Raw genomic sequence first — 72,089 nt, forward strand, 5'->3', positions numbered from 1 at the left:
TTGGACAGCAAATAGCCAGGTGCTCTTAGGTTTGGTATAGATTTTAAGGGGGAACCCTGTCCAAAAAAAAAAAGCATAAAAAAAAAATGATGGGATCCCTCCCAAAATCCACAATAGCAGGCAGGGAAAGAAGGGGGGAACAAGGGTGCGCCCCCACTCCACCCTTCTGAACCATACCTGGCCGCATGCCCTCAATATGAGCTTCATCCCCACAACCCTGGTTTGGTGGTTGTAGGGATCTGTGCATGGGGGACTTAGACCCCTTTCACACTGAGGAGTTTTTCAGGTGGTACATCACTAAAAATAGCGCTGCTATACCGCCTGAAAAACTCCTGCACTGCATACTCAATGTGAAAGCCTGAGGGCTTTCACACTGAGGTGATGCGCTGGCGGGAGAGAAAAAAATCTCCTGCCAGCAGCATCTTTGGAGCGGTGAGAGGAGCAGCGTGTATACCGCTCCTTCACCGCGCCTTCCCATTTAAAACAATGGAAAACCGCGGCAATACCGCCCGCAATGCACCTCTGCAGAGGCGCATTGCGTGCGGTATTAAGCCTTTATCGGTTGCTAGCGGGGGTTAATACCACACCGCTAGCGGCTGAATCCCGCGGCAAATCCGATTTTTAGCGGCGCTATACCGCCACCGCGGCTCCCGCCCCAGTGTGAAAGGGGCCTTATAGGAATCTAGGTGCCTCCTTAAACGATAAGAGGGGCAGCCCAGATACCATCCCCTATTTATGTGAAAGAGAAGTGGCAAGTATATAAACACACTGAATTTTTTTGACAAGCCCTTTATTAACCACTTCAGCCCTTGAAGGATTTACCCCCTTAATGACCAGGCCATTCTTTGCAATACAGCATTGCGTAGTTTTAACTGACAATTGCGCGGTCATGCGACATTGTACATAAACAAAATTGATATCCTTTTTTTCCCCACAACTAGACCTTTCTTTTGTTGGTATTTGATAACCTCTGTGGTTTTTATTGTTTGCGCTATAAACAAAAAAATACTGACAATTTAAAAAAATATATATATTTTTTACTTTTTGCTATAATAAATATCCAAAAAAAAAAATGTCTTCATCAGTTTAGGCCAATATGTATTCTTCTACATATGTTTTCTAAAAAAAATCGCAATAAGCGTATTTTTTTTGGTTTGCGCTAAAGATATAGCATCTTAAAAATAGGGGATATATTTATGGCATTTTTATTATAATATTTTTTTCTAGTAATGGTGGTGATCAGCAATTTTTAGCGGGACTGCGATATTGCGGTGGACAGATCGGACAATTTTGACACTTTTTTGGGGCCAGTGACATCTATACAGCGATCAGTGCTAAAAATAGCCACTGATTACTGTGTAAATGACACTGGCAGGAAAGGGGTTAACACTAGGGGGGCGATCAAGGAGTTATGTGTTCCCTATGGAGGTGTTTCCAACAGTGGGGGGAGTGTATGTGTACTGACTGGGAGTAGAGAGAGATCGATGTTCCTGATCACGAGGAACAGACGATCTCTCTCTCCTCCCTGGTCAGAATGGGGATCTGTTTGTTTAGATTGACAGATCCCTGTTCTGGCTCTCTGTGGAACGATCATGGGTGGTCAGTGGACACCTACAGCGATTGTGTTGTGGGTAACTCTGCGCTGCTAAAATAAAAAATGAAGCTGCTAACACAGCTAATTGAAGAAAAGCAAGTGAGGAAATGTGTTGGCTTATGTGTAGCACTTATAAGCGCTACACATATACCAACATGACACCTACAGCGATTCACAGAGCCGAGCCAGCCTGCCACAGTATAATATGGAAGATGGTCGGCAAGCGGTTCAAATAAAATGTCCTGCTATGTAAATCCATTGTCAATCTTATCATCCAGCAAAGCAGATCCACTCTGAAAGGCCTATTTTTTGTTTTGTTTTTTTTACACAATTCCTAGCTCTTACTCCTGACCTCTAACTCTACATGTGTTACTTACTCCTTATCTCTGCTCTCTGGACATTACTTACCCCTGACTCTTGCACTCTTTAAGTTACACACTCATGACTCTGGACATTACACAATCTTAATTTCTCTACTCACAATGTTTTTCCTTTCAATGTGACTGCGCTGATCAATCAGAATCCATCTGGTCTGCCTTCCCACCACTCATGGAGATGAGAGAGAAGAGCAGGAATTTGAAATCTCCAGACTCCTGGAGTGGCTGCAGGGGTGCTGACAGCTTGGCAAACCCAGAGGTAAGTACAGCAGGGACCAAGGAGGTTGGGAGGGTGTCCAGTTCTCACCTTTAATTTTTTTCCGTAAAGGTGAAGTAAATATTTAAAGCAGAGCTAAATCCATCAATTACATTTTTTTCCAAAAAAAGGCAGGCCATGAATGCTAATTGTCACAGCCACTTGCGCTCTAAACCAAATTCCTGAGACATCACATGGCTGGTTTCATAACTGAACACGTGTAGCGCCTTGGCAGCTGTAGATCAAATAGAATTTTAAGGGTAACTAAGGGCATTTTGTATAGAGTAAAGGAGGGTTGTAACCACATTAAGTTTTTTTTGCCATCTGTGTCCCATTAAGGTGATTTCTATTCACTTGCTGCTAAACAGTATATTATTCACTAAAGATGAGCCGAACACCCCTTGGTTAGGTTCGCACCAGAATTTGCGAACGGCGGGAGTTGCGTCACTTGACGGGAGTCTCCTATGGATGGGAAAGCAAATTTGTAAGCCCCGTCAAAGTGAAGAACGAATTAATGAGGACAACATCAGTGGTCATTGGTGTATAATATGAAACAATGGCACTAAAGCAAAAAAAACATCTATTTGAGTATGTATTCTTAGCTAAAAAAAAAGATTCCCCCTACTGCTCTCCTACAAATCTTAGAATTACGTTTTCCTTGATTCCACTATATGTAGGAACATAGCTGCCCTGAGATGGACTAAAGACAGTGGGCAATGGAATTGTAGATTGCATAGAGCAGTGCACATGACCATAACTAAACTGAATTGCTCATTCCAAGCAAAAGGAAGTGAAGGGAAAAAAGAAAGGTTCGGAACTCACAAAGGACCATACAAGGAAACAGAAAAACAGAGTAAGAAACAATTTCATGACAAATAGATTACATGGTCATTAAGTAATAGATGTGTATAAATTATTTATGGAGAATAAGGATATCATTTAGTGTCACTTTAAATTCAAATTTATGCAGGTGGTTCATTGTTTTCTTCAAATACTCAATCTCCCTCTGTTCCCATTATCCAGTATACAACTCCCCTCTTTGGCTTATTCCCTGCCACCATTCGCCTATATAATGCACCCAAGGAGTACTAGCTAAAGCAAGAAACTCACTTGACCCCCTTGCAATCGTTTCACTGTTCTCTTTATCTTATTAATATGCATGCATTCATGTTTATATAATTTTAACATAAAACATACATCTTACTTTATCTTATCTACATGCATAAATCAGTTAAAAAAAATAGCATAACTCTCTGTAATGAGATCGATACATATTTGAGCTCAAATTAAGAGCTCTAAATTTTCTGCAAACATAGATTTCATTGACTTAAGATATAATTGTGGCCAAGCTATACTAATTAAAATATTTCATTTTCTTAGCAAGTAGTATATAAACTTTAAACAAGCCCTTACTGGCCTCCGCATCTACACGCATGAAGGACTAATTCATCCTCAAAGTTTGAAAATGGAGCATCTCAGTTTGCTTTAACTTACACTCAGTCAGTAGCTCAGCTTCCCCCAGTCAGCATTTTAATCTACGTAGCGAAGAAGAGAGAAAGCTGAGTGCTCAGACAGACTTGAACAACTTTAGTGTTTTCATTGTGTATTTGAGGATTAATTGCCCCACAGTGCCAGCACATACAGAGAAAAGTGTGGGGTTATCATAAAACCTATTTATTTCTTGTTATCAATATAAAATATTAAAATATTCATATTCTGACCACAGTTTTCTTTAAAGAAAACCTGTACTATTAACATACAAACACTGCTAAAGACAGACTGTTATTTTAGGAATGCTTGTTTTTTGGTTGTGAGTTGACCCAATGGCTTTAAAAATTTGAGTCACAGACCCAAAACAGGTACTGTAATTTGATAAGGAGTTATGACTTTCCTTGACCAAATTAACTACATGTTTTATCAAGGTCAGTGAATTCTATGGTCAGACACAGCCAGGCACATAGCGTTTTCAGACGCAGACAATGGGTTCCAAAAAAAAAAATGATTTGCTTATGTCATGTTCAGTTTATTCTCAGGGGTGTCAAACAGTCACAATCCAGGACTAGAAAGAACCCTTGTGTAGCAGTACATTAAGTAATAATATATCACATTACTAAGTCTTGTGTTAGTGAAATAAAATCATATTTGAACAGCTGGCTATTTAAGAGCATATATCCTTAATTTTTTACTTTTTTTATATATTTTCATTTTTTTTTCCTTTACCCATAGCCAAGGTAAAATATTCCATGTACATGCAACTTTTTCTGCAAAGCCAGTGAAAATGTATGAACCCAGCGAACAACATCGAAACATAACTAGCTCCAATTATAATGAAGAAGACTGACTGGAAGGTCAACGTCCTGTAGGCACCCTTAAGGAAAAATAAAATGCCACTAGGCTAATGCTACATGTACATAAAAGTGTCACAATTAATTACTTTCACTGTTAGCTGGTAAATGTGTCACAGTCACTGTAATGATCAGAGAAAACTTCCTCCCCTGGTTACTATTCCAGTCAACAGACAATAAAATGTTCTGTCAAAACTGGAGAAGGACTAAATCATATTAACAAACCTCAATCATCATGGGTAAATCACAGGCATTATTTCAAGTTTCATACATAGCTGGACATGACAGTATATTCTGCAATGTAATAATTATGTTCAAATTCCTATGCTGTTTCCTACAGCCTGACCTAGACGTGTAGTCATAGTGCATTTCTTTTTATAGAATAAGTAAAGGCACCCCTTATAAATAAACAAGGGCAATGTGTTAACATTTGGCCATAAGGCTCAATTCATTAAAGGGGAGTTCCAGCCATTTGTGTGTTTATTAAAAGTCAGCAGCAACAAAAAGTGTAGCTGCTGGCTTTTAATAAACAGGCACTTACCTGCTCCAGCGCTCCAGCGACGCGCCGGCCGGGGCTCCGCTCCTCTCCCCCCCTCCCCGGCCGGCGTCTTCATCTTCAGTGTGGGCACCCGGCCGTGACAGCTTTCGGCTTCACGGCCGGGCACCCACTGCGCATGCGCGAGCGCGAGCGGCGCGGCACTGCGCATGCGCGAGCGGCGCGGCCCGGCGCCGCGCCGTGTAATTGGCCAGGAGATCGCCTAGGACCTGTGACGTGTCCTAGGCGATCGCCAACAGCAGCCACTTCCTGAAGGCGACTAAGCTTAGTCGCCTACAGGAAGGAGGAAGTGGGACAGGAAGTCCCACTCGTGCTGAAGCCCCCACTCCCCCCCCAAAAAAATTACATGCCAAATGTGGCATGTAAGGGGGAGAGGAGTGGGTTAAGAGGAAGTTCCAAATTTGGGTGGAACTCCTCTTTAAGATGGATGAAATAGTTGAACTATGATACTCTTTTTATTTATAATTATTTCCCATTTAATTATTGAAAACTGTATTTTATCCAAACTAAACCACTTAAGCCCCGGACCAATATGCTGGCTAAAGACCCAAGGTGTTTTTACAGTTCGGGACTGCGTCGCTTTAACAGACAATTGCGCGGTCATGCGACGTGGCTCCCAAACAAAATTGTCGTGCTTTTTTCCCCACAAATAGAGCTTTCTTTTGGTGGTATTTGATCACATATGCGGTTTTTAGTTTTTGCGCTATAAACAAAAATAGAGCGACAATTTTGAAAAAAATGCAATATTTTTTACTTTTTGCTATAATAAATATCCCCCAAAAACATATATAATTTTTTTTTTCCTCAGTTTAGGCCGATACGTATTCTTCTACCTATTTTTGGTAAAAAAAATTGCAATAATCATTTATCGGTTGGTTTGCGCAAAATTTATAGCGTTTACAAAATAGGGGATAGTTTTATTGCATATTTTTTTTTTTTTTACTACTAATGGCGGCGATCAGCGATTTTTTTCGTGACTGCGACATTATGGCGGACACTTCAGACAATTTTGACACATTTTTGGGACCATTGTCATTTTCACAGCAAAAAATGCATTTAAATTGCATTCTTTATTGTGAAAATGACAGTTGCAGTTTGGGAGTTAACCACAGGGGGCGCTGTAGGAGTTAGGGTTTACTGTGTAAGTGTTTACAACTTTAGGGGGGTGTGGCTGTAGGTGTGACGTCATCGATCGTGTCTCCCCTATAAAGGGGATGACGCGATCGATACGCCGCCACAGTGAAGCACGGGGAAGCCGTGTTTACACAAGGCTCTCCCCGTTCTTCAGCTCTGGGGACCGATCGCCGCACTCGAGCGGCGATCGGGTCCGCGGGACCCGCTGTCCCGGTCCCGGAGCTTCGGACCGGGTCGCGGGAGCGCGCCGCGGGCGCGCGCCCGCGACCCGCGACTGGGTACAAGTACAGGACGTATATATACGTGCTTGTGCCCAGCCGTGCCATTCTGCCGACGTATATGTGCAGGAGGCGGTCCTTAAGTGGTTAAAATTGTTATCTCCAAAGAGTTATTTTATAACTAACCCAAATTGTTAATTTTCCTGCCGCCCTTCAATAAATACATCACTGGAACTTAGAGTCGGTTCACACTAGGGCGACACGACTTCCATCGCGACTTTCAGAGGCGACTCCGACACGACTTGAACATGAACCACAGGGCGATCTGGGGCGATTTACAACACAACTTGAAGTCGTCTCCAGGACAGGAGACTTTCCAGTGGCCAATAAAACAACAATCAGCTCTGGGAGAGGGAGGGGGAGGGAGGGGGGCAGGAGAGGTTTGCCTGAGAAATGTATGTTATCTTCCTGGAAAGTCGCTTCAGTTAAGACAGTGATCAGACTTGGAGGCGACTTCCATTGAAATCAATGGGTACAAATCGCCTACAAGTCGGATTGAAGTAGTACAGGAACCTTTTCTGAAGTCGGATCGCCTTGAGTCGTGTGTATTAACACCGCTCCCATTCACTTCCATTGTTTTTCTCTACAGCGCGACTTGGGACGGCTTGAGGCAACATGAAGTCGGATCGCAAGTCGCCCCAGTGTGAACCGGCTCTTATAGTTGTTACCAACATGAAGCTATTAAAAAATATTTACATAGATGTCAATAAAAATTGGTGATGTTAGCTGGTGGCATACTAAATAAATTTTATTTGTACATCATTAAAAAGCTTGTATGACTTAAAAAAGTTATAAGGTTATTATTTTATCACATTATGGAGAAAAATTTCAAACTAAGTGATGTTGTGGAGTTTTTATCCCAACATGTCGTCAGCGCCCCCCGCTTCTCACCAGGGAGGTCAGGATCGGCACTGCATATACGGATTTGTGCTAGAAGTTGATCGTTGATCATTCTTGAGTATCCAGAACCCCTCTCTTCTATTTCAAATTACTCAGCAATAAATTCTAAAAAAAGGATATCCCCTAGACTGAGCTTGTATTGTCTGTGTAAATTAAACTGTGCTTGTGACTGGCAACTCTGTACGAGCAAGGAAGACACAGGCATATTCTCAGTGGCCCCTGAGGGGGTGAGAGCTACACGTACATTCAGTACAATGCCACCAAATTACATGTCAGGAAACAAAAAAGTTGGAAAGCTGTGCCACAGAAGAAACAGCGAAATGTTGGATTTTTGAGAAAATGGCAAAAGTAATGGGTAGTGAGCAATGATCTGTTATGTGTTTACAGTATTTAGTGTGGCAGTGTATGGCCCTGGCACAGTGCAGAATGGCAATCTGAAAGGTTTTGGAGCACACTGATGATGCAGGTGTGTGCTCGGTTCCTAGTGTTATCAGAACTAGGGTTCTGAGCTCCACCCTCCTGAGGAATCAGTGTGTGGTTGAAAGGGAGCAGCCAAAGAGGTGTACATGCTTGTATGGTGCTGTCTGGGACAGGACAGAGGCCCGAGCCTGAGAGACAGAGAATCAGGGAGCTGCAGGAAAGTGACTAAGGTACAGTGTTTGTGCATGACAGTGTTGCCAACCATCAGTATTTTTACTGGCAGACAGTAAAAGTTGGCTTTTGACAGGAAAAGGTTGCCAATAAAAAATATGGCTGTGATGCTCAACACGGAACTGCAAATGCGCAGTTCTGGTCCGGAGACAGCTGAGACCATCCGAGTGCCTCCAGCAGTGTGTTCAGGTGGCGCGGGCAAGGGGTGGGTCTGGTAGAGGGGGTGCCTGAGAGTGTCGTGTGATGTCATGGTGCAAGAGAGTCGAGCGGAGCGTCCGGAACCTCCCGTGCAGGTCTATGGACGGGAGCAAGGCAAGATGGGAGAGAGACTGTCAGTGCTGTTTGGACTAGAGTGGACTGAAGGGACCACCTGGCATTAAGGGCTCTTTCACACGGAGCGGATCCATATTGATCTGCCCTGTGTGTGTCCGTCTGCTCAGCGGGGATCATCCGTAAATCCCCGCTGAGCTGTCTTTTCTCCGCTCTCCCCTATGGGGAATCGGATGAATATGGACCGTGTGTCCGTATTCATCCGTTCCGTTCCGCCAGACGGAAGAAAAATAGTGTTTTCTTCCATCTGAAAAAGCGGATCTTTGCGGAGGCGGATCTTTACGGACGTTAGCGGATGCATCATCCGCTAACGTCCACAATCCCATATGGAAGCATTACAAGTCGGACTTGTAAAAAACGGACCGTTCGTCCGCCCGTGTTAAAGGGCCCTAAGATAGACTGTCACTGTGACTCAGGAGGAAACGTGTCATGTCACCAACAATTATATTATCCTGGTGTTTTAAATGTTAAAAACTAGACAATCGATAACCAACTTTTCAAAATATGAAGCTGGTACCTGAAAACATAAAGAATAGTCATGCCTTTTGGTATAAAAAAAAAAAAACTTTGTAAAAATATTCCTGTTTCTCCAAACTTTTACGTGTCTGTTATTTTCATTCTACTTAATGAAAGTTTGATGATTTTGAAAGATTCCTGTTACTGAAATAGAAGAAAACATCATACAGGATACAATCTGAGGATGACAGCTGCACCAACGTTCTGACATTTTCACCAGTGATGTTCCTACTGATCTCGACTGGATGCATTGAGATTGAGAGAAAGAACATGAGCTTTGCTATATAGCACACTACAAGTGAGCAAAATGATCCTTTCATTTTATAATAAGCGTGATATGGAAACCAGACACAGAGGAAGAGTGTCTGATGTACAATGAACAATTCCAATCATATCTGTAACAGAGCAAAATATATATAGCTTGTGCTGCAATACCTGGATTTGTTAAGCCGCAACTAGAGAAAATGATTTATATGAACTTGCTTAAAGCAGTTATAAAGGTTACGTTTTATTTTTCTAAAATAATAAACATGGTATACTTACCTGCTCTGTGCAAACAGCCCCTGATGGTTCTCTTGGCTCCCCCACTCCTGTGTCTGCCATCATAGCAAGCTTCTTGCTATAGAGGCAGACGTGCGGGCTTGCTCCCTAGCTGGGCTCTGTTCATCTATAGACACAAATATACCTTGAAAGAAGGGTCAAACATTCCATAGACACACTCCTAAACCTTGTGAACAGCCTTCCCAGAAGCTGTTATAGCTGCAAAGGGTGAGCCAACTCAATATTGAACCCTACGGACTAAGCCTGGGATGCCATTAAAATTCATGTGCGTGTAAACGCAGGCATCCCAATACTTTTGGTAATATAGTGTATATAGAAACCTTAAAATATTAACCACCCAAAGCAAAAGGTCACCCTTTTTTAGCTTTTGCCGATACAGTAAAGAAAAGTCACAAAGACATTTAGGTCTATGGAACTGTGAACACGGTGAGTTACACCAGGGTAGCTCATCACACTGTATATTACTGTATTGCAAATTATGTCTCCATACATAGATTTGTTGGCTTTCTTTCTACAAACACTCTTTTATAGTGAGGGGGCTAGCTTGCCCATTATTTCAGATTATTGGTTCTCAGAGACCCATCTGGCCAGGCAAAAGAGTTATGAGGTGCATTATGATTTTAGGTGTATTTTTTTTTATCAATACATTTTTTTATTGGGTTTTTCAATATACAATTGAGGTAGTTGCATTCAATATACAACGTAAGTAATATAATCACCTTGTACAGGCAAACATTTAACAGAAAAATAATACGGTACTCGGTGACCTAGGCCAGCCTACCCCAATTGGGTACAAACTGTAGGACTGGGAGGTCACCAAGATGATCAATGGTACACCTATACAGCTAGAGTAAATACAAATAAAGGAGGAGGAGGAGGGAGAAAACTGAAATAAAAGCTGCCATTAGCAATTATCTACACCAAAGATTTTTAGGTGCATATTTTTCCATTCTAATTTCAGAGTATCACTAAACTGCAAAGCCATGAAATATGCTTTGAACCTAATGTAGCTCCTAACCTGAACCCCATTCCTAGTCTTCACACTGGGACAAGCAATATTATTGATCAGCTTAAGTCACTACGCTAATTCTGCAGAGTTTGCAGCACTAGACAAGTGAAGTTTTTAGAAAAGCAACTACAGTTGTTCTAAACATGAGTTCTAAGACACTTATGTCTACGGAATCTGAGTACTTGTCAAATGAGATGATCAAGCTGTGGATGAGCTGAAGGCAAGCACTATACTGCAGTCTTTTGGGATACAAGAGTTCATCTAATAAGATACCATGCAGAACTGTGTATTGTTGATGGAAAACAGTACCACGAGGAATGATGTAAGTGTAAGATTTGTGTATGTTGTGTTGCCAGCAAATTCACTGCTATCAAGCAGGATTTGTTCTTGCCTCAGGAAGACTCTGACAAAGCAAGTTACGCTAAACAAGTTGCCCAGTATAAATATTTCCTTAGTAAGCTTGCACCGTTATATTTCTTCAAGTCTCAATAGTCAAAGCTTTTCCATTTTCAAAGCCCTCGGACTTCAGCAGTCTGTAGTGGGAACATTGATTAGGGTAATAGCAATTATCTCTACTAGCTTAATGTAACATGTTCCCAGTGTTTTTGTCTTCTGCAGCCATCCCCAGCCAAAAATGCAGCATGCACTCACTCTCTGACACCCATTTCCTCTCATTCTTTTTTTGTTTGTCTTTTCTTCCCTGCAAAGTAAAGGCATAATGTGCTAGTAAGCATTGCATACTAGCACATTATGTGACACTTACCTGCAAACGAAGCTCACGTCATCCTCGCTGGAGGCCACATTCCTTCTTTGCCCGTCTTCCTTCTGGGGCCACGAACTCCAGCTAGGTGACTGGCCAGAGCCATGAAACGCCACTCCTGCGCATGTGCGTGGGAACAGCCGGTCACAGCACACGCTTCGAAAGAAACGTCACGGTTGGCCATTCCTTTGGAGCGCATGCACCAATGACATATCTCCTAAACGGTAAAAGTTTAAGAGATATTTAGAGTACCTATAGGTAAGCCTTATTCTAGGCTTACCTATAGGTACAAATTATACAGGAAGGTTTACTCTTTAAAGTGGAGTTCCACCCAGGAAAACAACATTTGCCCAAAAATCATAAATAAAATAGAAAAACAAATGTGAAAAAAAAAATTATACTCACCCGAAATACCTGTTGCTATGCGGAAGTTCGTAATCTGCCTCTTCCGTAGCCGCGGTCTGTCTTCTTCTTCAGCTTCTCCTAGTGAATGGGGCGCGCTGCTTTCTGGGAACTGTGTGTGTTCTCAGAGAGCAGCCGCCCATTCACAAGTCGGCGCGAGACTCGCGCATGTGCAGTAGGAAATGGGCAGTGAAGCCGTAAGGCTTTACTGCCTGTTTCCCCTAGTTTGAATGGGGGCGCGGGACCTGCATCATCCGTGGGATCGGCATCGGGGGGCCATCAGCGCGGGCAAGTAGGACAGATAAGTGTCCTTATTAAAAGTCAGCAGCTACACTGTTAGTAGCTGCTGACTTTAAGCATTGCATATATTGTACTTGGTGATTTCAGGAGCTCCATTTAAGGCCCTCTTTAGCTCATAAGCTAAAAACCACTGCTTCATATAAAGACTGTACTGTTAGTGTCAATCAAAGTTGAAGATTTCAGAAAATAGCTCAGCCCAGGGTGATGTTGTCAGCTGACTTGATTTATTCTTAGCACAGAGAGATGACATAATAATGTGAGAGAGACTGTAGGAGGAATTTGCTTTCTGTATTTTTTTTTTGCCATGAAACAGACACATTTATATAGAATCATGACGTACAGAGTTCCTTTTTATGATAAACAAGCAGAGATCTATATTTGTTGGGAGATTCTTCCTGGTCTCTTTATGGTAGAGGAACTATGTTAGATGAGCAATCCTCCCATCTGCTCACCAAGAACTCATCCCTAGAACTCAATATAGATACTTACATAAAATGGTTACACAAACACAGATTCTAATTTCAAAATGCAGCCTTTACAGAGAAGGTGGCATGGAATTGTCAGATGCACTACTTCTACTGATAATTACTAACATGTTCTAGCTTGTTAGTTAGTGATTGGATCAAAATTCAGCTCTGCAGGAGTGCATCATTATTTCTCATTCCACCATAGACAGGGAGATAGCTTCCTAAAGCAATGCATGGGGATATAAAGTGCCTTGAAAAAGTATTCATACACCTTGAAATTTTTCACATTTTGTCATGTTACAACCAACAACTTAAATGTATTTTATTGGGATTTTATGTAATAGACCAACACAAAGCGACATATAATTGTCAAGTGGACGGAAAATGATAAATGGTTTTCATATATTTTTTTTTACAACAAAAAATGTGAAAAGTGTGGCGTGCATTTGTATTCGGCCCTCCTGAGTCAATATTTTGTAGAATCACTTTTCACTGCAATTACAGCTTCAAGTCTTTTTGGGGATGTCTCTACCAGCTTTGCACATCTAAAGAGTGACATATTTGCCCATTCTTCTTTGTAAAATAGTTTGAGCTCTTTCAGATTGGATGGAAAGCATCTGTGAATAGCAATTTTCAAGTCTTTCCACAGATTCTCTATTGAATTTAGGTTTGGACTTTGACTGGGCCATTCTAACACATGAATATGCTTTGATCTAAACTATTCCATTGTAGCTCTGGCTGTATGCTTAGGGTAGTTGTCCTGCTGGATAGTGAACCTCCACCCCAATCTCAAATCTTTTGCAGACTCTATCAGGTTTTCTTCTAAGATTGCACTGTATTTGGCTCCATCCATCTTTCTATTAACTCTGACCAGCTTTCCTGTCCCTGCTAAAGAAAAGCATCTCACAACATGATGCTGCCACCACCATGTTTAATGGAGGGGATGGTGTGTTCAGGGTGATGTGCAGTGTTAGTTTTCAGGTACACACAACGTTTTGTTTTTAGACCAAAAAAACGTAAATTTCCTATCAAATACTTACCGTAATTTTCCTTTCCTGATGGACTCCATGGCAGCATATGAATGGGTTAACCCCGCCTCCACTCCTCCCCTATAGGATCCAACTCCCATAAATCTTTGCTCTGAGCCAGAGGCCGCGTTCGGTAACTAGCCTCCTCAAGACACTGGGGGGGGGGGGGGACTCCTGCTGCCATGAGGTCCATCAGGAAAAGAAAATCATTATAAGTATTTGATAGGAATTTTTAAGTTTTCCTGACCAACTCCATGGCAGCATACGTATGGGAACTAACTCGTCATACACCCAATGGGCAGGCAAAACCTGCAAGCCAAAATAAACAGAGGAAGCGGACTCTACACAATAATGATTGAGGACCACAAGGCCGCCCTACAGACTACGTTGGGAACCACATGCTGCAAAGTTGCACAAGGTGTAGACCCACTCTTGGTTGAGTGAGCAGACACTACCTCCAAAAGGAGCCAAGCCCTTGGCTCTGTGAGCCTGTTGGATGGCCCAGGCAATCCGTGCCACAATCATCCTACATGAGGCACGTTCCTCTGCCTTTCTGGCAAAATAATGAAGACGCGTTCAAAATCCTGAAGGAAGTTGTAGCTTTGTAGATATAACTTCACATTATCTGAGGGATTCCTAGAACTGAAGTAAGGCACTTCTGGAAGTCAACTCAGGACTCCAAGTTTACTAGACATGCGCTTTAACCAACTAAGCCACAGTGCGCCCTCTCCCACGTCTAAGGCCTCGTACACACGGACGGACTGTCTGCTGAAAACGGTCCGCGGGACCATTTTGCAGCGGACATGTCCACCCGGAGATTTCTGTCTGATGGTTGTACACACCATCAGACAGAAATCCGCGCGTACACGATACACGGTAACGTGGCCGCGACCGGGACGCGGCGATGTGCGCGTCCCTGGAAGTTCAATGCTTCCACACATGCGTCTAATCACTTCGACGCATGTGAGGGATGGCGGCCGATCGGACGTGTCCGGTGAGTCTGTCCGACGGACAGGCTTCCAGCGGACATGTTTCTTAGCATGCTAAGAAACATTTGTCCGCTGGAAAACTGTCGGCTGGACAAATGTCCGCTGGAAACCTGTCCGATCGGCCGTACACACGACCGAACATGTCTGCTGAAACTGGTCAGCGGACCAGTTTCAGCAGACATGTTCGGTCGTGTGTACGAGGCCTAAAGGACGCAAGTTAGAACCTTAAGGTAGGCCAAACAATTTCTTGGCTCCCATGAAAGACTCATGCACCCTTGGGAATCGAGTCAAGCATAGGTAACAGCACTGCTCGAACTGGAAAGAATGTAAGAAAAGTTCTTCATGACCAGTGAGTCAATCTCTGAGGCTTTTTATGCTGATGTGATAGCCAGGAAAAAGGCAAACTTGACAGAGAGGCCTTTAACTGAGGCAGTCCTAGAACTCCAATTCCCAAGAAGGAGTTGAGAACAAGAGGCACACTTTACAGGAGTTTGGCGCATAAAGTCACAATGTCCAGCCTTACCAGAACGCTGGACATAATCTGTGGGCGCCCACAGATGATGTCAATGATCGACGAAACGCATCTGGATTGGTTGTTGTAGCTGTCAGTTACATCATCATGCAGATCACGATACACGGAAGTGGTGGTTTAGCTGGACTACGGAGGCACAGAAATATCGCCCTGATATGCTCCCGCTGCACCAACGTGATGTGATGTATTGCCTTTGAATTTTTTATATATTGCAAGTGCATTTTTAAAGGGGAGAGGTTTTAAATAAAAAGTTTATACGGTATTACACTATTGTGGCTTTTTTTACCTCTATATCTGAGCACCAGTCGCTGGATGCGTTTATGTACCCTTTTGAATCTAAAGAAGTGGAGAGGCATTTTTGAGTTCATACAACGCTGTATATACAGTACCTTTTGGTAAGAGCAATTACAACAGGGGTGTATATAGACCCCAAATTATCTTCACGAGTGGTGGTTCTGGTGACAGAGGATGAGCATTTCAAGCTGTTAAGATCTATTTTGCTTTTCTTTGAACACGAACTCTTGTTTCTACTGTTTCTTACCTGTTAATGATCTTTACCATCTTCACTTTTTCAGATATAGTGTTATTTATTAGAAAATATATATATAGATATATGTTTTTAGGTAGCGCCGCCTTGATATGTAATGTGTTGTTGATGCATTGTATGTTGTATTGCTATAAATTTGCCTATCAGTAGATGGGATAAGGTGGCAACTTTTTACCATCATTGGTTTTTTATATCGTCCTAGAGGGATGTGATTATAGTCCCTCTGTGTATTTTCATTTAGTTTCTCTCCTCTCTTCCACAAGCGCTTTGATTTTAGGAAGGGCTAGTCGTTTTGTTTGTATGTAGACTATGCAAAACTCCTGTCAGAGGTAAGTGCAAGTAACTGTCAGGGTCGGAGACGTGGTCAGGAGGCAAGCCAGGGTTAGCATGGACAAACAGAGGAGACAAGGTCAGAAGCCAGGCCATGGTCATACACAGGGGAGAGAGAGGAAACATGGTCAACCAACGGGCCATGGTCAGGATCAGAAGTTGGAGCTTAACAGAGTGTGGTTAGAAGCAAAGCAAGAAAGCAACAGCAACACAGGAACTCAGGTCAGGGGGGGTGAAGATCATGCAGTGATTGACAGATATTAGTCCTTTCTTTAAATTAGCTACTTGTTGCTAATCCCAAGATTGGGGTGCAGCAAGCATGTGCCAAAGCGTGCAGATGTACGTCTGCACACAGATGCGCCAATGTGTGAGTGCATGCCAGTTACCTGTAAGAGTTCATAGTCTGCATGCTGGTTTCCTCACAATACATTGTAGGCAATTCCTGCCATTTTGTTTTTATGTACAGTGGGTAAGGGGTTAAACTGCTGAGAGGTTTTTATTTGCAGTCTGTGTAGTCATTGATAGGAAATCTCACCAGTGGGACATTTTCACTAAAATGGATAAGGGTTAGAACTACTGTCAGGATATTGCTTCAGTGTCTGTCTTTCTGTCTCATTGACAACTAGCTATCTCATTTCTTGTATGGCTGTCAAGGGGAACTTGGAAATTTGAAGCAGTCACTATTTCCAAAACGTAGGCATAACGTTTTGACTGGAGTTGGGCTTTAAGCCAAAGATTTGCATCTGCGTGTACATTTGTACTCAGCTGCCTGATGCCACCAACTGCTGATTAGGTTTGTATTTCAGAAAAATAGATTATTTTTAGCCAAAAACATTAAATCTGATATTATGCTTGACCATGCAAGATCTCAGGTTCCTGTAAACTTTTTATGATATTACATCAAATTTGTTCCATAGCAGGTGTGAATTTGATATAAAGTATTTTTCCTTTCATATTTGCTGTTTCTTAACCACTTCCATACCAGGCACTTACGCACCTTCCTGCCCAAGCCAATTTTCAGCTTTCAGCACTGTTGCAATTTGAATGACAATTGCGCAGTCATGCTACACTGTACCCAAATGAAATTTTTATCATTTTGTTCCCACAAATGGAGCTTTCTTTTGGTGGTAATTGATCACATCTGCGATTTTAACTTTTTGCGCAACAACTAAAAAAAGACCGACATTTTTGAAAAAATATTTTTTGTAAATAAGTAAGTTTTCTTCTTCAATTATGGGCACTGATATGGTGGCACTGATGGGCACCGATGAGGTGGCACTGATGGGAACCGATAGGCGGCACTGATACCCAAATTAAAAATTTAATTTTTTTCACACAAATAGAGCTTTCTGTTGGTGGTATTTAATCACCACTGGGTTTTTGGTGTTTTTTTTTTTTTTTTGCTAATTAAATGGGGAAAAAAAATGAAATTTTCTTTGTTTGCTATTATAAAATATTGCAAATAGTTAATCAATGACATTTTATAAACTGGAGCATTGTGAGTGATACCTATACGCCTCTTGGATATCAGCACTTTAAACAGATAACTGTTTGTATTTTCATGGATTCTAGCTCTGTACAACACTCCCATTGCTGCTTAATGTTCATGTTATATTTTCTCCATGTAAACTGTCTGACTTGTCTTAATAAAAATGTTGGTAAACAAACAAAAAAAAAATTAGCAAATAAATAAATGTCTTCATAAATTTAGACCAAAATGTATTCTGCTACATATAAGGGGTGAAAATTGCTGTCAGAGTATATAAATAATGTGCTGGATGCTTATTGTATACAGCAATACACTTTTCTTTTACAGAGGATATCTTTATCATGGAAGTATACAAGAACACAGTGAGGAAAGACAAACACTTCCTCTCATTACTTAACCATACAACACACATTATAACACTGCAGTGCAACCTGCTGGATAGAAAGGTATAATGCATATAGTATATATTGTCAGTGTATATGAGCAACTCTGCTGTTGTTCTTTCAACACCCCTTCTCAACAGCACGTGCTTTGTCAAATTACATCCAGCTTCTTCTGGATATAACTATGACATTCTTTCAATAAAAGGCTTGATGAGTGCATCAGCAGTCATCTCCTCTGAATGTCAATAACACCTTGCTCTTGATTGTCCCTCAGTAGGTGATACTTTGACATTGATGTGTTTGGTCTTAGGATTGACCCTTTCTGATTGTGTAAGCTTTATACATCCCTGATTGTTTTCAAAAATGGGAATTGGTTTTGACATGTCTATCCCAATGTCCACAAAAATGTGAAAAATCCATATTGCTTCTTGACATGTGTGTGCTGTTGCAATGTACTCTGCTTCAGTTGAGGATAGAGTAATGGCTCGTACACACGACCGAGAATCTTGTCGTAAAAGAAACTTTGTTTTCCTCTACGGGGTTCTTGTCAAGCTTGACGAGATTCTTGTCAAGCTTTCCTTGCATACACACTGTCGAGACAAAATCTTGTCGTTCTCAAACGCGGTGATGTACAACATGTACAACGGCACTATAAAGGGGAAGTTCAATTCCACTGGTGACACCCTTGGGGCTGCTTTTGCTAATCTCATGTTACTGCATGTTAAGTAAAAGTTTGGTGAGAGACGATTCGCGCTTTTCAGTCTGTTACAGCGTGACGAATGTGCTATCTCCATTACGAACGCTACTTTTACCGAAGGTGCGCTCCCATCTCATACTTTATTCTGAGCATGCGTGGGTTTTTAAGCATTTACACGAACGTGTTTCTCGTCGTAAACCAGCCCGACGAGAACCACGACGAGAAAATTGAGACTCCTGACGAGAAAAAAGAGCATGTTTTCTTTTTTTCTCATCGAGATCCACTACAGTTTTCTCGACGAAAAACATACACACGGCCGTTTTTCTCTGCAGAAAAGCTCTGCCAGCATTTTTCTTGATGGTTTTTGCCATGGAAAACGGTCGTGTGTACGAGGCATAACAGTTACTTGCCTTCGACTAGACCAACTATTGGTTCCTTCCCCATACTGGCAGATAAATCCACTTGTTGATTTGTGGTCTGTACAGGCCACAGCCCAATCAGCATCCACATATCTGACCAGTTTTGGATCTAATGTTGCTTGTAACTGTAACTTCATCTGAATTGTTCCTTTGAGGTACTGCATCAACAGTTTTTTTTATTGCATTCCATTGACGCTGCCAGGGAGCTGAAACTTTCCTGCATAGTATGCCCACTGCTGCAGCTATGTCTGGTCTTGTCACAGTGGCAACATACAGCAGCTTACCGATTGCTCTGCGATAAATATCATTGTTGGGTAGCAAGTTTTCTACTTCATTGCTCTTTAGATAGCCTGGTTCCACTCCCTTTGCATCTTGCATATTGTTCCAAGATTTCTGAGATAACTTCCATCTTCTCTCTCTATTTGGATTCCCAGATAGTAGCTAATGTTCCCTAGTTTTTTGATTTCAAGTTTTTTTTCAGCTTGTGAACTATAGTGATAGCCCCCCCCAAGCTGTAAAAAAAAAAATCTGGAAAAAAAATGTCACTTTAAGAGTGACCAGGCGCCGGACATGCGGCGGTCTATGGGAAGCTTCCCAGCTTGCAATCAGCTGATTGCAAGCTGGGGAGGTGATTTGCCTGTGATTTGGGCGTGTGCAGGGCACAAGCTATGCGCCCGCACACACTCCCACTCTCCAGTGATTTGTCCCTGGCTCCTGTGCCTTTGTTTCATTGGCCGGGACCGGAGGGTGACTGGGCGGTGCTTTTTAAGCACTACGGCGTCACTTCCCTAGAGTCAGAGTTGCGGATCACAGCTGCGGCGGGTGGGTGCAGAGCTGAGCCCGAGCAGAAGGTGAGTGACTGAGTGCAGAGATCGGAGGTGAGCGCTCTCATTGTCTCTCCCTCCCGACAACATGCTTCCAATCCCCCAGTCCTCACACTCCTCTGCTGGGTGGCTACAGAGTGACTGCTCCACCCGGAGTGTAGCGTGTCCTCACTGTCCTGCCGTGAGTCTGGCTCCCCCTCCCCCACCTCTTTTCCTAGCTGCTGCAGAACTTCATGGAGGGGGGAAAGGGTGGGGCTGCTGCTGAGTGTTGTGGTGCAGGGCAGTGACTGGCAGCTGCCTCCCTCTCCACCTTAAAATGGCTCCCCTCCCTGCCTCTCCAGTGCCAGCTGCGGCAGGTGTGTGCAGAGCTGAGCCTGAGCAGAAGGTGAGTGACTGAGTGCAGGGATCGGAGGTGAGCGCTCTCATTGTCTCTCCCTCCCGGCAACATGCTATCAATCCCCCAGTCCTCACACTCCTCTGCTGGGCGACTACAGAGTGACTGCTCCACCCAGAGTGTAGTGTGTCCAGCCGTGAGCCTGGCTCCCCCTCCCCACCTCTGTTCACTTTTCTCAGCTGCTGCAGAACTTCATGGAGGGGGGAGAGGGTGCGGCTGCTGAGTGTTGTAGTGCAGGGCAGTGACTGGCAGCTGCCCCCCTTCCTGCATCCTAAGATTCCCCCCTGCCTCTCCACCCTAAAATGGCATTGTATAGTGTGCTCTCTGTGTATAGTGTGCTCTCTGTGTATAGTGTGCTCTCTGTGTATAGTGTGCTCTGTGTATAATTTACAGTGTGGGCTCTGTGTAGTGTGCGCTCTTCTGTGTATAGTGTGCGCTCTGTGTATAGTGTGCGCTCTGTGTATAGTGTGCTCTGTGTATAATATACAGTGTGCCCTCTGTGTAGTGTGCACCCTGTGTATAGTGTGCGCTCTGTGTATAATATACAGTGTGGGCTCTGTGTAGTGTGCGCTCTTCTGTGTATAGTGTGCGCTCTGTGTATAGTGTGCGCTCTGTGTATAGTGTGCTCTGTGTATAATATACAGTGTGCCCTCTGTGTAGTGTGCACCCTGTGTATAGTGTGCGCTCTGTGTATAATATACAGTGTGGGCTCTGTGTAGTGTGCGCTCTTCTGTGTATAGTGCGCTCTGTGTATAGTGTGCTCTGTGTATAATATACAGTGTGGGCTCTGTGTAGTGTGCGCTCTTCTGTGCATAATATACAGTTTGAGCTCTGTGTATGGTGCGCTCTGTGTATAATATACAGGGTGGGCTCTGTGTATAGTGTTCGCTCTGTGTATAGTGTGCTCTGTGTATAATATACAGTGTGCGCTCTGTGTAGTGTGCGCTCTGTGTAGTGTGCGCTCTGTGTATAATATACAATGTGTTCTCTGTGTATAGTGTTTGCTCTGTGTATAGTGTGCTCTGTGTATAATATACAATGTGTTCTCTGTGTATAGTGTGTGCTCTGTGTATAGTGTGCTCTGTATATAATATACAATGTGTTCTCTGTGTATAGTGTGTGCTCTGTGTATAGTGTGCTCTGTATATAATATACAATGTGTTCTCTGTGTATAGTGTGTCCAGATATTGGGAGCCGTGACAGTCGAGGATGGGCAGGTAAGGACCTGGAGGGGTTTGCGCCCCCCCAAATTATTTTATCACCAGCCGCCACTGCTTATACAGCTCTCTTAGTAGAAAGAGCTTACTGTTGAGGCTTGAACAGTCCTAGAACAGTTTTTGTAATGAAGTCCACATATGTTTTGCCATTTTCTCTGTTCTTATGTGGATAAGTTGGTCATCTTCCACTAGCAAGCTTATAGTTGCTTTTGCCTGTCTGTCTTTTCTGTCCCATTTTTCTGTCTCTCTGTTTGTGGGTCTGTCTGTATTCAGCACTTGCCACAATTCACTCTTGCTAAAAAGCATTTGTAGCTTAAACTTCTACAGCTGGTAATCATAATTTATTTATATTTTTACAAATTATGATTGTTTATACCAGTGAATTTCTTTGGTATATGCAACTATTTTTACTGAACGCAACTAATTAATTCAGTGTGTATTGTTGTGATAGCTGTGATTGGTCACAGCTAATCACATGATACAGATGGGCTGGGATTGGTCCTCTCTGTAACATTTGATCAGAGTGACCAATTACAGCTAGCAGCACAATTGTATACAATGGATGACAAGAAAGGTAGCCATCCAATGTTTACAATTGTCATGTGATCTGCTCACCTTGTAAAACAACCCATTCAGTTTAAAGTGTGTGTATATAACATTATAAATATATATTTTTTTATTTTTTATAAGTGATCGCTTACCCTCTGTTTTCAGCTGCATAACCCACTCAGAGAGCTAGGGGAGGAGAAACAGCAGCCCGCCAGTAAATGGCTGTGAAGGTAGAGGGCGTGTCAGCACCAGCCGGATTATTGGAGAGCAGGCTGATTTCCAGCGCAACCAGAAAACTGATCACGCTGTGCTCTCCTGCCTAGTGTGGTCAGTTTTAATAGGAAAGCAGAGGGACTGGCAGGTACATGGTACAACAGGCACATATCAGAAATATGAAATGTTGAATTGACCAATTTTTTTATGTTGGGTCTTTTATATCTTGCTGGAGTTCAGCTTTAGACATATGACTTCATTATTGTGTTACATATCTTGCTGTATTACAATAATACAGTATAATTGTATTCATCAGGGGCATCGTACCCAGTGCTTTGGACACAATCACTTGTTTATTGATTGTTAGGAAACCTTCATGCACTTACCCAAGCTTGGGGCCAGATTCACAAAAGAGATACGATGGCGTATCTCCTGATACGCCGTCGTATCTCTGTTTTAGGGGCTTCCTAACTATGCGACTGATTCATAGAATCAGTTACGCATAGTTTGCCCTAAGATCCGACAGGTGTAATTGAATTACACTGTCGGATCTTAGGATGCAATAAACCAGCGTCGGGTATGCAAATTAGTACTTACGGCGATCCACGATGGTTTTTCGCGTTCGCTACGTCGCTGCTAGTCTAGTTTCCTGTCGCAAAGTTAGTCGTCGTTTTAGCTGCCCTAACTTTACACAGCCCATGTTAAAGTATGGCAGTCGTTCCCGCGTCGAAGTTCAAAATATTTTTTCTTGCGTAAGACGTCCGGGAATACGAAAGTACGCTACGCACGTCGCTGTTCGAAAAAATGACGTCACTTCGCGCAAAGCACGGTGGGAAATTCAAAAGTGAGCATGCGCAGTAGGTCCGGCGCGGGAGCGCGCCTAATTTAAATGGCACACGCCCCTTTGAATTACGCGGGCTTACGCCGGAGGCCGCCGGCGTAGGTTTTCATTGCAAGTGCTTTGTGAATCAGGCACTTGCGATGAAAACTTGCGGCGGTGTAACGTATCTACGATACGTTACGCCGCCGCACTTCTACGTGAATCTGGCCCTAAGTTCCCACAGTTGTTCTTAAAATCAATGTCTCACTGTAACATGAAATTTAACTGCATGTTTTACGTTAAAATTAAGGGATATATTATACAGGAGTGCTACAAATGGAAAGATGTATGGAATTAATAGCTTTAACATTCAACTGCTCATTAATTTGCTGTCTTTCAAGATAAATCAAAAGATGGCAAATAAAGGCGACATAAATAATTTAGAGGAGGCATGTAGACAGTCTGGGGAAGTTGGGTATAGCTTATATTTCCAGTAGCACCTTGGAGAATAGAGTTCAATACCTGTCAGGTTGAGAGTCATAGCCATGGTAATTAGCTGCAAGTGTGTACTCCAGGCAAGGCTGGGGAGTCCTTGGGTGGCTTTCTCCCGGGAAATGCAAAGCCAGGAAACTGTAAATAAAAGTGACCTTGCTCTACAGAGCATAAGGGAGCATCAAAGCATCTGCATTATTCAGTAATAACCGATCTTCCACCAGGCAGCTCCAGGATATAACTGCCATGATCTTATATGTTATAAAATATATAGATGTACACAGAGGACAGACGCTGAATGTATATACTGTATGTAAAATCATAGATATGTAATAATTAGTGCCTGCATATTTTAATCTGTAACACATTTTCTCTAGAATCTAAAGGATTTGCAAAATAAACAGAATTTTTTTTAACATTTTACATGAATTTTTTACGAATTATAAACTTACTTGGTCTTCTCTTATTCCTGACCTAAATAAGGACTCTAAAAGAGATCACCATACAAATACGTATAGCATCCCAAAGATATTGTGCAGGTCTTATTAAAGTGATGATATGGTAAAACATGGTTAATTTATAAAAAAATAAACAACAATCTACACTTGTTCCAAAAAAGTCCAAAACTATTTACCAAAATGTTGTCATGTCAAATTTACTTTAGATAAAAGGGTTTCATTTTAAGGGCTCAGTAGTGAAGGCTGTCCTGCTATTACCATTTGTATAAGAATAGATCCTAAAAAGTATAATTTTTAAGTATAATTAATTAACTATTATAATTTTAGTTTAGTTTTGGGTAGACTAGAGAGGGATCGGTACACCTGTAAGGTTTTTATTGCTGTCTGTGTCCCTCATTATGGAGTCTTATGCCGCGTACACATGGTCGTTTTTCGGCATGAAAAAAAACCCGAAGTTTTTCAGCATGTCCAAAAAACAACGTTTTTCCAACTTCATCATTAAAAACGATGTTGCCCACACACCATCGTTTTTGAAAAATGATGAACAAAGCGTGGTGACGTACAACATGTACGACGGCACTCTGAAGGGGAAGTTCTATTCGCCTTTGGGCTGCTTTAGCTGATTCCGTGTTAGTAAAAGACGATTCGCGCTTTTTTGTCTGTTACAGCGTGATGAATGTGCTTACTCCATTATGAATGGTAGTTTTACCAGAACGAGCGCTCCCGTCCCATAACTTGTTTCTGGGCATGCGCGGGTTTAAAACGTCGTTTTAGCCCACACACGATCATTTTTTACAAACCACGAAAAACGACATTTTAAAAAACGACGTTAAAAAATGCTGCATGTTCGAATTTTTTTTTGTAGTGTTTCAGAAGCCGAAAAACGATGTGAAGCCCACACACAATGATTTTAAATGACGTTTTTAAAAACGTCGTTTTTTTTCATGCCGAAAAACGACCATGTGTACGCGGCATTACCCTTTGTATTTGTCATGTATACTGTTTTCATTGAAACTGAAAGTGAATGAAAATTCAAGATTTTGAGTTGTCCCCCAGAACACTTATCGAGGGGAAATCTTCCAATGAGGGCACTCGTAGGTGGGTTTAGGTGGGTGCATAGGGTTGCCACCTTTTCTTCAAGCCAAACCTGAACACTTTAGCTGCGCAGGGAATTTTTTTTATTTTGTTTGTAGTATACGCTATAGGATTATAAAAGACCTGGGACACCTTTTGGTTCCCCAAGGAAAGTAGTAATGCAGTGTGCGTATCGCCTGGTGGGTGAGTGCGCCCAAAATGCTCCTTATGACATCAACGCCAAGCATCCCAGTGATGAAGAACCTGCCACCTGACAGCCGCCCGTAGCTCCCGGATGGCAACATATTTGTGTGTGGCTATCTCAGTTACTTGGGGAGCCACAGCCTGATCTGAATGATGTGTCCAGGTTTCAGGTGGACTGAAACCCGGACACATAATTCAAAACCCAGACTGTCTGGGTGAATCCTGAACAGGTGGCAACCCTATGGCAGCAATAACACACACTGTCTGGATGCAATGTAAAGAACTTGTATTGAAGTAAAGCAAAGACAGTTCACAAAAAAAACAGTGGTAAGACAGCCCAACCAGGAACTATCACAAATTCCAACAGTGTGTGGTGAAGCAGGTTTCAGCTTAATTAACAGCACCTGTTAGGAGGGGCAGAATGCGGCCTAGCCATCTCATGCCCAAGTGGGAAGAAGTCCAGAGAAGTTGCAAACCTAACACTTTCATTCCTCATCTGGAACCTCTCTATCGCTAGTACTGTCCCTGACAGTTAGGGAACATGTCCCTACACTACCTACTTGCATATGCATGCCACCACCATGTTTCACAGTGGGGATGGTGTGTTCAAGGTGATGTGCAGTGTTTCGTTTTCTGGCACACATAACGTTTTGCTTTTAGGCCAAAAAGTACAATTTTGGTCTCATCTGACCAGAGCACCTTCTTCCACATGTTTGCTGTGTCCCTCAAATGGCTTCTTGCAAACTGCAAACAGGACTTCTTATGGCTTTATTTCAACAATGGATTTATTCTTGGCACTCTTTTATAAAGACCAGAATTGTGGAGTGCATGACCAATACTGTAGTTGTCCTGGGGACAGATTCTCCCACCTGTGCTGTGGATTTCTGCAGCTCCTCTCCATGGGCCTCTTGGTTACTTCTCAGATTATTGCTCTCCTTGCCTGGCCTGTCAGTTTAGGGGATGGCCATGTTTTGGTAAGTTTGCAGTTGTGCCATACTCTTTCCATTTTCAGATGATGGATTGTACAGTGCTCCATCAGATGTTCAAAGCTTGGGGTATTTTTTTAGAGCCTAACCCTGCTTTAAACTTCACCACAACTTTATCCCTGACCTGTCTGGTATGTTCCTTGGCCTTCATGATGCTGTTTGTTCACTAAAGCCCTGTACAAATGATCGGAATTTCAGATGGACAAAGTCAGACAGACTTTTTCCATTGGAAATTCCAACCGGGTGTATGCACCATGAATTCCGTCACAATTCCGATGTGAGTTTGGCCGGGCAAAAGCCTGATCATGTGTACGGGGCATAAGGTTCTCTAACAAACCTCTGAGGGATTCACAGAACAGTTGTATTTATATTGAGATTAAATTACACACAGGTGGACTCTATTATTAATTAGGTGACTTCTGAAGGAAATGAGTTCAATTCAATTTTAGTTAGGGGTATCAGCGTAAAGGGGGCTGAATAAAAATATACGGCACACTTTTCAGATATTTATTTGTAAAAAAATTGTAAAATCATTTATCATTTTCGTTCCATTCCACAATGATGTGCCACTTTGTGTTGGTCTATCACATAAACTCCCAATAAAATACATTTACGATTTTGGTTGTAACATGACAAAATGTGTAAAATTTCAAGGGATGTGAATACATTTTCAAGGCACAGTACATAGTTAGTCTGATTGAAAAAAGGCACACATCCGTCTAGTTCAACCATTCTCGTTCCCCTAGGAGACAGACCGCTGTCGAAGAAGTGCCAACAACATCTCCATTGTTGCTAGAGGCCGTTACACCTATAACAGGTGCATAATTTTGGCAGGCTGCTTTTTTAAACTTCCATTACCCTAGGTAACCACATGTATCTTCACACTACTCCACTCCACATCAATGTCTTCTTACCCAATGTGTTAAGACCCACTCTGTGAACTATGTGCATGCCAGTTACCTACATGACATTCCATTCAGCATCTTCAGACCAGGCAAGGACAAAGTTTCAACGCTTTACCTACCGTAAGAAAGGTGCAAGTAAATATTTTTACAGTCCAAAAAAAAAAGGCATTATTATTTCCCATTCCCTAACTCTTACTACAGGCTTGAGTACTGCCCCGGCATACCTGCTAAGGTGTAGTTCAGCAATTACAGTCATTCAGAGGCATTTTAATGTAGATGCCAATCCTTCAGATGCACAGATCAGTGCTGGGGTTTTTAGAAAGAACCCAAAGTTCTGATAGCTCTACATCTGGATGGTGGTGGATAGCATCCTTCTCCCACTGCTACTAACCTCTTGGTTTCTTTACTGGGGACTTTGGGGGAAGCACTCTTGTGCTGAACCAGAAAAAAGGCATTAACTCCTACTCTTCCAGCCGGGACAGCACCGATCTAACTATTTCAACCTTCCCACAGGCCAATGCCCCTGGAAGCTGGAAATCACTGACATAGATACTGCTACTTAGCACCGGCATTTTTCAGAGAATGCTTTGCATTTTCTGAATAAATGCAAAGCATTCACTAACTGGACGCGGTGAAGAGGTGGGGCAGTGACGTTACGTAGAGTAGAATTCTTGAAAAGTACACTGAGACCCGTTGATTAATCTCTGATAGTGGATAAACTTATATTTTTTTTCTTTTTTTTTCCACTTCAGACTCCACCCAAAACAAGAGACTAGCACACAGTTATTTTGTTTTGACTTTTGTCGTCTCTGCTATGGTTTAGCATAATTTGTGGTTTTTCATTTCCTTATTTTTTGTTATTATTCCGTTTTCTTTTTCTCTCCTTTATTTTCTTCGTCCTCCCTTTCTCTCTTTTTTTTCCTTCTTTTTTCTCTTCTTATAAGTGTAAATATATATATATATATATATATATATATATATATATATATATATATATATATATATATATATATACACATATACACATATACAAATATGTATATGTGTTGACAAAGTAAAAAAAAAAACCCACATAATTGCTCCCCTTCAATACAAGAATCGTGTATACATGTTAAAGAAAAACTCCATATTCATCTTCAGGATATTAATTCGGCCTATCCAGGAAATTGGTCTATTTATTACCTTTTTTATTTCTGTTATAATTTCATCAAGTAGAGGGATATAGTTTATTTCATACACTTTCTTAGTTGAGTTAGCAAGTTTAATTCCTAAATATTTAAGTTCCTTCTGCCAAGGAAACCTGAACTCCTCCCTTAGGAACCGTTCTTCTGATTTACTGATATTTACATTTAGGCTCTCGGTCTTGATAAGGTTAATTTTGAAATTTGAAATATCTCTGTACTGTTTAAGTATTTTTAATAAATTCGGGATTGACGTTCTAGGGTTGACAATATAGAACAATACATCATCCGCGAAAGCGGATAATTTATGTTCCTCTTCATCCACTTTAATCCCATTCACGTTGGGGCTATTGCAGATACTGGCCAGAAGGGGCTTTAGAGACAACACAAACAAGACCGGCGAGAGGGGACACCCCTGTCTCGTACCGTTTTTCATCTCAAATGCTGGGGATAACCTACCATCTGTTCTTATACTTGCCGTTGGGTGGTGGTACAGTGTTTTAATCCACTGTAACATCCTTGGTCCAAAGCCCATCATTTCCAGGTTTTGAATCATGAGTTCCCAGTCTACCCTGTCGAACGCCTGTGGAGAAACGTATAAAAGCATGTTTTTGCTGACAAATAGATGCAGTTATACATGATTTCATTAGGCAGGGATCTGTTTCTTTGTACTCTTCCTAACCTAATCCACTGTGCTGTTCATATTACCCCAAGCTTTTGAGGGATGCAATAGTTGTGTAAGAATTCTATGTTTTTAATTACTTTATTCTACACAAAATATAATTGTTTTTGCTTCTAATCAACTCCCGAAAACTCCAAAATGTTAGTTTATACTGAGGCACATGTAGCATTTCTTCAAATTTTCTCCTGGGCTTACAGCTGCCAGAGTTTGAGTTATTATGTGTTATTAGGAACTGAAATCAAACTGGAGCTCTCAAGTTTCTCCATGGAGTTTAACAAAGATCAGTCAATGGAAGTGTCTGAAATCAATTTTATTGATTTAGTTACTAAAAGCAAGAGTATCCACACAATAGCTTTAGTGTTCTGGTGTCATTTAGTGTTTCAAACTCACACATAGAGAACTCACAATGCCTGGGATGCTTTGTCATTAGCTGAGGTGCATTCAGCTGATGGTAAACATAAGTGTTGAATAAACCATCCAGGTGTCGTATGCATAAAAATGTATTACAATTGTGTTTTGTTTTTTTCAAGTTGATTGAACGCAGTACACCCTTGTGCTATGAAAATTCATATATAATTGTCCTTTTTATCCAGAAGGTTGAAAACCTAAGATTTGTGTCTTCACCTTAGTATGCATGTTAGTGCATATGGAGGTGCAATGCAGACATTTATTTATTTCAGTTTGTGAAATACCATAAATAATAACAATTGAGGAATTTCCTATAAATTATAGACAGTGTCCATATAAAAGTATAGCTATTTTTATAATGTCATGAGAAAAATATGAGCACTTAAATTGCTGACTTCCTCCTAGTCCTGCTGGTACACTAGCAATCCTGCTGCTGGCAGCAACAAATAAAAAAAAAACCCTACTCACCTGTTTCTATGTTTGCACTTCCTTGCTGCCAAGGCTTATGTTTCAGTGTTTTGGACAGTTAGGGAGTAGTAATTTGCTGGTTCAGCCAGCTAGGGATCAGTGGCATATGAATAGGCAAGTCATTTTCAATTTGTTTTTTTTGTACCCATGATAGGATCTGATAAAATGTGTAAGATCTTCCATCTTATTTATCTCTTCCACTTTATGGAGCCAACATCCAACTGTAGGAGCTAGCGTGCTTTGGCTGCATTTACTAAAGTGGCATTCCACCCGCAATTTTTTTTTTAAAGTCAGCAGCTACTAACACTGTAGATGCTGACTTTTAATAAGGACACTTACCTGTCCTACTCGCCCGCGCTGATGGCCCCCCCGATGCCGATTCCTCGATCGGTGCAGGTCCCGTGCTGTCATCTACACTAAGGGAAACAGGCCTTACGGTTTCACTGCCCGTTTCCTACTGCGCATATGTGAGTCTCACGCCCACTTGTGAATGGGCGGCTTCCCAGAAAGTAGCACGCCCCATTTACCATTCAAAATTTCTGGGTGAAACTCCACTTAAGTGTCGTAGGATAGATTTCTTATATTTTTTTAACAGGGATATTCATAACATGTAGTTACTACATACTACAGGCCTCAGTACTCTGCATTACATACTACAGGCCTCTGAACACTAGGGTGACCAGACATTCCTGTCCCCCAGGTGCTGTGACCAAAAAAGTATTCTTCCAGCAGCTTTCACAGCTGTATGTACATTATGCATTTTACATTGTATATACCAACATAGCTTCTGGAAGTCTTGGACACTTCTAGCGTGTTGCAGTTATTGTGTCTGAAAACTTCATGCCAACAAAGTTCACTCTTCTTTCCACCATGGGGCAACATAGGCTCACCCCTAAGGCCGCGTACACACGGTCGTTCCAAACCAATGAAAATGGTCTGATGGGCCATTTCCATCGGTTCACTGCTGAAGTGGCCTGATGGTCTGATGTGCGTACACACCATCGTTCCAAAAACCGATCGGGTCAGAACGCAGTGACGTCAAACACACGACGTGCTGAATAAAACGAAGTTCAATGCTTCCAAACATGCGTCGACTTGATTCTGAGCATGCGCGGGTTTTGAAGCGATGCTTTCTGTACTAACCATCGGTTTGGACCGATCGGGCAGCGGTCCATCGGTTCGATTTTAAAGCATGTTTTAAAATTGTGGACCGAAGGACAACAGTCCGATGGGCTATACACACGGTCGGTTTGGACCGATGAAACTGAACCTCGGTCCATTATCATCGGTTTTGTCCGAACGTGTGTACGCGGCCTTAGGCAGATAGAAAATGCCCCATTCTTCATCCCTGTCCCACCCCCATTAAAAGTTTTGTGAGTAGGGTTTCCCTAGATTTCATTTTGAAAATCTGGTCAACTTACTGAGCTATTCAAACCGTACTTACTTTTAGATGCAGCCCTGCTATGTCATTGCCTTGAAAGAAAAAAGCAACATGGATGTTGCTCCTTGGTGATCTCTGTTCTCTTCCATGTTGCCCAGATGAATCTCCATCTCTCCAGGGTTGTCTACTTATGCATTAAGTGGTTGTAAAGGCACAAGGTTTTTTTATCTTCATGCATTTTATGCATGAAGGTAAAAAAACTTCTGTGTGCAACAGCCCCCAGCCCCCCCCCCCCCCCCATTACTTACCTGAGCCTAATCTCAAGCCAATCCAGCAATGTGCCCGTGAGGAGCGGCTCTCCCAGGTCTCTTCCTCCTTCAATAAGGAAAAAGCGTGGGCGGAATCATGTGTGAATGGTCACATGAGTGAGCCTACTTGGGTGCCCTCAACGCATGAGCTGGTGGGGGACCTGAGAAGGGCTGTTCTGTGCAAAACCACTGCACAGAGCAGTTAAGTAAAAAAAAAATCTGCCTTTTAAATCACTCTAATTTAATTGTTTTTTGCTTTGCTGTCACCCTGTGGTTAACGTTTTAACACTTTTTTCGGTTTATGGTTTCCTTTGTATGATGCAATGTCTCTTTCCTCCCTCTCCTCTTTTTGCTATTCTTCCTACAAGGTGCATGCTGAGGAGACAAAATAAATATTTCCTTTGACCACTGCAAATGGCAACATCTATTGCTTCATATTGTTTGCATGCAATTAAGATTCATGGATGCAAAGTGATTGTTGAGTGCCGCTATCTGATGAAGATAGTCTGCAGTGATTATCCCTGCTTTATTCAGGCCAGGTATAGAGGTCTCAGGAACAGAAACATTACTATTACAACAGCCGCCTCCATATTTCTGTTATGACAGGTTTTCTTTATTATTATTACATAATTACTTTTTAAGTATTTTAGTTAGCACTCAGTGCCTGTTATGTCCTATTGACAGCTGTGTGACATTATTTAACTTCTATACAAGCCTCCATAACAAATAAGGTTAATGGGTTGATCAAAGGATCAATAGTAAATTACAGTCAAAGGAAAAGGGTTCTACTGCCATCTAGCTTTCCCCGACAGCCTCCTCCAGTCCATTGTTAAACATACTATCTTCATACCCATATTACCCCCTGATCCAGTAATTACCACGAGAGTTATTAAAAATACTTGTTCAAATACTTAACTCAATTTAAAGATTTTTAGTTGGAAGTAAAACAGCGTGACTTTAACACCTGGGTCTCATTAATATTCATGACAACCTGTTTCAAAGATAAACAACAGCATTTGTGTAAACCATTTAATATAAAAACCATCACACATACACATAAGCTATCCAATTCCTGCTGAGCTTTTAATTTAAATTTCGACCATAATTTGGCGGTGTAAATTGACTATCCAGAATGAATCATGCTGTTTACATCAAATTGTTTCCTCTGTATAGAAATGCAAACAAAATCTGAATGTTCTGTAAAAATCAAAGTCCAATTTATATTATCACAATTTGTGTGTAATTTGGGCCTCCAACTGAAACAATTTGATTTGACGAGGAAACCTAATAGGAAGAACTGTGATTGCATCGTAAATCAGATCTGGGCCGGCCTGCAATTACCAATAGAAGATCTTTACTGTAAAGTCACAGCTCTCTGTCTAAATTCCATAGTTTTCCAATTTCTAATTGGAGGGGCTGACTGCTATAGTTACTGTGAATATATTGCCCGATGGAGACATTTAGCTATTTAGTCAATGTAGATTGGTGTTAGGATAGTTTGGAGTCACTGTACCATGAAAGTAATAAACAGCTGCACAAACATAAAAGTAACTAGCACAAAAACAGAAAATATTACAGCTATATACGGTATTGCATAGTTATAACAGTTATGCGCCGTACACACGGTCGTTTTTCGGCATGAAAAAAAAACAACGTTTTTCAGCATGTCCAAAAAACAAAGTTTTCCAACTTCATCATTAAAAACGACATTGCCCACACACCATAGTTTTTGAAAAATTATGAACAAAGCGCGGTGATGTACAACACGTACGAAGGGGAAGTTCTATTCGCCTTTGGGCTGCTTTTAGCTGATTCCTTGTTAGTAAAAGACGATTCGCACTTTTTTGTCTGTTACAGCGTGATGAATGTGCTTACTCCATTATGAATGGTAGTTTTACCAGAACGAGCGCTCCCGTCTCATAACTCGCTTCTGGGCATGCGCGGGTTTAAAATGTCGTTTTAGCCCACACACGATCATTTTTTACAACCCGAAAAACAACATTTTTTCAGAAGCCGAAAAACCATGTGAAGCCCACACACGATGATTTTAAATGACGTTTTTAAAAACGTTGTTTTTTTTCATGCCGAAAAACGACCGTGTGTACGCGGCATTAGGAGTGGCATTTAGAAATGGCTGAGCACAGATGTTTGTCAGCTGGAGGGAGAGGTGTATTCACTGACTTCTAGCTCCAGCATTTTAGTGGCAGCTACTGTCTACTTGCAGTTTTAGGCTGGCTCCTGGCACATTCACTCCCCTCTCCAAATCCTGAACTTCATGCAGTTTCACTCAGGCACCAACCCCCCCTCCCACCCATATTCACCCCTTCCAGAAGAAGTAATACTCCATTCAAGAGGAAGTAAACCCTCTCTAAAAAATAAAATAAAAAAACACCCTGCAAGGCAAAGGCATAATGAGCTAGTATAGCATACTAGCTCATTATGTAGTACTTACCTGTGAGCGAAGCCCCCGCAGCGGTCCTGGACGACCTCCTCTGTTGCCGCCATGATACCCGGAGTGACTTCTGGGTATCGCTGCTCCGGTGCTGTGACTGGCCGGAGCAGCGATGACGTCACGCCCACGCATGCGCCGTAGACATTGGTGCCGGTATTTTTTGCAAATATCTCCTAAACCTTTTAGGTTTGGGAAATATTTGTTCCACCTACAGGTAAGCCTTAATCTAGGCTTACCTGTAGGTTAAAGTGGTTGTAATGGGTTTACAACCACTTTCAGTCCCTTCAGACAGCACTGGAGTTTACAGTGCAGACAGATCATGGTGTGGAGGGAGGCAGAGCAGAGGTTAGGACTCAGGGAGGAGGTGGAACAGGCAGAGAACTTCTTCCTTCCTTGTTCTTTAATGCTGGAAACAGATAACACTGCCGACCATGCAGGGAGGGGAGATGGAGCGGGGAGTTTCAGGACCCAGCAGAGGGTAAGGCAGAGAGTTGACAATGTCTACAACTGATCCCCCTGTAGAACGGTTCAGGGGGATCCACAAAGAAGAACAGCACGCAAGTGCCTGGGCCCCCTTTTTGAGCTGAAGGGGCCCAGGCCTGGTACAGAAAGGCCAGCTGTACTGCCTTACCAGCGGCCCTGGGTGAGCACATAAGCAGTATATAGTACTGTCTGTGCTCTATGAGGACAAGTACTTTATAACATACAGCTGCATACATATATTTTTTCAAGTAAACCTGTTATGCCAGTATACATATTAAACAAGATCGAGCTTTAGGAGTATGTACTTGCACTTCCACATTAGGGATGAGCCGAACACCCCTCCCCCGCCCCACCCCCCGTTTGGTTCGCACCAGAACCTTCGAACGGACCGAACATTTAGAACCCCATTGACGTCTAAGGGACTCGAACGTTCGAATTCAAAAGTGCTCATTTTAAAGCCTAATATGCAAGTTATTGTCGGAAAACAGGTTTGAGAACCCGGGTCTTGCCCCAGGGAACATGTATCAATGAAAAAAAAAGTTTTAAAACTGTCTTTTTTTCTGGAGCAGTGATTTTATTGATGCTTAAAGTGAAAAAAAATGAAAAATTCCTTTAAATATCGTACCTGCTGGGTGTCTATATTATGCCTGTGAAGTGGCACGTGTTTAGAACTGTCCCTGCACAAAATAAGATTACTATAATGCTTGCGGCTTAGATGTAATGTCTGGTCCCTGCAATATGGATAAAAAACATTGAGAAAAATAGCATGGGTTTTCCCCAACTCCCCCAGGTCATTACAAGCCCCTTTGGCCCTATATACTTTGAACAGCAGTAAATAGGCGGTGCAAACAAGACAGGGACTGTAGGTTTGTTGTTAAAGTGGAGTTCCACCCAAAAATATAACATTACATCAGTAGTTTTAAAAAAATGTCATTAGTCCTTTAAGAAACATTTTTTTTTTTTTAGATGCCTTCAAAGTGTTGTTGCTAGGCAGAATAGTTAATCTTCCCACTTCCTGCACCTAGGTGCTTAAGCTTCCTAACCTACACCGCACAGACTCCTGGGAATGTAGTGGGTGTAACTTTCCAGGAGTCTGTGCACTCCCCAGTCTCGAAGAATCATGTGACTTGGACAGTACAGGTGCTGAAACCTGATCTGAAACCTATTACACTGCTTGTGCAGCACTGAGCATGTGCGAGATCTGCAAGGCTGAAATCCAGGAAGTCATACAGCCTGGCTTCATGATGCCCACACTTAAGATGGCCCCAGTCAATTTCTATTTTATAAAGTGTCTAAATGCTGTAACAACCTAACAAAACGGACCTTGGTTCACAGACTAACTTTACTAGAATACATTAAGCTTGTGTATTACAGGGGTATTTATATATAAAAAGTGAAATTGTGGCCGGAACTCCGCTTTAAGTAGAATCTGTTTGTAATTGTGAACTGGTACTTTTTTAAAGTGTAGCTCCAGCCATAAAATCTATTTTTAAGCTTTTCTGAAAACATAGAGAAGGGTTATCACCCCTGTAACATTTGGGCCCTAGGTGTTAGTCTTGGTGGGCGCTGGAATGCCCTGCTGTGTGAACTATTATATCAAGAACTGTAATTACATGCCCGGTCTTCTCATTCGACGTCTTCGGCGGGGGCGGGGGGGGAAGTGCAGGTCTTCACCGCCGTCTGGTTCTCTTCCGCCGGGGGGGGGGCGCTTTCTTCTTTAGCTCTTTTACAGCGGCCCCCTCCAGGTCTTCTCATTCGAGGTCTTCGGCGGGGGCGAGGGGGGAGTGCAAGTCTTCACCGCCGTCTGGTTCTCTTCCGCCAGGGGGGGGCTGCTTTCTTCTTTAGCTATTTTACAGCGGCCCCCTCCCGGTCTTCTCATTTGACGTCTTAGGCGGGGGGTGCCCGGGCTTCTGTCGCCTTCTGCCTTCTACCTTCTTCTGCCTTCTTCGATGTTGACACATCGCTTCCTCCCGCTGCAATGCTGTGTGCGGCGGTTTGCACCGATTTATATAGGCCTCTTATGACGTCACAGTCCCAGCATGCTCCGGGCGCCCGGATGACGAGGTCATCCGAAGTGTCCTTGGCCTTTTTGGCTGTTTCTGAGGCTCTCCGGTGCCCCCTACCTCTAGCCGCATGTGGTATTGTATGTGGAATGAATTATTTACATTTCCATTGACTTCAATGGGGAAACTCGCTTTGATATGCGAGTACTTTGGATTACAAGCATTCTCCTGGAACGGATTGTGCTCGTAATCCAAGGTTTCACTGTAAGGTAATTTGGTAATGTATTCTACTGATTTATGTGAAGTGTGAATTACTATCATAGATTCACTTTAATATATCTATTAGAGCTCCCTAAATAAACTTGGGGTGGTCTATTATGCAAATCTTAATTTCAGAGAAAAAGGTCATGCACCAGCCTTTACCACCCCTCCCCCATTCCTGACTCTTGAGCTTAATTACTGATAAGTAAGGTTGCCCATCACCAAGGAACCAAAATAAAAGCAGGATAAGGTATATAGATTAGCCAGACCCCAATTTTCTCCACTGAAGGTTTTGCATGGCACTTTAACATATTAAGGGACAAGCAACACATGTTTAGCTGCTTGCTTTCAAAACCTGAAATAGGTTTTTGTATGAGATTTGAGGGCACCGAGTTTGCGTTCTGTTTTTTTGATAAATTTGGAATCACGAGTGGTTTTGCTCTGCATAACAGAAAATAAGGAGGTAGAACACATTGCAATGCAATTAAAGAAAGCTGAGGAAGTATAGAGGCTACTGTTGCTGACCTCTCTTTCTATAAAAAACTAGCTGCTTAGCTGTCATACTGATTACGATGTTGCAGTTGTTTTCTAAGTAACGTCCTTTGAATGAGAATACAGTTCTGCCTTCACTCTAACTTTCCAGATCTGCATGCTCGTGTAACACTAGCACCTACCTCTACTTTAGGTAGGTAGGTGCTAGTGTTAGTTTTTTTTTGCAATCAGTGCAGGTAAATTTAGGCAGACTGGTTTCTGGAAGGTTCTAGAAAAGAGGTGGGGAGAGAGGATTGGAATGGCATGAGGTGTATATGGGAGCCCTGACCAATCCCCAGCTAGGAATTGGCAGGGGTAGGCCTCCTATATATATACCCAACGCTGTATCCTGGCCTAGGCCAACAAGGCTAAGGCCTAGGACAGCACTTTGCAGGGGAGCAGCACGGAAAGTGTGACCGCTGGCTTGTGCTACACTGTTGGTGTAATGCAAGCTGTTTCTAATTTTGACTGTCCTATCATCCTGGACCACAAACCTTCCTCACTGTGCTATATGTTTTCTGCTGTACCATTAGCATGGTTATATCTTCTTAGTCCTCTCCATAAAATTGGTGCTTGAATTAGAACTATAGGCAATACTTTTTTCCATTTTGGATAGAGTAAGGGAGGGTTATAGCCCCTGTCAATTTTTTTTTTTTACCATCCCTGTCCCATTGCAGAGATTTCCCTTCACTTTATGCCCCATAGCTAAACAGGAAGTGATAGGAAATCTATGCAAATTAAGGGAATCCACCCCCCCCCAGGCATTGAGAACTAGTGTCCCCACTCGGAAATGTCAGGGTGGATCTTAAACAGAAAGGGGTGTGGCCTTGACAGGAAGGGGGTGGGTCATATTTAAATTAGGGGGTGCACGAGTTTAGTCAGGCCTAGGGCAGCACAAAACCTAAATACACCACTGTATATACCCAAGGTCAGCCTGCTGGGGGAGGAGTTGTAGGGTGGAAGAACTGAGTGATGGAGTGTTAGGCTGTCAGGGCCTTTGAGGGAGCCCCCCTATCTGGGGGAGGGAGGTGACCTTGGGCCTTGGCACGGAGAGCTGAGAATGAACCCCTCCATACAACCCTAATGAGGGGTGTCCTGAACAGGAGCTGGAGAGTACAGCAGAGAACACTGTCGGGCAAATCATAAAATCTGGGAGAGACATGCCAGGAGTGGATATAGAGCCAGAGAGAGAGAGACTGTGATGTTGCTGGCATTTTAAACAGGCTGCTGCAGCCAGGAGGGTTGACAGAGTCTGCACAGGACTGACTGGGATCAGTAGTTCACCTAAAACACAGCTAGCACAAAAAGACTATTTTCAGTTGCTATTGGTTGCTACACCAAAGGGGACTGTAGACCCTTGCCAGCAAATGGTGAATCCTTAACTATCAGGCCTTAGGCCCCTTTCACACTACAGCGACTTCAAAGTTGCACCATTTTGTCACGATTTTACCGCGATTTCACAGATGTGATTTTGCCACGATTTCAGGGAGACTCACATCAAAGTCGAAACAAAGTAGTGCAGGGACTACTTTGAAGTCGGCACGACTTTAACCACTTAAGGACCGCCTAACGCCGATATACGTCGGCAGAATGGCACGGCTGGGCACAATCACGTACCTATACTCCCGCGACCTGGTCCGAAGCTCTGTGACCATGGGACCCGCGGACCCGATCGCCGCCGGAGTCCTCTGATCGGTCCCTGGAGCTGAAGAACGGGGAGAGGTGTGTGTAAACACACCTTCCCCATTCTTCACAGTGGCGCTGTCATTGATCGTCTGTTCCCTGATATAGGGAAAGGCGATCAATGATGTCACACATCCAGCCCCGCCCCCTACAGTTAGAAACACATATGAGGTCACAACTAACCCCTTCATCGCCCCCTAGTGGTTAACTCCCAAACTGCAATTGTCATTTTCACAGTAAACAATGCATTTTTATAGCTAATTGTTGCTGTGTAAATGACAATGGTCCCAAAAATTTGTCAAAATTGTCCGATGTGTCCGCCATAATGTCGCAGTCACGAAAAAAAATTGCTGATCGCCGCCATTAGTAGTAAAAAAAAAAATCATTAATAAAAAAGCCATAAACTATCCTATAAATTTTGCATGTAAACACAGAGCTCCACGTCCTGTCAAGGAGAGAGGAGACCGATCTGTGTCCCTTGTACATAGGGACACAGCATCAGTCACCTCCCCCAGTCAGTCCCCTCCCCCCACACAGTTAGAACACACCCAGGAAACACATTTAACCCCTTCCTCGCCCCCTAGTGTTAACCCCTTCACTGCCAGTCACATTTATACAGTAATTAGTGCATTTTTATAGCACTGATCGCTGTATAAATGTGAATGGTCCCAAAATTGTGTCAAAAGTGTCCGATACGTCCGCCGCAATATCGCAGGTCTGACAAAAAAAATCGCAGATCGCCGCCATTACTAGTAAAAAAAAAAATCATAAATCTATCCCCTATTTTGTAGGTGCTATAACTTTTGCGCAAACCAATCAATATACGCTTATTGCGATTTTTTTTAACAAAAATATGTAGAAGAATACGTATCTGCCTAAACCAAGGGAAATGTTATTTTATTTTTTTTAAAAATTGAATATTATAACAAGAAGTAAAAAATATTGTGGGGTTTTTTTTTCAAAATTTTCTGTCTTTTTATGTTTATAGCGCAAAAAATAAAAATCGCAGAAATGATCAAATACCACCAAAAGAAACCCCTCTTTGTGGGAAAAAAAAACAATAAAAATATAATTTGGGTATAGTGTTGTATGACCGCGCAATTGTCATTCAAAATGCGTCAGCGCTGAAAGCTGAAAATTGGTCTGGGCACGAAGGGGGGTTTAAGTGCCCAGTAATGAAGTGGTTAAAGCTAACAGAGCAGTGGGGTAAAAAAATATTTAATGTACAGTGTAACAAAAGAGGTGCAGAGGTCAGATCTGTGTAATGTAAAACATAGAATATACAGTACAGGAGTCTGTCCTGGCATTCAAAGTAAGTGAAAAGAAGGATACCCCAGTGGTAAATTGGGAAGAAACAGATGGAAAATGATCTGATGTTAGGGGGTAAAGGAGGACAGCTTGGCCCTACAACCTCCCATTCACTTCTATGTTGTAACATGTCCTGGACTGAGAGATTATGTTTAAATACCAGGACAGTCCAGTGAGATAAAATACATTTGGGTGGCATTCACTTAATTCTTGCATCAGTTTGTTCCCCTTCCCCCACAGACAAAGTCTTAATAAAGTACATCTTATCCCAAGCACAAAAATACAATATATTGCAGCCTATCAGTCCCTAAATGTGATGGCTGCATTTGTTATTTATTGTTTTCCATTATTTTCACCCGGTGATCCTGCCAGGGTTACACTCCCTGAACTAGAATGACAACACTACTTCTACTGTATCTTTGGAGGAGCAGAAGTATGTTACGACTACAGAAAACCTCTCCTCGTCTCCATAACAAGGAGAAGTTGTTGCATAAATAGCTGATAAGAGTGCAGCATAGACAGACTGCACCAGATGTTGCCAGCTAACAAATATTTTGGCAAGACCTACAGGTATTTTTTGTACTTACCAAACAGATATAACAGAATACTTTTTCAAACGCATATTTAGCAGACCAAAAAGGAAACAATTAAGACAAGGTCATTGTTAAATCGGAGCTCCACCCAAAAACGGAAGCTCCGCTTGTTTGCCTCCTCCCCCCCTTCTGCTGACACATTTGGCACATTTGGGGGGGCAGGTATCTAGTTTTAATCCGATCCCACTTCCAGCTGATCTTAGCCAGAAGTTAGGCCCCCTCCTCCTTCCCCCCCGCCGCCAGTCCAATCACAAAGCGCAGCACGCTTCAAGCACAGCGCCAAGTTGACCTGGAGATTTATCAGTTAGGGGTTTGAGACAACTCATTTACCACTGACAGGGGTACTTTACAATGGCCAGCTTTTATTCATTTATGTAAAACATTTATCCCAAAAGGGGTTTGGTCCCATTTTGTTAGGCCATCTAACACCCCGTCAAACTGACAATGCTGCTTTCCAATGATGTCTTTGTTGCTCCTTCATCCAGTGTGGGCACCCCAATACAAAAGGTGTGTTACTGGCCAGATCACCAGGTGAAAATAAGGGGAAAAAAAGCCTAAAAAAAAAAACAATGCAGCCAACACATCTAACGATTGTTGGCTGCACTATATTACATCTTTGGTTCAGTTTTTTTTTTTTTTTTTTTATAACAGCCATGGAGATAATTATTATAGGAAGGGAAATTAAACCACCTAAAGAGGTTGAAATATGTATAATATTTACTATGTGAATTTTCACCCAGCGCAAAGATTTCAGTCTTAACGGCAATGACTATACAATGGATAATAAATAATGAGCATAATGAAGTGACTAAAATTGGTAACTTTCTTTGCAGACGTCTTCCTTTTTGTAGCTGGAGCAGAAAATTGTGTAGAAAAGTAGCAATCTCCCAAAGAAAGGGGAAATGATCCTTTCACTGCATAGGTATTCTAGTGTAAAAAAAGAAAAGGCTAAGAGCTGGAAGTAGAAAATTACAGTCTGTAACGTTGCTTAGCAATCTTGTGGAGAAGGGCAACTATCAAATCTTTTGATTTTAAAGAACCAGTGAACCTAAAACTAACAATGTATTTAATGTAGGAAAGCTACTACAACTGATCCTTCTCTGGGCTGTTATTTTCTTTGTGCACAACTGTGAGCAATGGATACAGCGGCAGGATAAGGCAAGTATTGTGTTACAGGAGTTACTCTAATTATAGCGATTTGGGTAAGCATGGGGTTAGCTTAGTGATAGAGTGTTAAAGGTTTCGTTTAAGGTTCATTTCAAACTTGGGCATTGCAGGAATACAGGTTTAACCGTGTGTTACTGCAACTGAATTAGAATGGCGCCTAATAGAGGAACTGCAGTCTGCTCACATAATTTGTAATAAAAACATATTTTCCATTCTGAAGCTTCCCTTCAACCACTTTGCATATTATTTTTTATATACTGGAATTCTGTACTTGCCAAATATGCTGCAGAATTCTCCCCCCACTGAGTCTGACTGCATCCATTTTAACTGTGGGCAGCTGAAGCTGCAGCCTGTTCACTTCCTGGATTTACACAGACACATAGAGGCCCACCTCCAGCCTTGCAGCTCTAATTTGCCCTCTTATGACTCATCCCCCCTCCCTTCCTGGCAAACTCTCTCCAGAGTGAGAGAGAGAGCTGTGGATGATGTCATGCGCCTAGGCTAATGACCAGACAAGAAACAGGAAGTGGTCTTTACTATCCAAAGTTAAAACAACAAGGGTAGAAGATTTAATAGATGGAAAGTTGAAAAAATTACTGAAGTTCCGCTTTAATACACAACTGCAGGAGCAGACAACTCCTGTGCTATAGTGCACCACAACACACATTGTGCATTGTGGTGCACTTTGTTTCAAAAAAGGATATGTGTAGAGAGTAGGCACTAAAACCCGGGAACAAAAGTGCATTCTGAAAGACTTTAGAAACAACCTCAACAACGGAAGCTTGCATACTTCTACCTTCATAGACTTCCTTTAAAGGAAGACTACAATTGTTGAACAGCTGGAGGTCTATTTATAAAACATTTCTTGCATGAAAATCAGAAGCATTTTTGAACAAAATGTCGCTGTGATTTTTCCAAGAGTTTAACTCCTGTATCAACAGCTCTTGATAGAGCTGATAAAACAGGCAATAATCTCTTAGAAATAAAATGTATTTAGCTTGCGCCAATGCTTCTGACATTTGTGCAACTAATGTTTTCAAAATTTACCAGTGGCGGCCTGTTGATAGGGAATGCATGGGCGCCGCCTCCCCCATCCATGCCTCTGGCCCCCTAATCTACATGCAGTTCCTGTGCCTTCATTGTGGGGACACTTATAATTTAGCGTTAGGACCACAGATACCGTGGTGAGGCTCTGTGGCTTACGCATGCATTTGCAAATGCGTGCAGACTAAACCCCTGCTGTTAGACAGGTTTAATTGGTTGTCTGCGAGCTAGTCGGCAAGTAGGCTTGGGTTTTTTCCTTGGTTTTATCCTTGGCTTTGTTGAGTTCCTGAGACCCAATTGGCCAGGGAGTCTTCCAACTCCCGGCCAATCAGGTCTCAGTCAGGACCCATTTCCTGTTTGGCCTGGAGGAGAAGCAATGGTCCCAGAGCGAGGAGCTGCAGAGCAGATCCATGTCTGCCTGATTTGCCTCCTTCCTAAGGTAAGGAGGCCTCTGATCCTTGCCGCATTCCCATCCGTTTCCCGTGCGGGGAGGTTGGCTTTGGTTTGCCGCCCTCCAAAAAAATGATTGACCATCGGCCGCCACTGAAATTGATCCCCTTATGTTTTAATGCCCCTGAAATGTATCTGATTTAAACTGAAAGTTTAAAGTCCTTGATTAAAAGTATATTAATATATTAAAAACCGTATGTAAACCTTTGGTCAATAATACAAAAAAAAATAGGAATCAATGTCCTAAGATTATATTTAAAAGGCCTATAAACAAAACTCAAACAGTGTGATTTCTAGCAGAACTTGAGAAAGTTGGTTTCATGATCAAAAGGCATTTCAGAGGACTTTAGCCGATGAATATATACAAGACATAAACTTTCATGTCTGGTAAAACTATGAGTATATTAGGGTTTACAAACAGCTTCAAGGTGGTATTCATGTCTTCATTTAGTGCTGATACAACCTTCCATTAACCATACAGACATTTCAGAAGGAAGGTGGATAGACTGAATTAAAACTAATTATGCAAAGGTTATTTGAAAGCAGATACCTTTCTTCAATCGAATTCCCACAGGAGCAGAGCAAACCTAAAAGGAGAAAATGTGTCAGATAAAAAGATTAAAAAAGGGTAAAGCCAGCAGATTGCACTTTCCACACATAATATTAAGGCAAACACATAAACCCTAGTAGTAAATCAATCAAAAGTGTCTGGGTAAGGAGATTTCTCCCAAAGGCGTGCAATTGTTGTATAATACCATATTCTTAACATTATTTATGTTGCAGTGCTCTGGTAAACTGTGACAATGCATTAAAGGTTTCAGCATTATAGCAAAGGAGAAGATGTGGCCAAATATAGTGATATTAGTGTGGTAGTGTATTATATTGAAAAGTTTTATATAAAAATACATACAAAAAAACATTTAACCATGGAACTTTAAATGAGGCATAACATTGTACATGGTAGTAAAAAAAACTTGATTTATTACATTTGAGATGAAAGTGTTGTACATAGATAGGAGTGTTATTTAAAATAGCAAGCTGATTACCGTATTTATCGGGGTATTGCGCGCTCCGGCGTATAGCGCGCACCCCTAATGTGGACCCGCATTCCTGTAAATAATTTTTTTTAGTACTTACAGTTTTGGTGTCTTGCGCGGCATCCATCGGCGGCCTCGTCGGGTCCGGTGTCCGTCTGCGGCTTCGGTGGTGTCCTCCTCGTCGGGTCTGGCGTCCTTCTGCGGCAATCATGGTGTCCTCCCCGCTCTATCCCCGCTTCCTGCACTGAGTTTGAACCACTGCGCCGGCATATACCGAGCGCAGTACACTCGGGTATAGTCGGGCAGGCTCGGCTCCTCTCGCGGTCATGTCCTGTGCGTCCTGTACGTTTCACTTCTTCAGGAGTGGATGCCACTGATGTAAAATCTGTAAACCAAAAAACAAACATCACAGAGTATATTCAAGCTCTCCCTAAAAAAAGAGGGGAGTATCTATGCATAATGATGTCCTTAACCCCTTCCTTATGGAGTCATTGTAAAATGATGTTGGCAGGAACCCTCCCTCCCTCCGGGTGGACGTCATATGACGTCCTGGCCTTCCCGGGCGACTAGGACCCGGTGCGATGTTCGCTGGGCACCCGCAATCACGGCAGGACCATGGATCTGTGTGTGTAAACACACAGATGAATGTCCTGTCATAGGTGAGGAGACTGATGCGTGTTTACAGTACAGAGGAACACAGATCGGTCTCCTCCCCTTGTGAGTCCCCCCCCACAGTTAGAATCACTCACTAGAGAACATATTTAACCCCTTGATCGCCCCCTGGTGTTAACCCCTTCCCTGCCAGTCACATTTATACATTAAACAGTGCAGTTTTATAGCACTAATCGCTGTATAAATGTAAATGGTCCCAAAAAGTGTCAAAAGTGTCCAATCTGTCTGTCGCAATGTCACGGTCACCATAAAAATCGCAGATTGCTGCCATTACTAGTAAAAGAATAATACAAAAAAATGACATATTTTGTAGATGCTATAACTTTTGCGCAAACCAATCAATAAACTTTTATTGCGTTTTTTTTTTTACCAAAAATATGTAGAAGAATACGTATCGGTCTAAACTGAGGAAAAAAAATCATTTGTGATATTTATTAAATCAAAAAGTAAACAATATTGTGTTTTTTTCTAAATTGTCGCTCTTCTTTTGTTTATAGCGCAAAAAAACGCAGAGGTGATCAAATACCACCAAACGAAAGCTCTATTTGTGGGGAAAAAACATAAAGATTTAATTTGGGTACAGTGTTGCATGACCGCACAATTGTCATTCAATGTGCCACTGCGCTGAAAACTAAAAATTGGTCTGGGCAGGAAGGGGTTAAGTATCGTCACGTCACGTGACTTCATCAGAGGAATATTCCTCTGATGAAGTCACATCACGTGACGATACGCATCAGGAACTAGGAAGAGCACACGTGACCGGAAGTGACGTCCGTCCCCGAGTCCATGTTCTAGCTACATCAGCTATATCAGCTCCCTGGATGCTTATATTTTTTACTTTTCTCTGTATACGTTTTGTATAATTAAAATTTTTAAACGTACTTCACGATTAGGATCCATTATTCATCTTTTTTGGGCCTGACTCATTACTGACACGGATCTGTCTGCGAGCCGCCATTTTGGAGGAGCCCAGCCGAACGCCCAGCTGTAGCTCTCACAGCCGCCACGCTGACCCGGAGAGGCCAGTCATCCATTCCTTTAAGCATCAAACCTTTTTGGCTAAGGTAAGCGCTCTGTGAGCTCATTGCTGGAAAGATCGTTTTGGATATCATCTACCATATGAACCGCATCATCATTGTATGAACTGTCCTTACATGCATTCCATTGGATTTCTCAGACCACACTCACTGTGATCTCAGATTGTTTACTGCACCAGCACTTTATATTGTATAGTTTATGGGCCATGCTGGTCTTTGTTTGGTCATTCACCTTTTAGCATACTGTATATATGTATATTTGATGGTTTATTATCCAGCATTAGCACTTTAATCACCATTATTATCACATAGGCACTTTTTTGAGCATCTTTATATTATTTACCTTGCGCTCATCACCCCCGATTTGTTTTTCCATGCACAGTGAGTTGTTGTCACCTAGATTGTAGCAGCATTTATTTTATTTTATTCATTTATTTAATTTCACTTTGACCAGCGCTGAAGATTTTCACACATATAAAATGACCAGGTCAGGTTCAAGATTCATTGGCTCCTTTGTATTAAAGAAAGAAGTTAACCATGTGGCTTTAGAACTGCCCTTGCTGAGCTCTTATACTATACACCCGGTCTTTCATGTTTCTTTGCTGAAGCCAGCCACTTCTGGTTCGTTTGCAGAAAGAGAGGATCCACCTCTACCTCCAATCACAGTGGGTGAAGAAAAAGAGTTTGAGGTAGAGGCCATCCTTGACTGCCGAAAGAGGGGAAGACCATTTCAATATCTCATAAAGTGGAAAGGGTACTCACTCATGTAATGTACATGCTCCTAAACTCCTGCATCAATTCTTCAGCAGATACTCAGAGAAGAAAGCATGCCTGGGCATCCGGAGGCTGCCCCTTGGTGGGGGGCACTGCCAGAGAATGGTTCACAGAAGAACTGGCACATCTGCTAATGCCCAACGGAATTGCAGATTGTGGGCATCTAGGCATTCGCCAGTGCAAATGCGCATGCATGCGCAGCCACAAACGGCTGTAAACATGAATGCGCAATGGAAGATTTTGGTGCCCAGTGGCCTATTTAAAGCCCGGAACCTGATCCACTAGTTACTGGATGATCTTCAGCTTCCCAGTGTGTTCCTATGTTCCTGATATTATTGGATTTCCTGTTAACGACCAGGCTTGCCTTTGACCTGTCTTGTCTCCATTCCTGGCTTTGACCCTCAGCTTGTTCAATTGACTCCGCTCCTGCCTGCGGATCTGTGTATAACTATTGGCTTGTTCTTTGATTCTGCTGCTACATGATTACCAGTGGTTCTGGCTCTTCCTTCTGCCAAGTCTCATTTGGTACATCTGAGGGACTCCTGCCCAGCAGTGCATCCTGCTTGTCCAGCCACCATCCAGCAGACATCTTCTCATCAACTCAGCCTGTCGCAGCTGACAACTTCTGCTTCTTTGGGCATAGCACTCCCTGTCACCAACTACAGGGGTGCCCTGCACTCAGCCACAAGGAAAGCCCTCTCAGCACTTCAGCCTCTGACCAGGTACATGACAACAATACTTACAAGTCAGCTTGATAATTTATCTAAAATAACATCTCAAAAACAACATGGCAGCACAAGGAGCATCACATAAATATGCATAGATTCCATCAATGCTTTGGTATGCGGGTGCCCTTGTTTTCTTCCATAACTCCCAGGTCAGACACCCTGTGACGGTCGCCATTTGGAGGTGTCAACTGCCTTCCTTTGCACTGCCTGTTCTTCAGTCTTCTCCCCCCAACGATCACAATATAACATTGTAAAGGCACAAAAACACATATGGCAATATACATAATAACTTGTTATGGTGCTATTATTCACTAAAATAAACTAAACCTGTCACTATCAGAATACCCAAGAATAATGTCTAGCTTCCATTGCTTTCTCCTTCATAGCATTATCCTGGGTATTTTCAATTTGGATATAATCACTGCACTTTTCTCTAAAGCACATGTACAGTACACTTTAAACAACATTTCCCAATTTTGCAAATGTAATTGCATCACTGACTTGATTTATTTTTCCTATTATTGATTGTGATGCATTAATGTTTATAGCATATCATCTTTCAATTTTATATTTCAGACCTCTGTGATCTTTTATTAGTCAAGTGTTTTTCACAAAGCTGCATTTCTCTATAAAATATAATTTTATTTTTTAACTAAGCCTGGCAGATTTTCAAGGGCATGAAGTCTAAAATATATTTAAATTAAACCTGAGTACCTACAAGGACAGCCACCTAATTAGCAACAGCATCCACTAGGATGACAATTTCACACAATTTAAGCATTCTTCATCCAGAGAATGTAAAGCAGTTTATACAAAATATAAACACGGTCATTTCAGCAGTCGGTAGGGAAATGTTAAAATGGACTGCAACATTAATATGAACAAGTCTATTTTTGTTTTAGCCAAGTAACATGAATGGAAACTATATTGTTTTGGGTCAACTTTATTTCAAATGCTTTTTTTTAAGATTTGAATATGGTTCTATGGGTTAGAAAAAGAAATAGTACAACAAGCGAAATTTGGTTTAAAGGTCTCATTATCTGATTAAAACCTTCTACTGAGCCTCTAACTCAATGGAGCACAGTGGAAACTGAAATAACCGAATATGTGAAAAAGAAGACTAGAGCGCCATCTGCTAGCGGTATAGAAAACTGCATAGTATCAATATGCAATATTTTATAGTTACCTTTAATTTTCTTTGTTCTGATCATAATAAATAAAGGAAACATGTACTAAATTACTACAAATGTCCATATTTATTCTTTAGATATCTGGAATTGCTGAATGCTTGACAGGGAATCAGGATAATAATATGCACTTCACAATTTGCCTTTGTTTATGCATTTATTTGTTTTTTGTTTACAAACTTTTTTATTCAGTATAAAATGGTGGTACAAGTAAATACTGGACATCAAAAGTAATGCATTGTAAATAGGTAGAAAGGGTAATTGGTTTACATTTGATTCATACAATTGCAAAGTGGGTTTGTAGAAACATTTTGACACACATATACATATAATGGGATATAGATGAAAAATACATTTATTCAGCCACCTAGGAATGCTTGGGGACACATCCAACAAAAGAACTGGAGTAGAAAAGTGGTGTAGGTCTACTAAAAATAGTTACAAGTGTCTCTGTATCTTAAATTATTATTATTATTATTACTATTATACAGAATTTATATAGCGTCAACAGTTTATACAGCGCTTTACAACTTGAGTGTAGCCAGTACAAATACAATACATTCCTTCTAAGAGGGAAGGTTAAGAGATACAAGAGGTAATAACTGGGGGGAGGGGGGGATGTACTGATGGAGAAAATAAATGTACAGTTGTTAGGCTGGGCCAGATAGGCTTCTCTATACAGATTGGGGTAGAGCATTCCAGAGGATGGGAGAGGCTCGGAAGAAGTCCTGAAGATGAGCATGGGATGAGGTCACAAGGGAGCTAGAGAGCAGGAGGTCTTGGGAGGAGCTAAGAGGATGATTTAGTTGGTATTTTGAGACCAGGTTAGTGATGTAGCTGGAGGCCAGGTTGTGGATGGCTTTGTAAGTTACTGATAGTATCTTTAATTTAATTTGTAGGTTGAGTGTCAGCCAATAGAGGGATTGGCAGAGAGGGGTAGAAGACGCTGAGCGGTTTGTAAGGTGGATGAGCCTGGCAGCAGTGTTCATGACAGACTAAAGGGGGGATTGTCTATTTAGAGGTAAACCAATAAGGAGGGAGTTGCAGTAGTCGAGGCAAGAGATAACCAGGGAGTGGATTAGTAGCTTTGTGGTGACATTGGTTAGGAAAGGGCGTATCTTTGAGATGTTGCAAAGGTTGAGGCGGCAAGCTTCGGACAGTGATTGGATGTGGGGCCGAAAGGATAGATCAGAGTCCAGGATTACACCTAGGGCCTTGGCATGGGGAGACATGTTGATAGTTGAGCCGTTGATTTTGACAGAGAGATCAGGGGAAGTGGCACGTGGGGGAGAAAATATCATGAGCTCGGTTTTGGATAGGTTGAGTTTGAGGAAGTGATGTGACATCCAGGCTGATAAATCTGTTAGTAAGTTGGTGATGCGTGAAGAGACAGATGGAGTGAGTTGGGGGGTGGAGAGGTAGATTTGGGTGTTGTCAGCATAGAGATGATATTGAAAGCCATGGGAGGCAATCAACTGACCCAGGGAGGCGGTGTAGACTGAGAAAAGGAGAGGTCCAAGAACAGAACCTTGAGGGACCCCGACAAGCATTTATCTTTCTTCAAACTGTTAATGGCTTGATTATACAATTTCAGCTCTACATATAACACAAGTGGGGAGAGATTTACTAAAACTGGAGCACACAGTGATGTGCAAGGTAGCCAATCAGCTTCTAACTGCAGCTTGTTTAATTAAAGTGATACTAAAGTCTTGTTTTAAAAAAATAACAAACATGTTATACTTACCTGCTCTGTGTGATGGTTTTGCACAGAGCAGTCCAGATCCTCCTCTTCTCAGGTCCCTCTTCGGTGCTCCTGGACCCTCTCTCCTGTTTTGTGTCCCCATAGCAAGCAGCTTTCTATGGGGGCACCCAACCTGAGACGCACCTCCCTGTGTCCATTAAGACACAGAGCCATGGCCCGGCCTTGCCCCCTCTCTCACCTCATTAGCTTACTGAATTTGGTTGACAGCAGCGGAAGCCAATGGTGCCAATATAGAGGGAGAGACCCAGGCAGCCGAGTCTCATGTGCAACATCGCTGGATCCAGATGGGCTCAAGTAAGTTTTAGAGAGGCAGGGGGGGGGGGGGGGGCTGCTGCACACAGAAGTTTTTTTTATCATAATGCATAGATTGCATTAAAATAAACTTTTTGGGGACCAGTGACATTAATACAGTGATCAGTGCTAAAAATATACTGTACCTGTACTAATGACACTGGCAGGTAAGGGGTTAACATCAGGGGCGATCAAAGGTTAAATGTGTGCCCAACATGTGTTACTATGTACATTGTGTGCTGTTTCTACTAAGCAGGAATAAAAAAACTGCTTATTGCTGCTGTCAGAAGAGAACCCTGCGATCGGCGGGTGCCAGCGACCAATCAGAGGCCAATGCTCACTGATTGGATGGCACTGCAGCCAATTACAACACAGAGGGGGAGCGCTGGCCCGCTTCCTACCCTGGTGCTCTTCACGTACAGTTACGTGATTTTGTGCAGAGCGCCTGGCCTGCCGCAGTACATATGTAGTGGGCGGTCATTAAATGGTTAAAATGAAACTATCAGCAAAAGTAAAAAATTAACTACTATCTAAAGCCCATTCCCAGGCTAAAAGTAACCCCCTACCACCCCTCTAACCCATCCTGCACATTTTATTATTTACCTTGTCGAAGAAAGATATACTCACCGAAGTCCACCATCCAGGTCCCTCGCTGTGCCATTGGCAGGTCATGCAACCAGGGATTTAGATATGTTTTTTTTGTAATTCCAGGGTTAGTTAGAGTGGTGGAGGCGAGGTAGTAATAGGCAGAGATTAACTTTCAATTATAGCTTAAACCATTTTTGACTTTTGTGATCTTCATACTTGTTCCTGTTCCGGTACCCAAAGATGGTGAAAGCTAGAGAGTCAGATCAGCTATGCAAGCAGCTTTTTAAATGCAGTTCAGTAATGGGAGCTTCTATTTCTGTTTTATGAGGACAACCAGACTAAGGAAGTGGATCACTGGAACCATGTCCTGTGGTCTGATGAGACCAAGATGAACTTGTTTTGTTCAGATGGTGTCAAGCGTGTGACGAAAACCAGGTGAGGAGTACAAAGACAAGTGTGTCTTGCCTACAATCAAGCATGGTGGTGAAAGTGTCATGGTCTGGGGCTGCATGAGTGCTACCGACACTGGGGAGCTACAGTTCATTGAGGGAACGATGAAAGTCAACAAGCACTGTGACATACTGAAGCAAAGCATGATCCCCACCCTTCAGAGACTGGGCAGCAGGGCAGTATTCCAACATAACGACCCCAAACACACCTCCAAGATGACCACTGCCTTGCTAAAGAAGCTGAGGGTAAAGGTGATGGACTGGCCAAGCATGTCTCCAGACCTAAACCCTATTGAGAATCTGTGGGGCATCCTCAAATGGAAGGTGGAGGAGCGCAAGGTCTCTAACATCCACCAGCTCTGTGATGTCATCATGGAGGAGTCTGGTGAACTCAATGGCCAAGAGGGTTAAGGCAGTGGTGGAAAGTAATTGTGGCCACACAAAATATTGACACGTTGGGCCCAATTTGGAAATGTTTACCTAGGGGGTATACTCTTTTGTTGCCAGTGTTTTAGACATTAACCACTTCAGCCTCGGTAAATTTTTCAAAAGTTATTGCGTCTATAAAATAGGGGATATATTTATGGCATTTTTATTATCATCATTTTTTTACTAGTAATAGCGGTAGTACTGCGACATTGCGGCGGACAGATAGGACACTTTTGACACCTTTTTGGGGCGACATTTATATACTGATCAGTGCTATAAAAATGCAGGGAAGGGGTTAACACTAAGGGGCGATTGAGGGGTTAAATGTGTTCCCTAGTGTTTCTTATGCCGTGTACACATGATCATTTTTCAACATGTAAAAAACAACGTTTTAATATATTTTTTATTTAAATGACCGTGTGTGGGCTTCACATCATTTTTCGGGTTCTGAAAAACCTGCGCATGCTCAGAAGCAAGTTATGAGACGGGAGTGCTCATTTTGGTAAAACTACCATTCGTAATGGAGTAAGCACATTCATCTCGCTGTAACAGACAGAAAAGCGCAAATCGTCTTTTATTAACACAAAATCAGCTAAAGCAGCCCAAAGGGTGGCGCCATCCGAATGGAACTTCCCCTTTATAGTGCCGTCGTAGGTAGGGTTGTCCCGATACCACTTTTTTAGGACCGAGTACAAGTACCGATACTTTTTTTCAAGTAGTCGCCGATACCGAATACCGATACTTTTTTTTAATGTCATGTGACCGTTTTCAAACCACAATACAGACCAAAGATATTTTCTTTAGAATTATGAAGAACTGGTACATCATGGTGTGGGGCTGTTTTTTAGCATACGGTACTGGAAAACTACATATCATTGAAGGAGTGATCACTGTCAGTGCAGCTCATCGGTGCCAGTGCCCAAAAGTGCAGCTAGCCAGTGCCACCTATCAGTGCAGATCAGTGCCCATTAGTGCATCAGTGCAGGGAGGCAGCTTATTAGTGCATCTCATCAGTGCCACCCAATCAATGCCAGTGCCACCTATCAGTGCCATCCATTTATGAGTGCCATTCAATCAATGCCAGTGCCACCTATCAGTGCCATCCAATGGTGCCATCCAATTTGTGTTCGATGTCACAAAAAATAAATAAAAAAAAAGTATTCTATTTTGGTATCGGGAGTATTTGCGCGAGTACGAGTACTAGCGCAAATACTCAGTATCGGTCCCGATACCGATACTGGTATCGGTATCTGGACAAAAATTATATAATATATATTGCGCTGAATATTAACTAAGATAATGTGAAAACCAAATAATGCGTGATTCAATATGTACACAAATCCACAAACAAAAAGAAAAGACAATTAGTCCAATTGTATGGATACACCAGTGTTTCTTCCGTGAACAACACCCTGTGTGATGATTGAGAGATGTGAGATCTAATCACACTATGTAGACATCTGTTTCATATGTGCAGCACTTCCTCCACACTGATACAGCTCATAGAAAAACAACAAGAGAAAAAGATCTTCATAGCGCAAATAGCATGAACAAATATGGGTAAATAATTTCTGATCAGGTCTCACTCACGAATCCGCCGAGTTTAAACAGCGTTTAAGGACAACCTAGCACCAATCCTTCAAATAAACCGCTCAGCGTCTCTGATGCACTCTCCTCATTCGGATCTGCGATCCGTCCCGCTCGTAACTCCTCCCCCACGCGTTACGTCACTAGACACGTGACTTAGTAATGGGTATCTGGACAACCCTAGTCGTAGGTGTTGTACGTCACCGCGCTTTGCTAGAGCATTTTTTTTTTAACGATCATGTGTGGGCAACTCCGTTTTAATGATGAAGTTGGAAAACATTTTGTTTTTTCTAGAGACTGAAAAGGTTTTTTACAAGCCGAAAAATGATTGTGTGTATGCGGCATTAGTGTAGGGGGATGGAACTGACGGGGGGAGGAGACATTTCACTGTTTGTAATTACTACAAACAGCAGATCTGTCTCTTCTCTCCTGTCAGAATGACATAGTCTACACACAGAAATCCCCATTCTGGCTCCCGTGCCCGCGATAGCGGGTGGCCGGCGGCGATCGTTCCTGCCGGGCACGGGCATCGGGTCCCTCGTGCCTGCTGTGGCTCTTAAAGGAGCCGCTGTACCGGTACGGCGATTCGTGGGAAAGAGCCGGTCGGCAAGTGGTTAATGGCTGTGTTGAGTTATTTTGAGGGGACAGAAAATTTACACTGTTGTACAAGCTGTACACTCACTACTTTACATTGTAGCAAAGTGTAATTTCTTTAGTGTTGTCACATAAAAAGATATCATAAAATATTTACAAAAATGTAAGGGGTGTACTCACTTTTGTGAGATACTGTGTGTGTGTGTGTATATATATATATATATGCAAAAGCTGTGTTACGATAAATAATGTTCTATAGGACACCATCGAATTGTCACCATGGCACACTATGAGGTTGATTTAAAAAAAACTGGATAGTCAAAAATCTGGTGCAGTTGTGCATGGTACCCAATCCGTTTTTAAACTTTAGCTTGTTCCACTAAGTTTTGGCAAAATTAAACCTGAAAGCTAATTGGTTTCTGTGCAGAGCTGCACCAGATTTTGCATGTTCCAGTTTTAGTAAATCAACCACTTTCAACTTCTTTATATTAAATATTACATTCCTTACAAGTGATCACATAGACAAAATATTATATCTCAGCTCCAGGCTTCTCTCATGCCCTTTTTAACCACCGCTGTTATTGATTTTACTATGAATAAGTGAAGTTTACTAAGTTTTGTAACTTGAATAATGCTTTTTTTTATTTCATGCATTGCTTATCTAGTAATTCTTATAGCAAATGTTTTCGAATTCAGTGGTGATTCATTAGCCAATTATAGATCTTTATTGAATAGCAATTTTCTCTAAATAGCAAACTGCATCTAAAATAAGTAACATTTAATTGAATCTCTAGCTTATTTCTCTGTATCAAGAAAAAAAGCCTGGTGATGCATACACATCAAAAAAGTATTGTATTTGGTAATAATGGAATCCCATCACTACCAAAGATAAAAATTTCACCAGAATAGCAGTGGTGGCTGGTGAAGTTTTAAGATGGGGGACAGACCCTGACCTTCCTTTTTGACCCCTCCCACTTCTCACGTGCCCCATCCCTTCTAAAATCCACTCACTCCGTCTCCTGTATTGCACGTGCTTCCTTCCATAATGTCAGGAGTATACAGCTCAGCATCACAGGACAGAGTATATAGCGCAACCTCACAGATCAGGGTATATACAGCTCAGCCTCACAGATCCGGGAATATAGCATTACAGATCAGGGTATATAAAGCTCAGCCTCACAGATCCGGGTATATAGCAGTACAGATCAGGGTATATAAAGCTCAGCCTCACAGATTTGGGTATTTAGCATTACAAATCAGGGTATATAGCTCAGCCTCACAGATCAGGGAATATAGCATCACAGATCAGGGAATATAGCATCACAGATCAGAGTATATACTGCTCAGCCTCACAGATCTGGGTATATAGCATCATAGATCAGGAAATACAGCATTACAGATCAGGGTATATAGCATCGCAGATCAAGGTATATAGCATCACATCTTAGGGTATATACAGCTCAGCCTCACAGATCTGGGTATATAGCATCACAGATCAGGAAATATAGCATCACAGATTAGGGTATATAGCATCACAGATCAGGGAATACAGCTCAGCCTCACAGTTCAGGGTATATAGCATCACATATCAGAGAATATAGCATCACAGATCAGGGAATACAGCTCAGCCTCACAGATCAGGGTATATAGCATTACAAATGAGGGTATATACAGCTCAGCCTCACAGATCAGGGTATATAGCATCACAGATCAGTGAATATAGCATCACAGATCAGGGAATATAGCATCACAGATCAGAGTATATACTGCTCAGCCTCACAGATCCGGGTATATAGCATCATAGATCAGGAAATACGGCATCACAGATCAGGGTATATAGCATCATAGATCAGGAAATACAGCATCACAGATCAGGGTATATAGCATCACAGATCAGGGTATATACAGCTCAGCCTCACAAATCTGGGTATATAACATCACAGATCAGGAAATATAGCATCGCAGCACTGACAGCACCCCGCAACCCCCGGGAGGTTCGGCACCTAAGGTCGGGCTGTGGTTTCCTCTCCGAGTACTACTGTCTCCTCCAGAGCAGCAGCGGAGGTGTGCTTCCGAGAGTCCAGTGCTGTTCTCCTTTGCTTGTGCCTCCTCTTCCTAAGCCCCAGGCATCCAAAAGGATCGCCTGGCACTTTGGCCAATCATGAAACAGGTCTGACGACCTGCCTCCTGATTGGCAGGGAGGAACGTTAGTGTAAAAATAGCGGAAATTAATTCGCTATCGTCACACAATTGAGTGGGCTCTGCTCCCCGAGCCCACCCTATTTTAAAGCCTATTAGAGTCTCTTGCTCTAATCAGGTGCTTAAAAAAGAACATCCCCATCCACTCCCACCATAGGAGTCCATGCGTCCGGCATCCTGAAGGGGACCGGCGCATAGCTAGGGGACAGCAGCAGGGACAGGGGACGGCGCCTGTGCGCCACTGTAGTCTAGACACATTGGGGTTGATTTACTATAACTTCAAGAGTGCAAAATCTGGTGCAGTTCTGCATAGAATGTAATGAGCTTCCAGGTTTTTGTAAAAGCTTAATTGAACAAGCTGGAGTTACAAGCTGATTGGCTGCCATGCACAGCTACACCAGATTTTGCACTCTCCAGTTTTGTTAAATCAACCTCGTTGGGTCATTGCTATTCCAGATAGCTATTAAGAAAAAATACCTCATTATGAGAAGTCAATTAAAGCAGAATTTAATTCAATGTATGCACTTTTCTTTATCTGCAATAGATTGATACAGTTTTATATAATACACCAGGTCTACCTTACACTGTATAAATTAAGTCTGATGGGGCGATTACCAAATGCGGAGTGTGCAAGATGTCACCTCCCACGGGCTGATTTTGAGCATGTAATGTGGTCTTGTCCGAGTGTTAATAGATGTTGGAGGCAGGTCCTGGATATACTGTCGGAGGTGATGGGAGGAAGTGTTCCCCTCACCTTGGAAGTATGCCTTTTGGGACTAGTCGAGAATCAGAGGTGGAATAAATACGCTAAGATCTGTCTACAAGAAACTTTTTTTATGGCATGCAAGCAAATTGTACTTGGATGGATGCAACAAATGCCTCCCTCAAAGGAACAATGGCTTAAAGCGATAAATCAAATACTCCCATATGAGAAATTACAGTATGAGCATAGAGGAACACCTCAGAAATATTACAGAATTTGGGATGAGTGGTTGAACTCAGCATCAACGATTGGTGGTGAATAAGTAGAAGAGGGGCATAGATAGAAGGAAATTCTGAGTATTAGAAGTCAATGAAAGGGGGGTGAGGTGGAGCTGCAACTAGGTTAATGGGGTAGGGGCATTGTGAGTGGGGGAGAGAAAGGGAGGGGAGTGAGCCCTGCAGCCCTTCAATCCCCCACCAAAATTGCACATATTTTCTTTAGAAGGTTTTCTGATCTTTGTATTTCTTTTTTTTTCAAGGTGAAATATAATGTATAATGAGTATTTCTTTCTTGGATTATGAAAATGCATTTATGATATAAGAAAAGAAAAATGAAAAAATGTGATATAACCGAACCTTGTAAATGCTATATATGAAAGAGAAAAATAAAAATGTATTAAAAAAAGACACATTGGGGTTGATTTACTATAACTCCAAGAGTGTAAAATCTGGTGCAGTTCTGCATAGAATGTAATGAGCTTCCAGGTTTTTGTAAAAGCTTAATTGAACAAGCTGGAGTTACAAGCTGATTGGCTGCCATGCACAGCTACACCATATTTTGCACTCTCCAGTTTTGATAAATCGACCTTGTTTGGTCATTGCCATTCCAGTTAGCTATTAAGACAATATACCTCATTCTGAGAAGTCAATTAAATCAGAATTTAATTTGATGTATGCACTTTTCCCTATCTGCATGCATGCACAAACTTCTTGGATACCATTTCATTCTCTCAAAGCCATTCAAATCCTGAGATTCTTCTGTTTATTTTGGTTGGTGACAACACCTGCAAATGCACAGTTTATCCTACATTCATGTCAGGCCACGTACACACGACCGAGAAACTCAACGGGCGAAACACATAGTTTTGCTCGTCGAGTTCCTTGTGAAGCCGTCGAGAAACTCGACAAGCCAATTTTCTCCATTCTTGTCGAGGAAATAGAGAACTTGCTTTCTTTTTGGCTCGTCGAGTTTCTCGACAGTTTCCCCGACGAAAATGTACACACGACCGGTTTCCTCTGCTTTTTTGTCTGTTACAGCGTGATGAATGTGCTTACTCCATTATGAATGGTAGTTTTACCTCCCGTCTCAAAACTTGCTTCTGGGCATGTGCGGGTTTAAAACGTCATTTTTGCCCACACACGATCATTTTTTATGACACAAAAAATGACATTTTAAAAAATGACATAAAAAATTCGAGCATGTTCGAATTTTTTTTTTGTCATTTTTCAGAAGACATAAAATGACATTTTGCCCACACACGATCATTTTAAATGACATTTTTAAAAATGTCATTTTATTTCATCACAAAAAATGACCGTCTGTACGCGGCATTACACTTCCTACAAGATGACTTTGATTGTCATCTCTTCAAACTATGAAGAAAGCCATTCATCACCTCTACTTCACATGGCCACTGAGAGTTCTCTCTGGCCATATCCCAACCCCTGTCTTCATCTTTCCCCTCCCCACCCCCATCTTACCCTCTTATATCTGGATCTCTGTCCATTCTACTTTTTCTATCTTTATTAACTGGTCAGACTCGGGAATACCGCCAGGGGGGGAGGGAGCGCCATGTCAAAAGGAATAATACCATAAAAATTAAGTTACAGTACATGATTTATTTTTTACAATCTTAAATACATGTCAAATATTTTGTATCAAATAGGTAGGTAGTCACAAGGCTTACTCTAGATATGCTGCTACTTAGCATGCAATACAGAAATAAAAAACAGACATGGCAGATATACATGATAAAGTAGATAAATTAGAGAGTATATGAAATGTGAACAGGTGATTGTTGGCATCTAGGGGCACTCTACGCGTTTCCTGGCATTGCAGCCATTCATCAGGAGTGTTTTAAGGTGGTCTACTGGAAATAAAAAATAAAGAATAAATGATAATGCCTTATAAATGGAAAAGGACAGGGACTAGGTCCCAACAGGATGGAAACAGTTGGGAAACTTACTGTACCACCGCAAGAACTGGTCCGGTATCTTCCAAGGAAAAAAGGGTGGTTCGGGGAAGATGGAGAACGTGAGCACTTGCCCCCACAAGTTGGTACTCCTCTCTACTGTGCACCATTGTTTCACCCATCAATTTAATGGGCATATTCACTGAGATTAAAACTAGAACACAATAACAGTTAAAGTGTTTGTTACCCCCAAAAAAAAGGATCCTATTCCTTTAAAGCAAGTTATACAGCACAGCACAGTGCTTGTGCTGTGCCATTTGGCCCCTTTCTATCACCTGAAATACCTGGCTGATCCTGCCTGGTTCTGCCCTCCCCCCAGTAAACTGACCACGGTTTATCATAGCTGCTGAGCCCTGACACCGTAGTTGTTTATGTGCCTACGTCATCCGCAGCTCTCCTCTGTCCTCCTTTCCCCCCTCCCCTCCCTGCCTGTCAGCTTGAACCAGTGTCTGCCTCTCCCCTCCTGCTGAAATAACTGTAATTTTCAGGCAATCCACTGTCTTCCATAAAGTTGTGTGCCCCAGTGTATGTGTCTTATTAAATAAATACCGTTCTATACTATATTTCAGAGCGCCACTCAGTGCTCACGTGATCGGCTGCCTCTCAACTCCTCCCGACTGACGTCACCAGGGAATTCTCAGCCCCTTCCGCTGTAGCTGTCAGATCAAGAGAGAAGAGAGGTGGCCGGTCACGTGAGCACCAATCAGCGCTCTGATATATAGTATAGAGCAGATTTTTTTATGAAGGCACATACACTGGGGCACACCAAGCAAATCACCAAGTGGGGTTACAACCACTTTAATGTGACAAGGTCAAAACTCATTGATGACTCACAATCTTAGAATACCGGTAATGTGCAATATACCAAATAAATATGTGCATCCAAAATTACAATATTATGGTGATTAAAAAAACTATTAAAAGTCCATATTCTCGTTGTAGCAGAATCACTAACCTCTTCCAGTCTAATGAGAGCCTTTGAGGCCACAAACTGTTAACATCCTTCAATATGTAGTGGGTTGTGAGGCATAGTGGGTGCAAAGGTGGTAAAAGTCATTGGGCACCAGACACTTCTTGGATGCAAAAGAGGTTTTATTTCTTTTAAGAGTCCTTTTATATTTTGCAAGGGAAATAGAATTGGGGCCATTACACCCTTAGGTAGTTGAAATTTCAATAGGCGGACACAGAGGCTTCAATAGGAGGACAGCCATACAGGGAAATGCCCTAGCAGGGTGCCACTTCTGCACGTGCAGTTTTGCTGTCCCCTATGGCTACAGTACTTAACAGTTCCTAATTCAAGCGTAACAGTTCTCTCAGCTCTACTACAACTTCTACTTGTAGTTCTTCAGCCCTTTAAGCTCCTGGTCTCTCACCCTGATTCACTAATTCTGAATCCAGTAAGCTCCTAAAGGCTTTTGCGGTGGTATCTCCCTCAAGCGTCACCCATGCTTCTTTGCTGGGTCCCTAGCTTGGCACTTTGGATACCTTCAAGCTTCACCCCTGCTGACCGGCTTGGTCCCTAGCTTGACACACAAGGCTGCTCTGCAAGCGTCACCTCCTCTGGTTGGGTCCCTGACTTTATCACCGCCTGAAGTTTACAGATTCTCCGCCGTGACCGTTTGGTGAGTATACTGCTCTGACACTTGCTTTAGTTAGCCACTGTGGTCCCTGGTAAAGGTGGTTGGTCCCCTTGTGGCGACAGCTTTCCTTCTACCTCCAACCATGACAGGCTCTCCGGCCGGCAGAACTGTCACTTTTGGTTGGACTGCAAGCCACAGTCCCAACCCTGCGCTGCCCTCTTACTTCTGGATAGGCCCTCACACAGCAGATAGGCTCTCCCAGCAGGCCAAGGGATTCAAGAAAACTAGGGCTGTTACTGATCAAAATGTTTCTGTTCGATTAATCTTTTTTTTTTTTTATCGATTAATCGACTAATTTCGATTAATTATAACGCACATACAGATCCAACTACTTTTAGCTGATCTCCTTGCAGGCTGATTCCCAGCGCAGCTGCCCACAACTGGAAAAATGGATAGCAGGATACAAAAAACACACAAAGGCAGCGCTCAATGGGAATAGCATTAAAACTTTTATAGTCTTCAGGTAGGTAACCAAATAAATATTGCACTGGAGATAAAATTGATGTAGCTACATAAACTGTAAAAATGGTGTGAGTAATACCAAACGGTACCAAAAGCAGTCATAAAAACATGTAGCTAAGTATGATACTGGTATAAAAATGTGTACAACGATGCCACTGCTGAATCCAGGTGAGGAGAGGTTAACATCAGTTCATCGGCATGTAGATGTCCCATGAAGGGAACTATCACAACTCCCAGTGGATGGTTGTAGAATCCCAGGTTGATAGAGGGAAGTGTAACAGCCCTTGTGTGTGGCAGATAGTGAGGTCCCGCCGGCATGCATATATGAAGGCACAGCAAAGGAGCCCTTCAGATGGACACGGCAAGCCCCGCCGGTGTCCGTGACGTTACTGGATCTCCGACGGAACTCCCTGAAGGCCCAGAAGCCGGCGGAGAGGCGAGTACCAATCAAAAGAATTTTAATCGATCAAAAAGATTTTGATCGATCAAAAAAATTAAAGATTAATCGATTAATTAAAAGTTAATTTGCACAGCCCTAAAGAAAACCCCTGCCCATTGGCTGAGATACCCCATATACCCATAACCTGACCTTGAGTTGTCCTTCTCATATCTAGTACCACCAAGTACCCGGCCACCTAGTGGTAGAAGAGGAAAGTACAACAAGACCAAACTTAGGGAGAAATCAATGGATCTCTAACAATTTAACTATGGCAGCTACCCCTGACAAGGAATTTGGTGGGGAGCTCCCTGACTAAACCCCAGGGTGCTATATCTTAATATTCCACAGGTGCTCTAAAGTTTTTTAGAGTATAAGAATACCCATGCTGTAACCTTCACCTTTCACCATCTGGTTAAACTAAACCGTGCTGTACACCACATGTATGTATAGTCTCCCAAAACTCTCACCTCAAGTCAATATGAATCACGCATGTATTTTCCAATACACCTTGTATCACTCCTCCTTTTAATGGGTACTGCTCATCCTCAGGGTCCGTCTCTACCTGTCTCCTCTCTGTTATGCATGTTATAATGTATGGCTCATTTAAATCCAGGTATATTATTCATGCAGCCACTCTGCATAGCACTCAGTGGAAGAAGTAAGAATATTCTTGCTTCCTCCACTGAGTGCTATACAGAGTGGCCGCATGAATAATTTGGCTGGATTTAAAAACTTTGAAGAAGAATATAGACTTTTAATTGTTTTTATCACTATAACATTGCAATTAATTTTGGATGCACATACTTATTTGGCATAGTGCCCATTATTCTAAAATTGTGAGTCATCATTGAGTTTTGACTTGTCACATTAACTAGAAAATGGAATTGGGGGTATGTAGTATCTTTACAGGAAGTGTCAGTTCTAAGACTACAGACAGGGGTCGTGCATTAATGTGTGCAGTGCAATTTACTCTACTATAGGTTGTGTGTACAGGCCAACAAGCGACACCATGAAACTATATGCTCTTATGCAGGTGAAAAAGGCAAGATGCAGGTAGGAAGTTTTACAATGTTGCCAAGCTTCAGAAATACAGCAGTCTTCTCTTTTACTTTTTAAAGGGACCCCAAGCCTTTAACCATTAGACATACAGTATATGTAAGCATTCAAAACAGGGTCACGTAGCAAGTCACAGCTGTGCAAATGGGAAGCAGAAAAAAAAACAAGATGCAGTTGAGGTTTCTTCTATTTTGCTCTGTATAATCTCTGCTGTCCTGGCTCTTTCTCATTGCACAGAAACATGGCAAAACTGTATATTATATTTTTGCTATTTGTTAGCAATCACCACATCAACTTGGAGCTTACACTTGTCTTGGGATGGGGATAGGGGGATGAACGCTTAAGTGCATGGGCAAAACACAGGCACACTTTACACTTTTCCATAATACAGAACTCTGCAGAGAGTTGAGGACCCTGAACATTCAAATGTAGCAAATGACAGTAAGGCAGTAAGTTGTCTCATATTAACTAATCAGTAAACTCCATGTCTGGGTGATCTTGTAGAGAACGATGGATTACCTTTTAAAGCTAGAGCAAAAGAGATATTTACTTAGCTAATATAAGTATATATCCATGGACAAAAATAGATTTTGTAGTTGGTTATGATTGATATTCAGCTACATATAGAATCTTTGTGCCAAGAAAAATCAAACCCACAGTAAATATATTAAGAAATCATGCTGGTTTTGTCAGAAAAAAATTAAATAATAAAAAAAGGTTTCCTAAAGTGAGCATGGCACCTAGTGGCAGATATTAAATATTACACATTTATTTAGCTTGAATTGTAAACATACAGTTCATATCTAATTGCCAAATAGTTGGTCTAAAAGCCGTGATTTTAAATTTCACTTTTGAAGGTAACATCAGGATCAATCTAAATATAAATCCTAGCCAGAAAGAGTTCCTAAGCAACCATGGAGGTGTATTTTTCTTTTGCCTATAAATCATAATTCTTTAAAAATAAGACATAGCTATAATACTGATATTTGCATGGAAAGGTATACTGGTGACTGTGCCAATTGTTTTTTTTACTAATAAATAATTAAAGTAGAACTATAAGCAAAACATTTTTCATCTTGGATAAAGTAAGGAAGCACTATAACCCCTGACATTTTTATTTACCTACCGTATGTCCCATTAGGGAGATTTACTTTCACTTCTAATCCCATAGACAAAAAAAAGAAAATCTCTGTAAATTAAGGGAATTCCTTGGGGTCTCCAGGTCATCAGAACTAGTGTCCCCTTGGAAGATTTGCCCTTTATTACTTTTCTAGTGACGACCCAAAATTTGGGGTTTACATTTTCTCTTCCTTTTCTTTTCAATGATGGTAAGCGGGACAATAAGGATAAATCTCCCTAATGGGGATACAGACAGCAATTTACATGCTGTCCCTCGCCCGAAACCACCCTTACAAGTGTAAACCTAGCCTAAACTAACTGTATAAGTTTGCATGTCATTTTTTATATGTCACATTATACAGCAACTGTATTGTTTTTCACAATTTTGTGTAGTTCTCTTATCCTTAGGGCCCTTTCACACCAGCGGACGAACGGTCCGCTTTTCATAAGTTCGTTTACGGACTTACAATGGTTCCCTATGGGATCACGGCCGTTAGCGGATGGAGCATCCGCTAACGTCCGTAATCACCCGCCTCCGTCAGGATCCGGTTTTTCAGACGGAAGAAAACCCTATTTTTCTTCCGTCTGACGGATCGGATCAGATGAATACGGACAGACGGTCCGTATTCATTCGATTCCCCATAGGGGAGAGCGGAGGAGAGACAGGGCGGTCTCTGCACTGTGTGCGGGGACCGCCCTGTCAGCCGACAGCTCAGCTGGGATTAAAAGAGGAATCCCCGCTGAGCCAAACGGGCTAACGGAGCGGATCAATACAGATCTGCTCCGTGTGAAAGAGCCCTAAATATCACAATAAAGCTCATAAAGTAGTTTTTATTATCCCAAGGACTGAAACAACTCCTCCGAAATAATGAAAGATACTTGTTGTACAGAATTCACAACACCAAGAATTCATCTACAGCCATGCGTCCAGAGCAAGATAAAACTGGATGGAGGACACTCACCAAAGCTTTCAATCAATCAGAAACGTGGCCTAATATCTCCCACCCCACAGCACATGTATGATGTAGCTAGTACTCCAGCACCACTTTGACTAACAGCTTTTTATTGTCCCAGTTAACTTGGCAATCCAAATCTCACAGACTTCTTAGTCCAACACTCAACAGAGATGCCTTACACAGCTTTAGGACTGGTCCCCTTTGGCCAACCCATCGAATGTGAATTGAGAGAAATACATCTTACAGCTTACCAATACTTAGATGTGGTGGCTGCATTTGTTTTCTTTTTTTTGGCTTTTTATTTTCTGTTTTTTCCTGGTGATCTGGTCAGTTAGACGCCCCTTCATCCAGAGTGTCCTGACTACAACAGAGCAACAGAGGCACCTTTGGACAGGAAGGGGGTGTTACTAGCTACCCCTGCATGCTACACGACTGTCTGGAAATCAGGAGCCAGTGCAGCGGGCAACCCCAGCGGGAGTTAGGACTAGTGTAGGGGGCGGAAAAGAACAAAGGGGAGGTGCAAAACTTGTAAGGGGCCCGTTGTCCTGAGGGGCCTGGTCCCTCTAGAAGCCCAGGCCCCTCAGGACTCCCAGGCCCCTTACATCTGTATGGGCTGTACCCCCCTGATGGCGGCCCTGCAAGATTAGATTTACAGGCTATGCAACAAGGAAAAAGCCATTCTATATAAAAGAAGTGAAGAAGGAAATAGCATAATGTTCTTTATTAGACATTAAATGTCAGAATAAAAACAAGCAGAGTTGACCACATGTGTTTCCTCAAAACAATGACAGTCAAAGTTACAGATAAAGTAATGCTTATCAGGAGAACCAGATGTTCCCTTGAACCATTAGACTGTTTCTTAAAAATCTATAATAAATATATATATATATCATTCCTTTCCATTGGCTGGAAGCCCAGTTATAAACTTCACAAACAAACGTTTTCAGGAGTTCTGGTTTCCCTAGCTACAGAGACTAGACTGCATGCTGCACAGTTGGAATCCATGATATTCAAGCAACTGTATTCTGTCCATGTCACCTGATCACTCGGTTTTATTATTTTTGAATTTTAAACCTCTAAAAGCTTTTTATACCTAATGAAAAAGCATGACAAAGTCTCCTGTGACAAGACATTTTTTTAAAAAACAAAGTATACATGTAAAAAGTGTTTTTATGTTATGCAACTTACCAAAGACATTATCCATTTGCCCAGGTAAGGGGTAAAGGGTAGAGGCTGTCAAAGAAATTCCACAATAACATATTTACAAAGAATGTGTCATGATGCACAACACATAAGTTACAATCAGTCCTCAATTAGGGCATACTAGTTCAAGGCCAAGTATATTACTTGATTTCTGCTGTATCCCCGAAATGCTTTTTCACACAAGAATTGTGTAATGACATAACATTCATTGGGCTGAATAATTGTTAGTCAAAGTATCACAGTGCAGAAAACTGAAAAGTGGCCTGGATAGGAAGGGGGTTTAACATGCCAGTTTTCAAGTAGTTGAAGGATAACTGCACTTTTCTTGAGAAAGAAACATTCCCCTCTGGGTGATCTATGTACATTGCAAGGATTTTAATAAACTTTGTTGCAGATTCCTACCTTTCGTCATTCTGAACAAATAGCTGTTGTCTGTGTCTTTGTAATGTGATTTCCCTGTGGGTGTAGTTTAAAAAAAATGACATTTTTGTTGCAGGAGATGCCAAAAATCTGACTTGTTTTAGACTTCTGGGAAAATCAGTAATCCAATAACTCAAGCAAGAAATTATATTTTCAGGGGTCATTCTGTACATCATATGTGTACATAATGACTCCAGGTAGCCATATTGCATTTTACAGAAAATTACAGAGCTGTAGATCGAAAAGGAAAGATATTTTTTAATAATAATCAATCACAATTTGAATTGAGTCGCAATTGTATACACTATATTATTATTTTTTATTATTTACTAAAAAAAAATGAAGAGGAAAGGGGAGTTACCCTTCAAAGAGCAATTTTAGAGAGCAAATGAAACGATTTAGAAAACTGCTATAACTCACATGACATGTTAAAATCAGACTATACCATATTCTTAAAGTGGCTCTTCATCATAAAATTGAAATAGCCTCCTACCCACCCATTGTCTGCTCCACTACCTGTATAGCAGTTTTTTTTACCCTTTTTTTTGGAGAAAAAAGGTTTGGACCCTCCTCCTATACACGTTATTTGCCTAGGTGAAGGCCCACTGTGCCTTCTAGGATATGTATACCGTGTTTTCCCAAAAATAAGACCTACCCCGATAATAAAACCTAGCAGGATTTTTGGGGAGGGCTGCAATATAAGCCCTACCCCGAAAATAAGCCCTAGTTGAAAGTGGTTGTAAACTGCTAGAATCCTCACTAATGCAGTGTTGCATAGTGTGGAAGGTGTGTGTTTGCTGTGGTCTGCTTTAATCAGGTACCTTCTTTAAGTGCCGCTATATTATCTCCAGCTGCTCTCCCCTTCTCTTCTTCTGGCTGTCAGTGGGGGATCTCGACCCCTCCTCCATTTGCATTGCTCAGAGCGGCCTACGGAAGTGCTGCTCAGTTAATCTTCACTGCTCTTCCCTTATCTTCTCTTGACTGTTAGCGGTGGATCTCGACCCCCCTTCCTGTGCGGGCAATGAAAGCGACGTTCATCTGACCTATGCTGCTCTCCCCTTCTGACTGTCAGTGGGGGATCTTGACCCCCCTCCCTCTGCATTGCTCGGAGCGGGTCATGGAAAGCGTCGTTCATCTTCACTGCTCTCCCCTTCTCTTCTCCTCCTATCAGTGGGGGACCTCGGCCCCCCTTCTGCAGTGCTCAATGCAAGGAACACAGCTAAGGAAAGTCATGGAAGCATTGAGCAATGCTATAAGAAGGTGAGACATACACATTTTGGATTGTATGTTGCTGTAGTGGCGAGGATTCTGGCAGTTTACAAGCACTTTTGCTATTCTTAACATTTGGCACATTGAATGACAAGCCCTACCCCGAAAAGAAGCCCTACTGTGTTTTTGGTGGCCAAAATTAATATAAGACCCAGGCTTATTTTCGGGGGAAACACGGTATCATATATCCCAGGAGGCCTTATCGCTTCTGTCACAGAGGAGGAGGGGTCCGGCCTAGGGGCACATCATCAGGACGCTCACCGCCGAACCCAAAAAATCATCAGAAACAACATGGCAGCACGGGACTGAGTGGTGACCGGGCATGAGAAGATCTCAGAGGGACAATACTGGATCTGTTGGATGGGTGAGTATCTGAAATGTGCAGATCCCAGGGTAAGCGAGGGGTAAAAGGCAAAAAATGGGGAGGGGGTTGGGTGGAAATTCACTTTAAGTCTATTAACAACTACAATATGTAGAGCAGGGGCTTGCTTCATTGAATACAAAGTGATTGGATGGGTTTGTTTCTCATATTACATAGTTTTGGTTAATCTAAAGGAGGTTTTACAAAGGTGGTAGGGTCAGATTGTTATGTATATTGTGTGCTTACTGCAAGTATGCTAAATACTAAATATGCTTCAATATAAAATGGGTTCTATATAATCCATTGCAGCTTGATTTCCCAGAGCTCCTCCTCAGGTATGAGGTAGGTGGGTCTGCTTCCCGAATCTGTGTTTTGTAGCTTACTCTCTTTCTGACTGATGTGTCACAATGCAAAGAGACTGTATGAGCCTAGGTTCACATTGGAGCGATTTATCATGCAATTTGAGAGATCAAGTCGCAGCCTATTGGAGGCAATGGCACCGTTCCAATCGGTGTGGCACCAATAATTGTGGCGCTGCACCGATTTGCAAAAGTAGTTCCTGCACTACTGCATGAAGCCACACAGATGTCTAGCACCTGAAATCACGCTGACCTTGCTACTTTGAAATTGCGCTATTTCAAGTGAATCAGGGCTTAGATGCATTTGGAAATATCTCACATGTGTTGCAAAACAGGTGAGTTTAACCACTTACCCCCCGGAACATATTGCTGCCTAAAGACCAGAGTACTTTTTGCGATTCGGGACTGCGTCGCTTTAACAGACAATTGCGCGGTCGTGCGACGTGGCTCCCAAACAAAATTGGCGTCCTTTTTTTCCCACAAATAGAGCTTTCTTTTGGTGGTATTTGATCACCTCTGCGTTTTTTATTTTTTGCGCTATAAACAAAAATAGAGCGACAATTTTGAAAAAAATGAATATTTTTTACTTTTTGCTGTAATAAATATCCCCCAAAAATATATAAAAAAACATTTTTTTTCCTCAGTTTAGGCCGATACGTATTCTTCTACATATTTTTCGTAAAAAAAATCGCAATAAGCGTTTATTGATTGGTTTGCGCAAAAGTTATAGCGTTTACAAAATAGGGGGTATTTTTATGGCATTTTTATTAATATTTTTTTTACTAGTAATGGCGGCGATCAGCGATTTTTTTTTCGGTATTGCGACATTATGGCGGACACTTCGGACATTTTTGACACATTTTTGGGACCATTGGCATTTTTATAGCGATCAGTGCTATAAAAATGCATTAGATTACTATAAAAATGCCACTGGCAGTGAAGGGGTTAACACTAGGGGGCGGGGAAGGGGTTAAGTATGCCTGGGTGTGTTCTTACTGTGGGGGGGGGGGGGTGGCCTCACTAGGGGAAACACTGATTTTCTGTTCATACATTGTATGAACAGAAAATCAGCATTTCCCCTGCTGACAGGAACGAGAGCTGTGTGTTTACACACACAGCTCCCGTTCCCCGCTCTGTACCGAGCGATCGCGTGTGCCCGGCGGCGATCGCGCCCGCCGGGCACACGCACGGGAGTCGGGGGCGAGCGGGGAGCGCGCGCGCGCGCCTCCGGCGGCGCGCACGCGCCCCCTAGTGGCGGCTATACGATAGGACGTATAGCTACGGGCTCTCGCCCAGGAGAGCCGACCTGCCGCCGTATAATGACGGTGGCTGGTCGGCTACTAGTTAAGGGGTTCCCAAATTAGCAGATTACTGACAAAGGAAGGTGGGCTGAACAGGTGCACTAAAGATATACCTGGATGAAAATCTAAAGTGCTGAGCAGGTCAGCTATATTTTCGGTATGTATTTCAAAGTATCATTTTTCAATTATGACTACAGTGTAACCTAAACCTAAAGCAATAAAAAAAAGTATGTACAGTATACTGTTTATCCACATTCCATCTGCATCTCCCTCTACTCAAGAAGAAATTACAGCTTTGGGTAAAACTGTTCTGTTATACTACAACACATGAAAAGAATATTGTATATGCTATCTTTCGCAAGAATAACATTATGTGATAAGTGAAAATTCACAGTAGAAATATAATGTACTGCTTCTGCATTTTACATGATAAATTATAGTGTTGAAAAAGTTCATTTTTAGTCTACAACTGTAATTACTGGACAAGCAATTGGCAGTTTGACAAATCCTAATGTCTCTGACATGCTATATAATTTGGAGTGGCTCTCATTTGCATGTGAAATTCTGTGTGTTCCTTGCCATCTGGAATTCAGTTTCTATAATTCAAAAAAACTGAAACTTCTTGTATCGCTACTATACAAATCTACTGCCAGGAGGGGCTAAAATGTGCTGCTATACAAAGTTTGTTGGCTGTCCCTTAGAGAAGAAAGCAAACATTGTAAATGTGACAAAAATAAATTTTAGGTTTGCTAAAAAGCATTACAATGTAAGAAGAATTTTAAAACGTTGAAGCTGGGTTTACACCGCAGCATGGAGTGGCTCACAGCAGGGATCCGGAGTGTCCCCATTTACCGTTTCAGGTCCGATTTCAGCTCGAATTTTTGGCTCAATTCAGATCTATAATGGACCAAAAGACACACAGGCTCCTGTGCAATTTGCTTCGGAACCGCTCCAGAGATGTGTGAACCAGTGGCGGCCCATTCATAGGGGGGTGCCCGGGCGCCGCCCCCCCTCCCCCAGTCAGTAAAGTTAAGAAAAAAAAATCCAAAAATGGTCCTTATGTGCACTGTGTCCGGGCGCAGTGAGGTAAGGGTAGCGCCACGTCTGTGCAATCACAAGATTGCAGACAAGGCGCTACATTGGCAGGCAAAAAATGCCTTTGTGGCGCTGTCCATCGCGGCCGGGCGGGTACACACACTATAGTGATCTGACGTCACTCGATGTACAGGAAGTGACGTCGGCACTCACTCTGCAGCTCAGCGCCCGTGCGGATTGCCTCTTATCTTTTCTTTATTCTTTAAGCCAAATAGCGGCCAACACCACCCCCCCCGCTTATTAACTAAATGTCTTTTTCTGTAAAAGACATTTAGTTAATAAGCGGGGGGGGGGGGGTTTACATGTACATTCCCCTCTGCTCCTCTGCTCATTATTCTAATGTGCCCCTGAAAGTTTTACATGTACATTCCCCTCTGCTCCTCTGCTCATTATTCTAATGTGCCACCGAAATAGCTACCCCCCGCAGTATGTATTGCTATTAAGAAAGCATATTGGCTAAGCAAAACTTGCATAAACTCCAGGATGACCTACCTTGTATTGAGATGCCAGGAACTTGCATAACATTTCAAGTTTTCTTATTTCATTCTTGGGCAGTAGACCTTCTCCTTTGTGAGTAACTGTGGGACTTTCATCCCATTATTGTTTACATTTGTATCACCCCCTGGGTATACTGGGAGCACAGAGGTACCTCCAGGGACAAGGAGCAAGCTTACATTCACCCCATGGCTGAGTCCATAGCTATAATGGGAAGTTAGAACAAATGTGGGCGCC

The sequence above is a fragment of the Rana temporaria genome, chromosome 9 (genome assembly GCF_905171775.1).
Source record: "Rana temporaria chromosome 9, aRanTem1.1, whole genome shotgun sequence".
Classification (NCBI taxonomy): Eukaryota; Metazoa; Chordata; class Amphibia; order Anura; family Ranidae; genus Rana; species Rana temporaria.